At 38.9% G+C, this 72,089-nt stretch overlaps 2 protein-coding genes across 4 annotated transcripts; both read right to left on the reverse strand.

Moving 5' to 3' along the window:
* Window positions 1-1,731: 1,731 nt before the first annotated feature.
* On the reverse strand, window positions 1,732-25,833 carry LOC145793508 (uncharacterized). The gene is made up of 3 exons (XM_082876352.1): window positions 25,120-25,833; window positions 2,902-4,413; window positions 1,732-2,412 (listed from the first exon to the last, which is right to left on the reverse strand). The coding sequence occupies exons 1-3, from the start codon at window positions 25,831-25,833 to the stop codon at window positions 1,732-1,734; spliced, it is 2,907 nt and encodes a 968-aa protein (XP_082732478.1).
* Window positions 25,834-42,718: 16,885 nt separating this feature from the next.
* Window positions 42,719-48,925, reverse strand: LOC114263402 (RNA-binding protein 2). Of its 3 annotated transcripts, none has more exons than XM_028203927.2 (7): window positions 48,814-48,925; window positions 48,642-48,725; window positions 44,814-44,947; window positions 44,388-44,730; window positions 44,219-44,280; window positions 44,011-44,089; window positions 42,719-43,192 (listed from the first exon to the last, which is right to left on the reverse strand). In XM_028203927.2, exons 2-7 carry the CDS (start codon window positions 48,718-48,720, stop codon window positions 43,086-43,088), a joined length of 804 nt encoding a protein of 267 aa, XP_028059728.2. In that variant the 5' UTR covers window positions 48,721-48,725; window positions 48,814-48,925; the 3' UTR covers window positions 42,719-43,085. The 3 variants fall into 3 exon arrangements, with proteins under 3 accessions (XP_028059728.2, XP_028059729.2, XP_082733083.1); XM_028203928.2 differs by having other exon boundaries at window positions 48,642-48,735; window positions 48,814-48,900; XM_082876957.1 differs by lacking the exon at window positions 48,814-48,925 and having other exon boundaries at window positions 48,642-48,807.
* Window positions 48,926-72,089: the final 23,164 nt, after the last annotated feature.

Consider the following 72,089-nt stretch of genomic DNA (forward strand, 5'->3'; position numbering starts at 1 on the left):
TACACAATCTGAAAATTGCAATTATGTAAAAAAAATGAGAGGATTGAGAGGGTTTTCTTACCTAACAGTAGGATTCAAATGGTTGATAAAATGGTAGAAAATTTTTACTTCCTTAACCTTCCTCTCTTCTTCTCCTTTTACTGTTAGCTGAGATTTTTTTTTTTTTTTTTTTTTCTATTTTTCCCTCACTTGTACGAAAGAGCAGACCAAGCCTCTCTTTGCATGGGATTTCGCTCAGCCATTCATGGTGTATATATGCTGAGCTCCCCCACTCTCTCTCTCTCTCTCTCTCTTTTTCTCTTTCTCATTATACTCCCCACTACACTTCTCTTTAACCCAAGAATGATAATGGGATGTCTCTCTCTCTCTCTCTCTCTTTTTCTCTTTCTCATTATACTCCCCACTACACTTCTCTTTAACCCAAGAATGATAATGGGATGGAAGTTACCAAGCTTACATGCAAGCTTGCATGTGGCATATACTGCCACCGAATCAGATTCCTCCTTTTTTTTTTAATTAATAAATTATAACAATAGTTATTAAACATCCACAACATTTTTATTCTTAATAAGGTCTTTGTTAGTGATTGAATTGAGTCAATTTAAAACTAACTTTTACACTAATATATAATTCAGATAGACTGTAGACAAAATTAATTAATTAATTAATTTATTTATTTATTTTCTTTAAAGAATAATTAAAAGATGGGTTTTCACAATCTACCCTCCTAAAAGAAAATTTCGTCCTCAAAATTAATTCGTACCTTTAGACTCGAAAAGTTGAGGGTAATTGACACGTATCATATGTTCCCGCTCCCACGTTGACTCTTCCGTCCCACGATATCTCCAGAGAACTCGAACCAATGGTATAGTTTTGCCTCGTAATTTCTTCTCGCGACGATCTAAAATCTTGACAGGCTTTTCTTCAAATGTCACGTCTTCATCAAGATTAATTTCCTCCCAATTGATGATGTGAGAAGGGTGTGGCTCGTATTTCCGTAGCATAGAGACGTGGAAAACATTATGTACTCCAGCCAGTTGAGGCGGTATAGCCAAACGGTACGCCACTTCTCCTATTTTGTCCAAAATTTCGAAAAGCCCTATGAAGCGAGGTGACAACTTGCCCTTCTTTCCGAAACGAACAACTCCTCGGCGAGGCTGTATTTTCAGAAACACATGATCTCCAACTTTAAATGCTAAAGGTCTTCTCCTTTGATCTGCATAGCTTTTCTGCCTACTCTGAGCGGTCTCAAGCCTTTGCCTAATTAGTTTCACCTTCTCGGTAGTTTCTTGAACTAACTCTGGCCCTAAAAGAGGTGCTTCTCCGACTTCTGTCCAACATATTGGTGATCGGCAAGGCCGTCTGTACAAAGCTTCATACGGTGCCATACCAATACTTGCTTGAAAACTGTTATTGTAAGAGAATTCGACTAGTGGTAAATATTTCTCCCAACTACCTTTAAAGTCCATCACACAAGCTCGAAGCATGTCTTCTAAAGTCTGAATTGTTCTTTCTGATTGACCGTCAGTTTGAGGGTGAAAACCTGTACTAAAACACAACTCTGTACCCAAGGCCTTTTGCAGACTTTGCCAGAACTGTAACATAAAACGAGAATCACGATCTGACACTATTGAGACTGGTACTCCGTGCAATCTAATGATTTCTCGAATAAATAATCAACTTAAAGATTCGAGTGTGCCTGCTGGTCCTATTGGTAGGAAATGTGCCGTCTTAGTTAACCACCACCCAAATGGCATCATGGCCTTGCGGTGACCGGGGTAATCCCGTTACAAAGTCCATTGTTATGTGTTCCCATTTCCACGTAGGTATTGGTAAGGGTTGGAGTTTCCTTGCCGGTCTTTGATGTTCTGCCTTCACTTGCGGACACGTCAAACACTTAGATACGAATTGAGCAACATCCTTCTTCATTCCACTCCACCAATACTGTCGCTTAAGATCCTGGTACATCTTATTTCCTCTCGGATGAGCCGCAAAAATCGAATGGTGAAATTCTTTAAGTACTTCCTCTCTTAATTGTTCAATGTTTGGCACAAAAATTCTACCTAAATACCTTAAACTACCATCTTGATGGAGTGTCCAATCCGGTGAAGATTCCTCGGTCACTAATCGGGCCTTGATGAAGTTGGTCTCCTGATCAAATCTTTGGGCTTCCAACACTTTGGTAAGAAGTTGGGGTGTTGTAACTATTGTAAACAACCTACCCTTCCCATTCTGAGTCTCTGGTTGTAACTTAAACCCATTCACAGTGCTTACCATTTCCCATTCTTTAATTGATATGTTGGCTACAATCTCCCTTGTCTTTCGACTTAGTGCATCTGCTACAACATTAGCCTTTCCGGGATGATAAGACAAGGTAAACTGGTAATCTTCAAGGTACTCCATCCAGCGTCTCTGCCTCATGTTCAAATCTCTTTGTGTGAACAAGTACTTCAAGCTTTTGTGATCGGTAAATATCTCAAATTTTTCGCCATAAAGGTAATGTCGCCAAGTCTTAAGTGTATAGACCACAGCTGCCAACTCCAGATCGTGAGTAGGATAATTTTTCTCATGATTCTTCAATTGTCTTGATCCGTAAGCCACTACCTTCCCGTTTTGCATTAACACACTACCTAACCCTTCTTTAGAGGCATCACAGTAAACAGTGTACCCAACGTCGCGTTCGGGTATGATTAATATTGGAGCGCTTGTCAGTCTCTTCTTGAGTTCTTAAAATGACTGCTCACACGCTTCGTTCCATTCAAACTTTACTCCTTTTTGCGTTAGGCGTGTCATCGGCTTGGCTAATTTGGAGAAATCTTGAATGAATCTCCTATAATAACCTGCTAATCCCAAGAAACTACGAATCTCAAACGTATGCTTAGGTTGTTTCCACCCCATTACTGCTTCTACTTTAGCAGGATCCACTGATATCCCTGATTCAGACACAACATGACCTAAGAACTTTACTTCCTTCAGCCAAAATTCACATTTGCTAGCTTTAGCATACAATTGGTTTTCTCTTAGAATTTGCAAAACGGTTCTCAGATGTTGCTCGTTGTCTTCCTCTGATCGTGAGTATATCAAAATATCGTTAATAAATACTACCACAAATTGGTCCAAATAGGGGGTAAAAATTTTGTTCATTAAACTCATGAATACCCCAGGCGCATTCGTCAAACCAAATGGCATTACCACAAACTCATAGTGGCCATAACGGGTTCGAAACATAGTTTTGGGTATATCTTCTCCTCTGACACGAAGTTGGTGATATCCCGACCTAAGGTCAATTTTGGAAAAACATTTTGAGCCTCTTAATTGATCGAACAAGTCATCAATTCTGGGTAAGGGATATCGATTTTTAATGGTGGCTCGATTTAGTTGTCGATAATCGATGCACAATCTTATGGTTCCGTCCTTCTTCTTTGCAAATAATGCTAGCGCTCCCCAAGGGGACGTGCTTGGTGTGATGAACTTTTTATTCAACAGTTCTTGTAACTGTTCTTTCAATTCTCGAAGTTCAGCTGGCGCCATACGATGTGGTGCTATTGAAATCGGCGAAGTCCCAGGTTGAAACTCAATCGTGAAATCTACGTCTCGTTTTGGGGGTAATCCCGGCAATTCGTCAGGGAAAACGTCAGCGTACTCGCACACCACATGGGGTAATCCTGGATCCTCTCGATTTTCGTCTTCCAAAACTAGGCTTACTAACCATCCGTTTAGTTGATCATGCCATCGCGACTTGCGACACGTTGGAATTAGAGAATCTTGTCTATCTCCTTTAAATTGAACTTTTGTGCCGTTAAGGGGGGATACTGTCACTGTCTTACAGTAACAATCAATAATGGCTCGATGAACTGACAACCAGTCCATTCCTAGGATGATGTCAAAATCAGACATATCCATAACTCTTAGATCACAGATCAAATATGAACCGGAGATTTCTAGCTCACAAGATTTACATACTAGATTTACTCGGGTTTGACCTCCTAAGGGTGAAGCGACACTCATAGCTATCTCTAGCGCCTCTGGCTTTAAACCCAAACTTGTCATACATGCAGTGGATATAAAAGAATGCGAAGCCCCAGAATCAAACAATACTTTAACCCAAGAATTCATAAGGATTAACATACCTTGAATTACTGATGGGTTATCAACATCTTCTTCTTCTTGGAGAGCATACATTCTTCCCACTGCCTGTTGGTTAGTCTCTCCCGGTTTCTTTCCATTTCCAGCTCCTTGTGGTTGTGTTCTTGGTCGGCCTGCATTCTTAGAGGCTTGAGGCTGCCCTTTGTTGGTCTGGGCATGTTGAGTAGGCTTAGAACCTTGCCCTGGTTGGCATTTGTTGTATGGTTGTGCCCCTCGCTGATCCATAAAATACTTCCCACCTTGAGGACACTCACTTCGACGATGCCCCTATTGACCACATCCGAAACATCTTCCTTTCCACTCACTTACAAAGTTTCCTCCTTGCTGGTTTCCTCGACTCTGCCTTTGTTGCTGTTACATTCCTTCGGCATAGGTGTAGACACCCCATTCTTTGACCGTCCTCAAGACTTGGACGTCACCGTTTGAACACACGGTGATCTTCCATGTTTGTGTTCGTTTGGAGTTCCCGGAGGTCTCGGCTCGCGTGCCCTGCCTCAGGATCTCCGAACTTGACCGTTTAGTGTCTGGTTTTGTACCAAACACTCATGTTTTGCCTTGGAGGGGCAGGGAATGCCTTTTGAGACATCCCCACACACCACCGGCAGTGGCTAGAGGCCACCGGCTGGTTTTTGCTGCCATCGGCACTTTTGTTTGCCGATCGGCACATTTTATTGCCGGTCGGCATATTTTGTTGCCGGTCGGCACTGTTTTTTGTCGAAATGACATTTTTGGGCAGCCGACCACTGTTCATCCACTTTATGAAGATATTTTGTGCCAGCTGTGATAGCTGGCACCAACTCTTCACCCCTCCATACACGTGTATGGAGGGATCTCCCTCTAGCCAAGCTTGTTGTATAAGCTTTGCAAGAGGGAGTCCTATAAGAGAGGGGCTTTCCTCTTGGATCTAGGTTAGACTTTGGCAACCAAAAACCAGAGCTTAGAGATATAGATACATATTATCTCTATATCTCCCTCTCTCCCCTCCTTTGTGTGTGTTTCCTTGGCCTAAAGGTGGTTTTTACCTTACTTTTGCACCATTACACACACTATTACACCTTATTCCGAGATTGAGGAACTTGGGGGGTTGTTTCTTGAGTTTTTGGACTGGTTTTGATCAAAAGAAGAGGGCTGGACCATTTGTTCTTCAAAGGTTCTTCAAGGGTGAGCATCTTGTTTTTTATTCCCCAAACTTGCAATAGTTTTCTACCTATCTTGCTTGCTGTTTTAGCTCTTGTGTATAACATGAAAAAGGCTTATATTTTCATGCTTTAGAACTTTCATTAAGGTCATTTTGTGGTTTGAGTGTAAACTCACTCTATTAGGCCTTGTTTGGTCACTTTTGTTGCCTCTTTGGTTAAGCTTTGGTCATCTTTGTATTTTGATCTCTTCACCACTGAAAATCAGTGTATTTTTAGTGTTAAAAAAGTCGGTTTGAAGTCTTGCATAGGGGAGGGACACCCCTCTCCCTTTATGGTCTTGTTTCCTTGAGTTATGGCCCAAAAGGGTGACATGCATGCTTGCTTGGTTTTCGCTTCATTTCAGAACTTTTTGGGTGTTTTTAGGTCGTGTGGGATCTCTGTTTTTGGCCGGATTTGTGCCTCCTTGTATGCTTGTAATACTTGCTTTGTATTGCTCCATTTTGCTTAGAAGTGTATCTCATGATTAGGCCATGATTCTTGTGTGTGTTGGCTTAGTTCCATGAAGCTTTTAGGATTGTTTTTCCATGCTTAAAGTCTGTTGGTTATCCATTTGGTCATGCTTGGCATGTTTGTCATAGGTGCTATGTATTTTGGCTTGAAAGCTTTGAGCATTTTGACCTCTAGCATGCATGGTTGTGATCACCCTCATGACTTAACATCATTTAGGACCACATTTTTTAGTCCAAGAATCATGTTTGTATGTGTGCATGCATGACCTCTTTTATGCCTTGAGGGTGTACCCTCTTATGCCTAGGAATGAGCCTTGGTGTATATGTCTTTTGGGAGTCACCTTAGCTGCCATATTAGGAAGGTTTAGAGTCCTATCTTGGTCTGCAAAATTCTGTTTTTACTTGTCTTAATCATGCCATGGGAGGTCATGTTGGTGGGGGTAAGTTGTCTCCCTTTTGTACCTTGATCTTGGGACCATAACTTTGCTTGTTAACATGAGATGTTGCCCATCATTTTGAGCATTTTTTGGTGCTGTTTTGGGGTGGACTAAGGTCTGTCCCTTTATGGTTCAAGGTCCCCATTGCATGCTTGCTTCATGTTTGTTGTATGGTTGTTCCATTAAGCCTCGTAGCATGCTAATCCCATTCCCGAATTGGTCCATGTTAGCATCACACTTGCATCTTGCATGCTAGCATTGCATACTTGTCATATTTGTTGCATAACATTTGGCATGTCTTGCATATTTAGCATCATGTTGCATCTTGAGTCCTGTGAGCATAACATGCATTGCATCATTTGGCTTGGGGTGTCAAGCCAAACATGAGGGTCAAGGGACATTCATACTTCGAGTGATGTAATGTACCTTGATTCTCGGTCACCTGGGCCTTTGACACCAACTTGATAAGGCTTCGGATCCCATTTTGTTTGTTGCATATTTGACTCTTTGAGCCACCATGCACCATTGATGGCTCGAAGATCGAAGGTCATGCTTCTTTGAGTTCAAAACATGATAGGAAGCATAGCCATGCTAACATGTACCTGAAAACCCCATGCCATGCACTGTCTGTTCCCTGTTTGCTGTCAAATTGTCTTCTGCAGGAAGTTTCTGCCGACCGGCAGAATTTGGTGCCGACCGGCAATCTCTGGAGTGCCGATGGATCCAACAAATGCCGGTGGAAATTGTGAAGTGCCGGTGGGAATTCTGTCTGGCCGGTGGTGCTCTGCAGCATGTGAGGAACCTGCTCCGGGACTTTGGTAATTTTCAGAGAGACAAGGCAGTACAAACAGAGGTGGCAGGAGTATGGTACGGGTTTTTCGGGCGAGTCAAGTTCCGAGCATGCATCATCTGCGCATCCCGAGGCAGAGGCTGCGGCCACCCTCTTTTTTCTTTTGCATCTTTTCTTTCAATTAATTAGAATTTTTTGTAATAATTTTATTTGTTTATTATTTTGGGACTGTAATATTCATTTGGACCCTCTGAGTGAGGGTAAATATGTAATAAGTGTGGGTGAGTGTGTATATGTCTTCCAATCCCCATTTCTTTCTTCCCTTTTATTTACCTGCTTATGATGGTAGATTAGGGCATTTTTTGAAATTAGCATACCTTATGCTATGCATGCGTGCATCCATGCATTTGTATTACATACATTAGGCTCGGTACATCACGCTAACTGCATTTGTACTTCAAAATTCTAAACCGAATATGTGATAATTGTGCATTTTCACATGCCATGTTTAGGGCTAGCCGAGCCTACCTAGATTGCATTTTGCATGTGATGCATTAGCCATTTTTAACATGAACTAGGACATGCATGTTTGCTAACTAGTTTACTGTTTTGGCACGGAGTACGATGTAAGTATTTATGCTTTAGCATCCCGCATGCGTGTGAGTGTTACCATGACAGTATGCCTGCCATGCGGCTAAGTGCTTATGTGTTAAACTGCTTTGAATGCCTGTGGGTGGAGGTTGGATTGTTTGAGTTGGAAAAACTCGTTGAAATCCGCATTTTAGCCTACTTGCGAGTAGCAAATTCAAAACATTTTCCAAAACAAACGGATATGCAATGCTTACTTCCAAATTAGGCAATCTAGTCTATACTTGTTTGCTGCGCGCATAACATAGTAATTCTAGGCTAATAATTGGTTTAAGAACACGTAACGTTTTCAAAATTGGATATCACGGTTAATAGAGGCCGGTCTTCGGACCGGGCGAAAGGGGGTGCTCATAGCTGACCTTCCCCGATCGTACCCAAGCTCCCGAGCCGAGACAACTCCGGTGATGACGGACATGTGGCCTTCGGCACCAAGTCGGGGTTTCCTAAATTTCCCCATTAAAAAATATTTAGGTGGCGACTCTGTATCTGGCAAAGCAGTCCATGTTTGGCACTTCTTTTCAAAAATCTGTTTCTCAAAACGATTTGCCGGATTTGGACTCTTTGGTTCAGATTAAGAACCGCGACAACAAAAATCGCGAGTCCGAACTATAGTAGCAAAGTCCCCCCCTCTGCGGGCGCGTCTACAGTTTCTGGCGACTCCGCTGGGGATTTTTAGAGAAGCTTGACTCGAACTCGTGATATCCTATTTTGATTACACTTATGTGTTTCTTTGCATTGCATGTGCATTGGTGCGCCTAGGAACACAGTGTTTGCCATTTGTCATTCCTGAACGGTTTGCCGGAGGCTTGTCTTGTCAAGACATGACCATAAGGCTGACCGGCTATGGGCTCTGACAGCATGGGAACACAAACCCCGGTTTACCGGGGCACCCTTTTCGGCCATTCGACCTAGTGCATACTCGGATCCATAGTGACCATTCGAAGTTAGGACAGGTTGCTTACCCGATGTTAGGTTGTTTGAAACTGCTGTGTGCATAGTGAAACCCTAGCTCCTGACAAAATAGGACAGGGAAACCCTACCCCAACATAGGGGTGTTTTGGCTCTCTTTGCTTGCTATGTTCTTTTTTAGAATGTGATTCTACAGGAACGCGCATGTCAGTTTACAGGACTGAGTAGTAGGCCTGAGGGCATCAGTATCAGTTTATGAATCAGTTATCTGCGGGTATCAGGTTCAGTTTTGGGAACAGAGATTTTGGGAACAGGGATCAGTATCGAGGAACAGTGTGTTCGGCTTACCGACTATGTATTTTGAATATCCAACTGTATATTATTTGTTTATTTCATGCCGTTATGCTGTCCAGTTGTTGGTTTATTTATTGCTTTATTTATCTTTTTGCTAGGTAGTTTAGCATCATTGCGTCTAACCCGGTAGACATTCCCCAAGCACTCTGGATCAGAGGTCGCCGGCTCCATCGATCTGAGGATCTGATAGAAGGACAACCAGTGTACCGTTCTCTACCCCCGGTTACTAAACGGAAGGCAACTAGGCAGAGGACATCGGTTCAACAATCAGTGCAGAGGGCTTCGTCTACCCCACCTGTGTACAGTAGGGATCAGGATCCCGTTTCGCCCACAGAGAGGGAACGCATACCAGTAATTCAACCAGAGCAGAACAGTATGGCTAGCTTAGAGGGGATGGTGCGCCAACTTCAGGAAAGCATGAAAATGATGCAGCAGGATGCTGTCCGACAGGCAGAATTCGCCAGGCAACAAGCCACAGTTATGAGTCAGCAAGCGGAGTTAATTGGGAGATTGCAACAGCAAACTGGGGCATCACCTTCGCAGCAAGTCCCTCCTCCATTAAGGGTTCCAATACCCGAAGAGACACCAAACGCCCGGAATGTCCAAGAAGATACAGACATCCCAACAGGGCCAGCTCCCCCCCCGATTCCACCCCAACAATCCAAGGCACCCACCCCTATCAATCTATCGGATTCTCCCTTTGAGTCCGAGGTAGACCCCATGGCATTGAAAATGCACAAGCTTGAAAAGTTGTTCAAGAAATCTCAAGGTGCGAAGTCCATTTCGGACATTGGAGACGGATACATCGACACAGCCGTGACGCTGCCAGATCGGTTTAAGATGCCACAAATTGATCGTTTTGACGGATCTGAGGATCCCATGGTACACCTGCGACTATTCTCAGACGTCCTAAGGCCAATGGGCCTCACCAAATTGCAGAAGTTGTCTTTGTTTGGCCGGACCCTGTCGGGTGTAGCGGCCGCATGGTATGCCAAGTTGGAGGATGACGTCAAGAGAAGTTGGGACGAGATGACTGAAGCCTTCATCCTGCAGTACTCATACAACACACAAATCGAGATCACGACCCGGGATCTCGAGACAACAAGGCAAGAACCCAAGGAAAGCTTCTCAGAATTTGTAACCAGATGGCGGGCTAAGGCTTCGATGATGACCTTGAGACCCACAGACAAAGACCAGATTCAGATGATTGTGCGCAATCTCCAGCCGAAGTTAATGCAAAAGATGATCGTAGTCCCCTTCCCTACCTTTGCTGATCTGCATGAAATGGGGGTACAGATCGAGGACGCCCTAAGACAAGGGTGGATTGATAATGACCGGGAGCAACCCCGCAGAAATTTCAATCGTAATACTAATGCAGGCCCGAGTGGCGCTACAACTACCAGGACTTCTGAAGTGAGTATGGTCACCACTAACCCTTCCCCAAGAAATACGGCAGCCACACCATTCTCCGGTGCGTCCGGAAGCAACTCACAAACAGCTAAATACCCTCCCAGAAACACCAGAACCTTCGCTCCACTTTATATGCCCCTGTCCAAAGCTTTGGGGGTTTTGATCAGAAAAGGGCATCTGAAGCCCCTAGAGCCGCGGCCCTTACCTGAAAGACTGCCCGCCACCCACAATCCGGCCAAGTATTGTGCGTTCCACCAGCAGCACGGTCACGACACCGACCTATGCTTTCGTTTACGTCATGAGATTCAAGATCTCATTGATAATGGGGTGATTTTACCCCCCTGAGAAACCCAATGTTACTACAAATCCTCTCCCCACACATAACCAAGTTCCACCACCCAAAAGAATCAACTTCATCCACACTGGGGTCGCATCCTACGATCCTAGTATCTATATCACACCCTCCTACTTGCCTAAACCGAAAGTTCTCCTCCCTGATTGCACCGATTTGTGCATGATGGACGTCTCTATAACCCAACCCAAGCCAGTGGTGGTGACCATCGAAAACAGGAAAGAGGTTGTCAAACCAGAGTCTGTGGAGCCTGAGAATGATGTTGGAAACGCTTACAGTCCGAGTGACTACATTTCACCAGTGGGCCAGAATAGGCCAGATGTCGAATTTTCAGCCGGGGGAGAGCTGTGTGCAATCCAAGGGGACAGCCCAGGACGGGGAATGGATGATTTGACAGCTGTAAAAGAGGATCTTGCCAAGTTCCAGTTTTACGGTAATCAAGATCCAGAAGACCCAACCGTCAACTGGTTCGATTATGAAGAATCGGCGGAGGCCACGGGATGGTTAGACGATCAGCCAGATGTAATAGGGGAGTTCCAGTCAGAACAAGGCCCGGCAGGGGCAGGAATGTCAACAACAGCCGGGGTGGTTGAAAAGCGGAATACATCACCGGAGAGCGCCGGTGTCGAGAATTTCGCTCAGGAATGGAGCATTTTGAATACAGGGATCATTGAACAATCTACGACGTTGACACAGTCAGAACAGGAAAGATTCGAAGATTCTGAGAGGGTCAGGAAGGCAAAAGGTCACGTGGGGGTTGAGACTGCCATAAATACAGAAATGGATAATGCTGCGAGCATAGGGATAAGAGGTACTGCAAGTATCGGGACAGTTGTGACAGAACCAGACAGATGCCTGTCAGCTGCAGATGGTATGTGGTGGGAAGACGACGATCTATGTCTTGCCCACACCGACGAGGATTGGGAAGTTAACCAACCAGATGATACCTGGTATATTGGCGTGGTCGATCACATGACCAGGAGTGGACGGTACTTCAGGCCTCCACACTTAGATCAACCGGAGGCGTCTGGAAAAGATAAGGAAGCAGAGAAACAAAAGGAGAAGCAACTCGAAGACGAGGCCGTATTGAGACAATTGAAAAAGACACAAGCAGACATCTCCATCTGGGGACTGCTTATGGCTTCTCGAGTACATAGGCAGGCTATCCTTTCAGCCATGGACAAGGCCAAGCTTTCCATAGATACCACGCCCGAACAGCTGGTGGGCTTAGTCTTTTCGGGAGGAAGTTCCCCAGCATTGAGTTTTTCTGACAAATAACTGCCACCCGAGGGTGCGAACCATAACAAGCCGCTCTACATCTCTGTCGAGTGCAGAGATAAATGGATACCTGTGGTGCTTGTCGACACGGGGTCCGCCATCAACGTCTGCCCGGCAAGGACAGCTTATGCGATTGGTTTGAAAGTCGCGGATTTTGTGCCAACGGCCCAAGTGATTCGGGCGTATGACAACACAAGCCGGGAAGTGATGGGGACAGTTAAGATTCAAACAAAGGTTGGGCCGGGACAGCACGAGATAGATTTCCATGTCTTGGAGGTTCCTGCAACGTTCAACTTGCTTTTGGGGCGGCCGTGGCTGCATCAGGTAAAGGCGGTCTCCTCTACCCTACATCAAGTGGTGAAATACACCTATGGGAAGGGAGTAGCCATTATTTTTGGAAACTCATCAATTCATCCACCACCGGAGGTATCTACGCCTGTTCTAGAAATCGAGCACGGTATGGAAGATGTGTTCATATCAGGTTTTACCTTGGCCGAGGCTTGGGTCGTACAGAACATCATGGTAGCTAATGAAGGGGTGTATGTCAGTGCCCAAGCAGTCTATCTCATGAACAAACTCCAGCACATCCCCGGGATGGGATTGGGCAAGAGCGGCAGGAAAGGTGCCGCAGCATCGGCCGAAGTGCCACATAACCCCCATACCTTTGGTTTGGGCTACCTACCCACCAAAGAGGATTGGGTAAGGAAAGGAAAGGAAATGGCCGGAAGGGCCAGGGCGAAACAGATGGGGAAGCCTTTCGACTTAATGCACCAGCCCATTCGAGGGACCCTAAACGGACGCTTCGTCCGGGAGGGGGAGGACTTTCCGTTCTGCGGCTTCCCAGAGCCGTGGCTCAACGCGGAGAAGAAGCGCGTGCCGGGATTTGAGACCTTCTTTGATTTACAGTTACCTGAGGATGACATCACCGAAGGGCAGGCAGATCTATCGGCTGAGGCTGAGCAAAGTAAGGAAGTACAGTCTGAGGACGCTGAAAATGAAATCGGGGCAGCGCTGGCATGTCTGCTTTCAGATCCTCCGATCGAACAGGGGTGCTTGGGGGATAGCTCCTCGGTATGTGTGATTAGGAATGAAGCGGCTGCAGGCCTACCATCAGCTATTTTGGATGCGTCCATCGCACCTTCCCTCATCTGGCAATATGAAGAAGGCTTTTTATCAAGCAGCACCGGGTCAAGTAGTGAGCCGGAATCTGATTCTACCGAATCTTGTGCGTCGGAATCAGGTTCCAGCTCAACTGAGTCTGAGTCCGGTATTCCCGGGGGTGATAACCCGGATGCCACAGTCCTGTCTAAGTCGTCTTTTTCATTTTCTTTTGAGTCTGTTGTAACAGAGGAATCCGACTGCTCGGAAGTATTTAATGAGAACGACGTGGATGTGGTTTCGGAGTATTTTTCTGTGCCTTTGATTTATTGCTTAAATCAGGATTTTCAAAATTTTGATGAAAACGACGAGGAAGAAATTCCTCCGGTTTTGCAACGGTTAATTGATCAAGAGCAGGAAAGATTTGTTAAACCTTTAATGGATGAAATCACTACTGTGAATGTTGGTACTGAGAAGGACCCGCGGCTGGTCCAGATCGGGTCCACGTTGTCTTCTGAGGAACGCGAGCGCTTAGTCGCTTTGTTAAAAGATTTCAAAGATGTTTTCGCGTGGTCCTACGAAGACATGCCTGGAATCGATCCTGAGATTGTATAGCACCGGATCCCTCTTGATCCCGAAGCCCGACCTGTCAAACAGAAGCTCAGAAGGATCCGCCCTGATTGGGCCCTTAAGATCAAGGAAGAGGTCACCAAGCAAATTGATGCAGGCTTCCTGCTGGTGTCTGAGTACCCGACTTGGTTGGCCAACATTGTTCCGGTGCCGAAGAAGGACGGCAGAATTCGGGTCTGTGTAGACTTCAGAGATTTGAACAGGGCCAGTCCGAAGGACGACTTTCCCTTGCCGCACATTGATGAATTGGTAGATTTCACGGCAGGACACGCCTTGCTTTCATTTATGGATGGCTTCTCAGGCTATAATCAGATAGTAATGGCACCCGAAGACCGGGAGAAGACTGCATTCACTACCCCGTGGGGTACATATTGTTATAGAGTGATGCCATTTGGGCTGAAAAACGCTGGAGCTACCTATCAACGGGCAGCAACTACAATATTGCATGATATGATCCATAAAGAGGTCGAGGTGTATGTGGACGACATGATTGTCAAGTCCAAAGAAAGAGAAGGCCACTACACCGCCTTACAAAAATTCTTCCAAAGGATCAGAGAGTTTCGGTTGCGGTTGAATCCCCAGAAGTGTACTTTTGGTGTTACAGCAGGGAAGATGCTAGGGTTTCTGATTACACAAAGGGGCATCGAGGTCGACCCTTCCAAAATCAAGGCCATCTTAGAAATGCCGCCACCAAGGACTGAAAAGGAGGTGCGAGGCTTTCTAGGTAAAGTGCAATTCATAAGACGGTTTATCTCTAAATTAACCTTGACTTGTGAACCACTTTTTGGTCTCCTGAAGAAAGGAAAGAAATTCCAATGGGACGGCCGATGTCAAGCAGCTTTTGAACAGATCAAAGAGTATCTACAGAACCCGCCCGTGTTGTCACTGCTAGAGCCGGGGAGACCGTTGATATTGTATCTTTCAGTAACTGAGACCACCATGGGCTGCATACTCGCGCAAGAGTCAAAAGACAGAGTGGAAAGGGCCATCTACTATCTGAGCAAGAAGATGCTGGATTACGAGACCCGCTACACACCACTGGAGAAGGCTTGTTTGGCCTTGGTATGGGCTACCAGGAAGCTGCGACACTACCTGTTAGCTCACTCTGTAATGTTGGTTTCACGTTTGGATCCCATCAAATATCTCTTCGAGAAACCAGCACTTACGGGTAGGCTAGCTCGTTGGTTGCTATTGCTTTCCGAATTTGACTTGAAGTATGTAACACGCAAGTCAGTGAAAGGAAGAGCGGTAGCGGAGTTCCTTGTCGACCACCCGGTTGAGGGGGATGAATCGGTTGAGTACCTATTCCCAGATGAAGCCATTCTGCACATCGAGGATGAAACTTGGACGATGTACTTTGACGGAGCGTCAAACCAGTATGGGTATGGGATAGGGGTGTTGCTGATAGCGCTTGACGATTCCCGTATCCCTTTAGCATTCAAGCTCCAGTTCAGAGTCTCGAACAATGAAGCAGAGTATGAAGCATGTATTGCTGGTCTGGAAGCAGCCCTAGAACTAGGGGTAAGACGATTGGACGTCATTGGAGACTCGAATCTTGTTGTGTCTCAAGCAAAAGGAGACTGGAAGGTCAAGGAGGAAAGGATGATAATTTACCACCAAACCTTGGATTTGTTAATTCCTCGGTTCGAGAAGCTAAAATTCACCCACCTCGTAAGAGAGGACAACAGGTTCGCAGATTCACTAGCAACTCTATCTTCCATGATAAACATCCCGTCTGGAGTCTGGATGCGTCCAGTCATCATTGATCAGAAGTTTGCGCCAGCATACGAGTCAATTTCCGCTATAGATGAGGCCCAAGACGACAACCCCTGGTATTACGATATTTGGAACTTCTTGGAAAAGGAGACGTATCCACTAGGGGCAAATGCCAAGGATAAGAGGGCGATCAGAAGAATGGTTGTTCAGTTCATCATCTGCGGGGGTAAACTGTACAAAAGGGATCATCTGGGAATGCATAAGCTCTGTGTAGAGGCTGAAGAGTCGAAGCGCCTAATGGAGGCTATTCATGGAGGGGAGTGCGGTGCGCACATGAATGGAGTAATGTTGGCCAGAAAGATCCTCAGGCAGGGTTACTACTGGTCGACCATAGAGAAGGATTGTATCGGCTTTGTTCGGCGATGCCACAAATGCCAGATCCATGCAAACCATATGAACATCCCACCATCCAAGCTTTACAACATGACGTCCCCGTGGCCATTTTCTGTGTGGGGGATTGATGTGATCGGAGCTGTTACCCCGAAGGGGTCGAACGGACATGAGTATATCCTCGTAGCGATAGATTATTTCACAAAGTGGGTTGAGGCCCAATCATACGCGGTGTTGAAGGCATCGTACGTCGCCAAGTTCATTAGAAACAACATCATTTGTCGCTACGGGGTGCCAAATGAGATCATCTCGGATAATGGATCCCACTTTAAGAAAGAAGTGGTCGACTTGTTGGAAAAGTATAACGTGGCTTTTCATAAGTCATCTACGTACCGGCCGCAAACCAACGGAGCAGTTGAGGCCGCCAACAAGAACATCAAGCATATACTGCGAAAAATGGTGGAGACCTACCGAGATTGGCCAGATAAGTTACCGTTTGCTCTGTGGGGCTACAGGACTTCAATTAGAACTTTTACCGGAGCAACTCCGTATTCGTTAGTTTATGGAATGGAGGCTGTTCTACCTATTGAAATTGAAGTTCCGTCGTTACGGGTATTGGCTGAGTGTCAGATAGCTGAGGCAGATAGCTGAGGCAGATTGGCAGCAGAGCAGGTTCGAGAAACTTATGCTCTTTGACGAAAGAAGGCTGAAAGCACTATATCACGTTCAGAGTTATCAGCGCAGGATTGCTCGGGCTTTTAACAAGAAGGTTAAGTCCAGAAATCTAAAGGAAGGGGATTTGGTACTCAAAGACAACCGAGCACCCATCCACGACCCGAGGGGCAAGTTCAGACCCAATTGGACTGGTCCCTACATCATCAAAGCTATCTGGTCAGGCGGAGCTGTGGTTCTGATGGACTTAGATGGCTTAGAATTCTCTCAACTGATCAACATGGACAAGTTGAAGAAATACTATCCTTGAGAGGCTCGCTAGGCCGAAAACCCGAAAGGGCGACCTAGGCAAAAGTTAGAGCACAAAAAAATTAGAAAATATAAAAACTGAGCTCGCAAGGTTGAAAACCCGCAAAGGGCGGCCTTGGCAAAAGTTAGAGCGCAAAAGGAGAGTGAAAATACTCGAGCGAACCTAAGCCGGAACTACGTGAGGCTTGATTCCCATGTTTGGGATACGTAGGCAGCTTCATCCTGAAGTTCAGCTATAACACTTCCCCGATCAACTTTGTCCATTTGATCATCTCAGTCATCTTTGTTCATCAGCATTCGTTGGAATCTCCGGTGCAGTGCCACTCAGACTAGGGGCAACTTTCCGTTGCTATGCAGTGTTGCGGCGCTCTTCAGACTAGGGCAACTTTCCAGTTGCGGGGATCTGGGGTTGTGCATCTCAGTGACAAATCTCAGGCGTGTCCAGTTCTGATCCACATCAAAAATGTTTTTGAGAAGTTTTAATAAAAGCTGACTTTGTTCAAATAATCTTTTTACAACTTCGACCATCTTTGGACCAAACGGAAAATTTTCAGTACCACAACTTTCAATTTCATTGATTTCAAAACAGAGTTCTCCTGCTCTTGCATACAATTGAAGTTGCTTTTTTATTACATTCATAAAGAAAACTTGAAAGTACTAATAAAGCAATAAATCTGGGGCATAGTCAAGTCAGGTGTTCCTGCGCCCCCTCCCAGAGCTGGTCGAAGCCTCTGATGCCAAGCTGGGCCCGATCTGTGCTTCTTCATTGAGCCAATCTATGCACTCGTCAGACAAAGTGCAGCTGAAAGTAAGAGCGGGGCCAGGAGTTCTCTCACCCTCCACGCGGTGGCCTGCCAAGCAAGCTGTGCGCCCCGGGCTGGGAATGCAGCAGGATACTATATCCCCTCTGGCGGGCAGGTCTGATCATGGCCAAATTGACGTCGAATCCGAAATGGGAAATAGAATACACAGTGAGTGAGACCAACCAGTTGAATCCCAGTCTGCCGAGGCATGTTATAACTCATCGCCGGAAGGTTCAGCCAAGGGCACCGCCAAGCAATACGGTCTGCGGACAAGTGGCACATCCAAGCGAACCACCATTCCTCATCCAAGGCATTGACTAGACGATGCCGGAAGAAGTAGCCGCGAGTTGAATATGCTGGGCAGGAGTCCACAACCTGCAGTTTGTCCATTAACCATACCTAGGGATGGATTGAAAAAATGAGAGAGTAAAGAATAGAGAGATGTACGAGGAGAGAAGAGTGAGAATGGGGTTTTTGTGAGAAGAGACCGAGCTTGAGGGCCGAGTGATGTGAGCAATACATGAATGCGAGATTGGGTGGGAAACATTACCTGTAGTAGTAGTGGACTTCCTGCTAATCTGGTCGTCTCATGGCGATAAAAGGCGTCTAAGCCCATTAACGTCTCGGCCAGAGCCATGGCAATACAACTCTTGCCCTCTCTCAAGCCTTGGGCAACCTCAATCAACCGGACACTAGCCCCTCTAGAGCCCGAGACAAATAGAAAATGGGATAGCATGCACAAACAGAGGGCATGTCGCCGGAAGCCTTGCCAGTGATGGTTGTTGCGATCACCAGCATCAGAAAATCGATTGGCCAAACTCGGAATGTCCAACATCCCGTTACAAATCAGAGACCGAGCATCGCTCATGCTGAGTCCACACATGCGCCCTAAGGATTGGGCATGACCAAAATTAAGTTGAGGCAGGAGCTCCTCGTCGCGCTCAGACTCCATTAAAGCTCGGAAATCTTCAAAGGTAGGACATATCTCTTGCCCGGCGAAGCTAAAGACATGTGTCACCGGATTCCAAAACCTTGCCGCGGCATGAAGAAACGGGAAGTGCAAGGGGGTGCGACCCAGAGTGAATAGTGCATTTATGCCAAAACCCCGGAAATTCACTTTTTCCGAGCCATCCAAACTAGCAATCCAAGCTGTGAGATTTTGAGCAAGAAACTCTTCCATTAGAGCAAATCAGTGTGAAAATGAGAAAAACTACAAAGTTGGGACCTTTTGTAGGAGATAAGGTTGAGTGGGGGACATGTGTCAACAATCTGCTGATCCCCTCATTTAGTGCCGGCCGGCCAAACTGTTTGCCGACCGGCCATAATAATTTGCCGACAAGGCAATTTTATGGCCGGTAGCCATTCTTTGTAGCCGATGGTCTCTCCCCCCAAGCCGATGGGCTTCCTTCTGGTTTCCTAAGCTGTTTATGCTAGGCATCGGGGAATTTCACCACCTCCAACCCCTCCTCGGCGGTCGATTCTTGCGGAGCCACGCCTGTCGGCTTGTCGAGTTTTTGAACATTTGCTTATTGAGTTGTATTTCGCTCTCTTTGAGCTCTTGATTTGTTTATCGAGTTGTACTCACACTTGTTTGGTTGCATCGTGTCTTTGTTTTGCTTATCGAGTTGTAAGTCGGTTCACTACCTGATTATTACGATTGCACATTTCCAAAATGAGTTCAATTTCGTTCACATTGTGGTGTGATACCTTGCGATGCGATGCATAAGAAATCCACAAATGCAACATCTTTTGAACAAAATGGATTGTTTCATTCCCATCACGTGTTTTGCAAAATGTGTAACTTTGAAAAAGAATAAAACCTACCCGAGGCAGTGCAATGTGCTTAAATTACTAGTAAAAAAGGAAAGTAAAGCGCAGAGTGACAAGGTAGCAAAGTATCAGAATTGATACCAGTAAAACTCCCCTTTGCAGTTAACGCACCTTCCGCATCTTTGTTCGGGTCAACCACGTCGTTGGACGCCTTCACAATACGGGAAAGCACACCTTTGAAACGTGAACCTTCGAGTTGACCTCAGGCCACAGTTTCTGCGAACAACGCTCGATGCATGCGAAGAATGCCCCGCCCCATATCCTTTTCATGCTTTGTGAACTCCACAAATTGTTTCAATTATGCTATGTAATGGTACATCCTTTCTTTACTTGCGTAGACCGCATGTTAATTACATTACCTGCGTAGACCGCATGTTTGTAATCCTTTCTTTACTTGCGTAGACCGCATGTTTAATTTCAATACCTGCGTAGACCGCATGTTTTGATTGCGTAGACTGCATGTTTATTAATTTCATTACCTGCGTAGACCGCATGTTTTGATTGCGTAGACCGCATGTTTTGATTGCGTAGACCGCATGTTTAATTTCAATACCTGCGTAGACCGCATGTTTAATTTCATTACCTGCGTAGACCGCATGTTTTGATTGCGTAGACCGCATGTTTAATTTCATTACCTGCATAGACCGCATGTTTTGATTGCGTAGACCGCATGTTTAATTTCAATACCTGCGTAGACCGCATGTTTTGATTGCGTAGACCGCATGTTTAATTTCATTACCTGCGTAGACTGCATGTTTTGATTGCGTAGACCGCATGTTTAATTTCATTACCTGCGTAGACCGCATGTTTTGATTGCGTAGACCGCATGTTTAATTTCAATACCTGCGTAGACCGCATGTTTTGATTGCGTAGACCGCATGTTTAATTTTATTACCTGCGTAGACCGCATGTTTTGATTGCGTAGACCGCATGTTTAATTTCAATACCTGCGTAGACCGCATGTTTTGATTGCGTAGACCGCATGTTTAATTTCATTACCTGCGTAGACCGCATGTTTTGATTGCGTAGACCGCATGTTTAATTTCAATACCTGCGTAGACTGCATGTTTTGACTGCGTAGACCGCATGTTTAATTTCATTACCTGCGTAGACCGCATGTTTTGATTGCGTAGACCGCATGTTTAATTTCAATACCTGCGTAGACCGCATGTCTTGCTTGCGTAGACCGCATGATTTATCAAATTCATTACCCGCGTAGACCGCATGTTTTGATTGCGTAGACCGCATATTTAATTTCAATACCTGCGTAGACCGCATGTTTTGCTTGCGTAGACCGCATACTAATCATTTCCTTACTTGCATAGACCGCATGTTAATTACATTACCAGCGTAGACCGCATGCTTCACTTACATGTTCGTATTTCCACAGCATTATTATACTCCCTACTTACTTTGCGCTGTCACGCGTTTCGAGTACACTACTTTGCATATTGCTAACGATATGGTACCTGTTAAGTTTGTTTTCTTTTCAGGCACGATATTGTATGTACGGTTCATTTGAGGCTGGTGCAACCAGACGAGCCGCACAGGTATTGTATCCTCCGAGTGAGACGTATTGAGAATTGCATAATTCTCGTACATCCTTTCTACATTGTAGCGTAGTTTGGTGTATGCTAGCTTAAAACTGTCGCATGTTTGCTTCGTTACAGCTTTCTTTGCATGATCATAGGTTATGCTCGGCTCTATGCATTGTCTTGCATTTTGCCCCTGCCTTCGGGCGCATATCTTGATTGTCTTGCATGTTTGTCTAAGTCTTCGGCCTTGTCAAAAATGGGTCGTCTCTGGGCTTTGACATTCACTCCCGTCATTATTATGACTTTCGAGTTCTGTCAAAGAGGGGCAACTGTAGACACCCCATTTTTTGACCGTCCTCAAGACTTGGACGTCACCGTTTGAACACACGGTGATCTTCCATGTTTGTGTTCATTTGGAGTTCCCGGAGGTCTCGGCTCGCGTGCCCTGCCTCAGGATCTCCGAACTTGACCGTTTAGTGTCTGGTTTTGCACCAAACACTCATGTTTTGCCTTGGAGGGGCAGGGAATGCCTTGTGAGACATCCCCACACACCACCGGCAGTGGCTAGAGGCCACCGGCTGGTTTTTGCTGCCATCGGCACTTTTGTTTGCCGGTCGGCACATTTTATTGCCGGTCGGCATATTTTGTTGCCGGTCGGCACTGTTTTTTGTCGAAATGACATTTTTGGGCAGCCGACCACTGTTCATCCACTTTATGGAGATATTTTGTGCCAGCTGTGATAGCTGGCACCAACTCTTCACCCCTCCATACACGTGTATGGAGGGATCTCCCTCTAGCCAAGCTTGTTGTATAAGCTTTGCAAGAGGGAGTCCTATAAGAGAGGGGCTTTCCTCTTGGATCTAGGTTAGACTTTGGCAACCAAAAACCAGAGCTTAGAGATATAGATACATATTATCTCTATATCTCCCTCTCTCCCCTCCTTTGTGTGTGTTTCCTTGGCCTAAAGGTGGTTTTTACCTTACTTTTGCACCATTACACACACTATTACACCTTATTCTGAGATTGAGGAACTTGGGGGGTTGTTTCTTGAGTTTTTGGACTGGTTTTGATCAAAAGAAGAGGGCTGGACCATTTGTTCTTCAAAGGTTCTTCAAGGGTGAGCATCTTGTTTTTTATTCCCCAAACTTGCAATAGTTTTCTACCTATCTTGCTTGCTGTTTTAGCTTTTGTGTATAACATGAAAAAGGCTTATATTTTCATGCTTTAGAACTTTCATTAAGGTCATTTTGTGGTTTGAGTGTAAACTCACTCTATTAGGCCTTGTTTGGTCACTTTTGTTGCCTCTTTGGTTAAGCTTTGGTCATCTTTGTATTTTGATCTCTTCACCACTGAAAATCAGTGTATTTTTAGTGTTAAAAAAGTCGGTTTGAAGTCTTGCATAGGGGAGGGACACCCCTCTCCCTTTATGGTCTTGTTTCCTTGAGTTATGGCCCAAAAGGGTGACATGCATGCTTGCTTGGTTTTCGCTTCATTTCAGAACTTTTTGGGTGTTTTTAGGTCGTGTGGGATCTCTGTTTTTGGCCGGATTTGTGCCTCCTTGTATGCTTGTAATACTTGCTTTGTATTGCTCCATTTTGCTTAGAAGTGTATCTCATGATTAGGCCATGATTCTTGTGTGTGTTGGCTTAGTTCCATGAAGCTTTTAGGATTGTTTTTCCATGCTTAAAGTCTGTTGGTTATCCATTTGGTCATGCTTGGCATGTTTGTCATAGGTGCTATGTATTTTGGCTTGAAAGCTTTGAGCATTTTGACCTCTAGCATGCATGGTTGTGATCACCCTCATGACTTAACATCATTTAGGACCACATTTTTTAGTCCAAGAATCATGTTTGTATGTGTGCATGCATGACCTCTTTTATGCCTTGAGGGTGTACCCTCTTATGCCTAGGAATGAGCCTTGGTGTATATGCCTTTTGGGAGTCACCTTAGCTGCCATATTAGGAAGGTTTAGAGTCCTATCTTGGTCTGCAAAATTCTGTTTTTACTTGTCTTAATCATGCCATGGGAGGTCATGTTGGTGGGGGTAAGTTGTCTCCCTTTTGTACCTTGATCTTGGGACCATAACTTTGCTTGTTAACATGAGATGTTGCCCATCATTTTGAGCATTTTTTGGTGCTGTTTTGGGGTGGACTAAGGTCTGTCCCTTTATGGTTCAAGGTCCCCATTGCATGCTTGCTTCATGTTTGTTGTATGGTTGTTCCATTAAGCCTCGTAGCATGCTAATCCCATTCCCGAATTGGTCCATGTTAGCATCACACTTGCATCTTGCATGCTAGCATTGCATACTTGTCATATTTGTTGCATAACATTTGGCATGTCTTGCATATTTAGCATCATGTTGCATCTTGAGTCCTGTGAGCATAACATGCATTGCATCATTTGGCTTGGGGTGTCAAGCCAAACATGAGGGTCAAGGGACATTCATACTTCGAGTGATGTAATGTACCTTGATTCTCGGTCACCTGGGCCTTTGACACCAACTTGATAAGGCTTCGGATCCCATTTTGTTTGTTGCATATTTGACTCTTTGAGCCACCATGCACCATTGATGGCTCGAAGATCGAAGGTCATGCTTCTTTGAGTTCAAAACATGATAGGAAGCATAACCATGCTAACATGTACCTGAAAACCCCATGCCATGCACTGTCTGTTCCCTGTTTGTTGTCAAATTGTCTTCTGCAGGAAGTTTCTGCCGACCGGCAGAATTTGGTGCCGACCGGCAATCTCTGGAGTGCCGATGGATCCAACAAATGCCGGTGGAAATTGTGAAGTGCCGGTGGGAATTCTGTCTGGCCGGTGGTGCTCTGCAGCATGTGAGGAACCTGCTCCGGGACTTTGGTAATTTTCAGAGAGACAAGGCAGTACAAACAGAGGTGGCAGGAGTATGGTACGGGTTTTTCGGGCGAGTCAAGTTCCGAGCATGCATCATCTGCGCATCCCGAGGCAGAGGCTGCGGCCACCCTCTTCTTTCTTTTGCATCTTTTCTTTCAATTAATTAGAATTTTTTGTAATAATTTTATTTGTTTATTATTTTGGGACTGTAATATTCATTTGGACCCTCTGAGTGAGGGTAAATATGTAATAAGTGTGGGTGAGTGTGTGTATGTCTTCCAATCCCCATTTCTTTCTTCCCTTTTATTTACCTGCTTATGATGGTAGATTAGGGCATTTTTTGAAATTAGCATACCTTATGCTATGCATGCGTGCATCCATGCATTTGTATTACATACATTAGGCTCGGTACATCACGCTAACTGCATTTGTACTTCAAAATTCTAAACCGAATATGTGATAATTGTGCATTTTCACATGCCATGTTTAGGGCTAGCCGAGCCTGCCTAGATTGCATTTTGCATGTGATGCATTAGTCATTTTTAACATGAACTAGGACATGCATGTTTGCTAACTAGTTTACTGTTTTGGCACGGAGTACGATGTAAGTATTTATGCTTTAGCATCCCGCATGCGTGTGAGTGTTACCATGACAGTATGCCTGCCATGCGGCTAAGTGCTTATGTGTTAAATTGCTTTGAATGCCTGTGGGTGGAGGTTGGATTGTTTGAGTTGGAAAAACTCGTTGAAATCCGCATTTTAGCCTACTTGCGAGTAGCAAATTCAAAACATTTTCCAAAACAAACGAATATGCAATGCTTACTTCCAAATTAGGCAATCTAGTCTATACTTGTTTGCTGCGCGCATAACATAGTAATTCTAGGCTAATAATTGGTTTAAGAACACGTAACGTTTTCAAAATTGGATATCATGGTTAATAGAGGCCGGTCTTCGGACCGGGCGAAAGGGGGTGCTCATAGCTGACCTTCCCCGATCGTACCCAAGCTCCCGAGCCGAGACAACTCCGGTGATGACGGACATGTGGCCTTCGGCACCGAGTCGGGGTTTCCTAAATTTCCCCATTAAAAAATATTTAGGTGGCGACTCTGTATCTGGCAAAGCAGTCCATGTTTGGCACTTCTTTTCAAAAATCTGTTTCTCAAAACGATTTGCCAGATTTGGACTCTTTGGTTCAGATTAAGAACCGCGACAACAAAAATCGCGAGTCCGAACTGTAGTAGCAAAGTCCCCCCCTCCGCGGGCGCGTCTACAATAGGGTGCTGGCACAAGATGGTTTCTGGTGTTGCGGACTGGGCCTCCTCCGCGTGGTTGGTTGTTGTTCCTTGATCGCTGATTTCGAATGTGTTCGGAATCTGCTAACTCTCGTTCCACAATTAAAGCTCGATCCACCATCTGGGCATAGGTGGAGAGTTGCACTGCGATCAATCTTCCTTTAATGTCTGTGTCCAAGCCCCATTCAAATCGCCTAACCTTATCCTCTTCATTTGCTACTATGGCTGAAGCATACCGTGAAAGAGCTTCAAAACGGTTCGCATATTGAGCGATTGACATTTTTCCTTGTTTCAGTTGAAGGAACTCTTGAATCATTTCTTGTCTTAGCAAGTTAGGAAAATACTTTTCCATGAACAGGTCTTCGAACTGTCTCCAAGTTAATGTCTCTACTTGTCGAGTACTTTTGATCATTTCCCACCAATGATCTGCTTCCCCTTCCATTTGAAATGAAGCCATGGTCATTCTATCTTGTTCATTTCGGATGTCGGAAGTATCTAGCAACTTCTTAATTTGTCTTAACCAAGCTTCAGCTTCATGGGGGTTTGATCCACCAAGGAATTTGTCGGGACGTAGCTTTTCAAATTTTGCTATCATCTCCGATTTGTTTTGATCTTGGTTTTGGGGTGGTATATTGCCTACCCTATCAGCAATCACGCGTATAATTCGAGCAACATCGCCATCAGGCACTCCATCACCATTACCGTTGTTATTATTTCTTGTTCGTCCAGCCATTCTGCATGATGGGATTTTCTTGTGATTTATTCATTTATCTATTATCATTATTATTATTATTATATTCATGTGCAAGGATAGTTTAAAAAAAAGACTTCATTAATTAGATTAGATAAGCTACAATTAGCAAAATACAAATAAAACAAAGGAAAAGATTAAATAACATACTACGGGCAAGAGATAGTCCCTACAATCCGAGTTGACTCCTACACTCACAATTCTAAACTAGGCAATTTTTACATGTGAGCATACAAAACAATCAGTTAGCCTAGCTTATAGTTCCCTTAAGACCCCTTAAAATAGCCAAGGAAAGTCTCTCCACACTAGGGCTTCCGGCTCCCATGTGGCTTGGAAAAGTCCCATGAATCGCCACAGCACCCTCACGAAGATAGCAGTTTCGCACACACGATGCCCTAGTAGCATCACCGGCTCCTCCCGATAGATCCTCCAGTCCCTGAAGTCCACTAACCCATCTCTCCTCACAATTCTGCTTGGGTCGGGCATGATATACTGAAGGCTCCAAAAGTCAAAAAGGTCGCCCATTCTTTAGGTGAAACCGTCCGGAAAGGGGCCTAGTTGATATACCCAGGGAGTCTCTTGTCTTAGAATCTGGATAGGTCCGATATAGGTGGCCACCCAACTCTCATTTTTCCAAGCACAACCTCCGAGGGGATAAAGTCTGACATATACAAAAGAGCCAATTTGCAACCCGTTTTGCACATCCCAACCCTCAAACGTGGCTCCTATATCTCCAGGGTTCCCCTCGGTATTGCCTTCCATAGACTCATCCTTAGTGTCTGACTCAATCACAATAACCTCCGGGGGGTTGTATATTGGTACAACTTCTTCAACTTCTTCAGACTCAGGTTCAGGCTCAAGTTCAGGATCAGGTTCAGGGTCAAGCTCAGGCTCAGATTCATAGTCTTCTATAGGCATCTCCACTTCTTCACTTGGGTCAGATTCTATGGATTCATAGTCTTCTATAGGCATCTCCACTTCTTTACTTGGGTCAGATTCTATGTCATAGTTTTCCACCGAATTTTCCTCGTTAGAGTTAATGTCTGATGACCCTGGCATCCTACAAATAAAAAGGTTCTAACTTAGTTAGGTCACCAAGAATTACAAATTAACTTAAGGTTTTCTTAATTGTAAAAATAATAAACTACTACCCATGGCCCAAAGGTTCAAACCTAGGCTCTGATACCAAGCTGTGACGCCCTAAATTTTTTTTTTTTTGAGACATCATAAGACTTTAACTAACAATAACTTGCTAGATAAAATTTTAACTACTAATTAGGAAATTTTAAATTCTTACATAGTCAAAGTCCAACAACCAAATAAAACTACAAGTTTACACACAACATCACAACATAGTTAATTTCTAATACAAGGGATAACAGGATTTTATTTTGATAAAATCTTGACTCTAAGTCAGCCAAGGTTCGATATTGGCAGCAGCTCCAATTTCAGCCTCAGTCCCTTCTTCGACATAATCTGGCATGAAACGCCAGGGCAACAAAATATATGCCATGAGTTTTGCAACACAGTAAGAAAACGTAACCAACCTATCATTCTTTTTAAGAGAAAAATAATAATATTCTAAACATGAGATAACAATATAATTATACACAGAATTTACAACCATTAGAATAATTTCAGTAATTTTTTTATAAATTAGGTGACACTCAAAATCTCACCAAAGAGATTTAACTTACCAACCACTAAGCATGGCAACGGTTAATTTGAAACCCTCCCTTGGTCAAATAGTTAAGTGTTACCAACCGTAACTACCAGGGATGCCCACGTCCGGAGTTATATACCCAAGTAGTGGCATCCGTGGTCTGCCCCAAGGAAACGGTTTGCCAGGGGGTAAGTAACCTCCCTGTGTGCCACCTGCACATCTACCTTTATTCCAAAACCGAATACCGAAAAGGGTTCAAATAAGTCCCGTGCCATCTTAGAGTTTCGCAACATAATTTACGTAAGAATTCTCAAAACCAGGGCTCACCCTGAACAACCGGTGTTAACCGTCAACTCTTAATTCCGTACAGTCTTTAAACCAAGACTCACCCCGAACAACTGGTATTAACCGTCAATTGTTAACTTTGTATATGCCGTTAATCATTTCAGTTAATTTTGATATTAATCACAAATAATTCCAAATTTTTAATCACAAGTAATGTTATACCAACTCATTAAAATTCCTAATCATAAAATATTACATGTGTCACACAATACTAAATAAAAGTACAGAATTTAAATAAATAATTTATTTAAACCATGGTATGAAATAATAACTTAGATACAAGAATTAAACCCTAAATACGCACATGCACAAATTTTTGATTTACAAAATTAGACTAGCAAAATATTAAAGTAGTGATTTTATTCTGTCCAGAAAAATTTTCAGAGTATATATCCTGCAAATAAAATTATAAATGCATTACTTATACAACTCTAAAATTCATATCAATCTACAGGATACTCAATAAACATGTTATGGTTATTTTTCAGAAAACATTTTCCAAAAATAACTTATAAATAATTCTAAACAAATTCCAAGGGTGTTTATGACACAGATTTGTCACATTTCCTTACATTAATTCCATGCTTAAATTTATAGATCAAACCCATAATCTAAAAATTTATCATGAAACTAGACTTCTCAAATTTCATCTTTTAGTTAGAAATTACTAGATTTGGCTTAGCATAGAATTTTAAATAAATTTTCAAATACATGGTAAAATCTGTCTCACAGTTTCAGATTTAGTTAGAAATTTGTATAAATTCGTAAAAAGCTCAAAAATTGTTTCCAAATTTTTTTGGATAAACTAGACATCATTATCAACAACTTTGTAGAAGAAATCATCTCGAAATTTTGAGTATAAAATTATCTACAAATTCGGGTAACATGATGGCAGATTCAAAACAGATTATTCTCAACACAGTTTCAGATTTAGTCAAAATTTTGTATAAATTCGTAGAAAGCTCGAAAATTGTTTCCAAAATTTTCTGGATAAACTAGACATCATTATCAACAACTTTGTAGAAGAAATCATCTCAAAATTCTGAGTATAAAATTGTCTAACAATTCGGGCAACATGCTGGCAGATTCAACATAGATTATCTTCAACACAATTTAGACAATGTATCATATGTACACAATCTGAAAATTTCAATTATGTAAAAAAAATGAGAGGATTGAGAGGGTTTTCTTACCTAACAGTAGGATTCAAATGGTTGATAAAATGGTAGAAAATTTTTACTTCCTTAACCTTCCTCTCTTCTTCTCCTTTTACTGTTAGCTGAGATTTTTTTTTTTTTTTTTTTTTTTCTATTTTTCCCTCACTTGTACGAAAGAGCAGACCAAGCCTCTCTTTGCATGGGATTTTGCTCAGCCATTCATGGTGTATATATGCTGAGCTCCCTCCCTCTCTCTCTCTCTCTCTCTCTCTCTTTTTCTCCCTCTCTTTATACTTCCCACTACACTTATCCTTAACCCAAGAATGATAATGGGATGGAAGTTACCAAGCTTACATGCAAGCTTGCATGTGGCATATACTGCCACCGAATCAGATTCCTCCGTTTTTTTTTCTTTTCTTTTTTTTTAATTAATAAATTATAACAATAGTTATTAAACATCCACAACATTTTTATTCTTAATAAGGCCTTTGTTAGTGATTGAATTGAGTTAATTTAAAACTAGCATTTACACTAATATACAATTCAGATAGACTGTAGACAAAATTAATTAATTTATTTATTTATTTATTTTCTTTAAAGAATAATTAAAAGATGGGTTTTCACAACAAAACCCATTTCCCTTGATTTATGTTTAATTCTTGTTTTTATCTATTTGTTTGATATTAGTTTGATTTTGTGTTTACATAAAGATGATAGATTAATTTTAATTATTTTGACTAGTGGTGTATGTAAAGTTTAGGGTTCTTAGATAACTGACTGATTTTAATTATTTTGTTTAGTTGTGTATGTAAGGTTTAGGGTTTGTAGATGATTGATTAATTTTAATTATTTTGATTAGTTGTTTATGTAAGGTTTAGGGTTTTTAGATGATTGATTGATTTTAATTATTTTGATTAGTTGTATATGCAAGGTTTAGGGTTTTTATATGGATTGATTTTATGATTGTAATCACACTCATGATTATATAAAATTAAAACAAACTTAGAATCCATAGATATTGGTTAGAGGATGGATTGATTCGTTATTTTTATTTGTTTATTTTTATTTGATGTTGGATTGATTTTGTATTTGCATGTAGATGATGGATTGATTTTAATTATTTTGATTAGTTGTATATGCCATGTTTAGGATTTTTATATGGATTTATTTTATGGTTGTAATTACACTCGTGGTCATATGAAATTAAAATTAATTAAGAACCTATAGATAAATTCCTTATACTCCACCATGATTCCGTGGATTGTTGTTTTATTTGAGTGATGGTGAGAAAGAGTGTATAAAAAAAAGTGAGAATTATGAGATTTATTTGAATGCCTTAGGCTCGGCATTGTTATGTTTATTCTCATGTGTGAGATGTTGTGTATACATATATTGTTGCCTCGTTCTCATGAGTAGACGAGTGCTTTGATCTGCGCGCGTACGTATATGCTAACCATCCGAAGAGTGTGAGTCAAACTCAGGACGATATCCCCGTGCAAGTTTTGCTTCGGAGCGGTGTTAGGTATACGGGAGGCACATGGGATATATGTGTAGGCCGGAAGGGGAGGGCCGAAGTGGTGGGGTTAAGGAACAAAGACTTTAATTATGAATTTATTAGTATAGTGTGTATGGTACTGTTATGTACATGATAAAAAAAAGAAAGAAAAGTAAACGATCTTGATAAATTATGAAATTTGAGGAGAGGTATGTATATGTGATTTTGGACAACTCTTGTGTTGTAGCTTTTTATTAAAAAGATCGATTAGAACTTATAATCGGATGACCTTGGTTATTGTCGGTTTGATTCACTTTGGTAATGCAGATTTTATAGGCTGTTTTAACCACGAAACGAGTTCATTTTTATTGGTTTCGCGTAAATTGAAATAAAACATTATTCTGCACACTTTTCATGTTTTGAACTTTTTCGGAAAAAATCATCTTATGGCAGTTTTTGTTCGTTTTCAGCTTCATATTTTTCGATTGAATTCCGTCTAGATTTTTAGATCAAGTTTTTCTCTTAACCTGTTCAGTTTCTGTTAAATTCGTTCACATTGTCTTTTAGGAAATTTGATTCTGTACAACTTTCGTTCTTTGAGTTTTGATCAATTCGAATTATTTAAGTATAAAACGGTGTAATTTTATTTTTGTTTCAACAAGTTACTTATGATTAAATTATACTAACTTTATTTGTTTTGCAGGATGGTGGGTCTTACTAACTTTTTATGCAGGGCTGACCCACCATATTTTTATTTCTATATTGTCTATTCTATAATCAATTTATATTTCGTTGTATACGGACAAGAAACTAAATGCCACCGTATCTCGGGAAACTACCCATTCGTCTCGGTGCGGTTGGAACTACTTGTCTTGTCCCGTGATAAGAAATAATGTACTTTTTGTTTGTGTCTGGTAGACACGTGGGTGTCAATTCTTGTACTTATACCAGTATACCTGTATACTGACCCGTTTTGTTTCTTGGCAACTCGAGTGCGTTCTGTTTGAGCGCAGCTGAGCTTCTTTTGCAGGATTAGTTGAGGCTACGGTGGTGATGAGAAGTAACTATAGTTTTTGGGCATATCTCTTAGATTTCTTTTGTTTTCTTGAGCTTAGGGTTGTAATAGTTTATGTATTTATTTATTTTTATGATTTTAGTATTGGAATAATTTGGCATGGTTTGTAACCGTACTTTATTTAAGCTGTTTGGACTAGTTGTTGCTACTTTAATGTTGGAGGTATTTGTTAGTTATGAATTTATAGTGGATGGTTTAGTTTGCGTTTAGTTTTTTTGTTTCACCCCTAGGATTTGGATGATTGAATATTAATTGGGGTTTAGTCCTAATTTAATATTTAATTGTCCAAATTTTGGGGCGTGACAACAGATTTCGCGCCATCTCGCGCGCAGGGCCGGGACGTTCGGGTACGTCTACAGAGACTAGCTGAGGTGGCAACTTGCACATGCATATACTCACAGCTTCCACGTTTCTCTGGTGTGTTCCTTTAGCTCGGTATTGTTGTGCCTCAGCTTGGCCCTCTATGGGATTGCTTGTAGAAATGGACCAGCTCAGTATGATATCTTTGTGTGGGCTAGGCCTCTTTTGGGTTCTATCCAAGGGTCAGGTCCTACGGCTCGGCCCAGCCTAGCATCGTGGCTGGACTGACCTTTCCACTACAGGTTGGGTCCAAGTGCTTGAGGACTTGGGTGGATTGTTAACGATGTAATTGGACTGAACCGACTAGCCCACTTGCTTATCCTACTTGAGTCTAATGGATTGGGCCGGCCCAAGGATAGGATCCGACCCATTTCATATTTAGTCCCTTCACACCATATATTTCCAATTCTAATTTTTTACAAGGTCAATTGTAAAAACAAAAATTTTATATTAAATATTTAAGATTTTGTGCGTAATATTAATTTAAAAATTATTATCTATTATTATTGATTATGAGGGAAAAAATTTCAAAATTTTAATTAACACACCCTTCTAAATTATTTTTCTGGATCCGCCACTATCCTCAATAGTAATTTTTGCAAAAAAAAAAAGAGAAAAAGAAAAAATCGGTTTTGCTGAGTCCACATACATCATATACGTGATTAGTTGTTTAACAAATTAATTTAATTAGTTTATCTCTCATTTATTTTTTATTTTTTATTTTTTATTTTTTGGGAGTAAAAAAGAATAATGCTTGGGACCCCCTTTTGGGGGTCACCCCCTCACCCCCTTTGCCACGTGGCAGGGGGTGATTGGTAGAGCAGGAAAAAAAAGAAAAAGAAAAAGAAAAGGTGACCAATGAGAGAGAGAGGGGGTCAAAGGGGGTGGGAGAAAAAGAGGGATGAATCATTACTCAGTAAAAAATTGCCGACTTTGCCAGTGCACAGTCTCATTTAACGTCGCGGTACATTCCGCATCTAGAAAAAAACGTCTGGTGCATAATCAGAATAGGGAAACGCCATGCATTTTATCACAAAATATGAAATTTTATTACAAAATTTTGTAATATTAATTATAAAATACATAATCTCGTGATATGATAAAAAATATCATAATCATGCCATAAACTTTTACAATATTAACCAACAAAATTTTCACATTTTATTACGTCAATTTGTGACGAGATTACGTAATTTATAACTGATTTTATGAAATTTTGTGATAAAATTATACATTTTTGTGACAATATGCATATGGTATACACTCCTAAAAAGATGCACATCATAGAATTTCCAATCAAAATAAGATGTGAGTTTGGCCTTATTTGAGAACTTTGATTTTTAGTTAAAAAATTACTATAAATTATCATATCATTCTCCAATTTTTCTGCTAGCTTTTTGTTAAAAACCAAGTCAAAGGGTGTTTAAGACCTTAGCCTTTTTTCTTTTTATTATTATCTTTTTTTTTGCAAGGCCAATTAAGGCTGAAAATTAATGAAATTGAATAGTAAATTACTCAAACTTGATTTGATAATTTAATGATTTTAAAATTATATTTAAACTTACTTATTTACCTAACAAGTCTAGCTCAAACAAACTTTTAATAAGTAGGGATGGTCATTTTCTTCCGCCCCGCTCCTTATTTCCCGGCCTAATTAAGAAATGAGGCGAAGACGAATTTTGCTTTCCTCACCCCGTTTCACCAAAACACCTCCCTGATTATATTTTTATATATAATATAATATATAATATATTTATTTTTTACTATAATAAAGTTAAAATATTATACTTAATATTCATTTGTTTTCTATCTTATATAACATAATTCTCATTAAGTATAAATTATTATTCGTAATATACTATATTATCTATAATTTTTATTAATATTTTATTTTTCCACTTACAAAATTAATCCACCTCCAGCTCCACACCCGCCCTGCTTCCGTCACTTCCCGTTTTGCCCCGCCATGATATGATACGGGACGCGGCAAATTTTTATAAATCCAATCTAAACTCGACCTGTGAAAATCCATCAATAAGTCTGACAGGAGTTGAGCTCAAGTAACTTAGGTAGCATTTGGTTTTCAACTCAAATCATGATTCGAATTAAAAAATTTCAAAACTCTTTTCAAAATTCTATTTTTTTTAAAAAAAATCAAAAAAATATTTTTTTATTTTATGCTTTAAAATTATTTTTTATTATTTTTTATTTTTTTGGAAAAATATTTTGTTATTTTCTTAAGTATTAACCAAATAATTTATTATGATTTAGATATGTATTAACCAAATAATTTGTAATGATTCGAATTAAAAAATTTCAAAACTCTTTTCAAAATTCTATTTTTTTTAAAAAAAAAATCAAAAAAATATTTTTTTATTTTATGCTTTAAAATTATTTTTTATTATTTTTTATTTTTTTGAAAAAATATTTTGTTATTTTCTTAAGTATTAACCAAATAATTTGTTATGATTTAGATATGTATAGACGATCTAAAATTTTTTAAAATTTTAAAAATTTAAAAATTAAATATTTAAAAAATAAAGAAAAAAATATTCAAAAAAAATTGCAACAAATATTTTAAATATTAAAATATTTAATGTAAAAAATAAAATATATATTTTAAAAAAATATAACCCGCAAATGTTGTAAATACAGCATACATTTAAAAAATAAATAAATATTTACAATAAAAAATATTTACCCTAAGAAAATAAATTAAGAAAATATTTAAATATTTAAAAAAATTAAACCCAAAAAAATTCAAAATACAATTCAAAACTTAAAATACTATTCAAAACTTTTTTCAAAACTCTTAACCAAATAAGTTCTCTCTTTTCAAAACTTAAAATATAATTCAAAACTCAAATCATGATTCAAAAGCTAAACCAAATAGAACCTTAATTTTTTTTTATAGTGCATATAAATTTATCAAATTGAATAGTTAGTTGTTCAAATTTAACTTAAAATTTTAATAAATTTATAAATATATTCAAACTTAATTTATTTATATAATGTGTCAATTTTAAGTAATCTTTTCATGCACAGAAGAACATGACTCAAATTGAAGTAATATGATTTGTCTAACCCAACTCTAAAGGGCACTTTTGGGAAGTGGGTTGGTAGTCAACATGTAACTTTTAACTGATTTTAACTCACATCATTTTTAATATTTTTTACACATTTTTTTATAAAAAATAAAAAATCAACTTTCACCTACCTTCTTATAATAGGCAAAAGACAACAAAGTTGCCACATATATACTACTTTTCTTTAAACACATTATGGCATAGTTTGGAAAGTTGGTTTTGGTGGATTAGGGGCTAAAATAGTCACAAAAAATAAAATAGGTTATTTTAGTCACAAAAAATAAAACATCAAATTTAACTCATAATCATTACACTCTTTTCTCATAAAAAAAAGTCAAAAAGTTAAAAAGTCTTTCCCAAATTAGATTTTTTAGTCTCATGCTAAAATAGTCAAAAAGTCAACCCAGTTTCCAAACAGAGACTAAATGCGTGAGAGAGAGAGAGAGAGAGAGAGAGAGAGAGTCATTTCTTTTTCTAATAGGGCATCGACGGTGAAAATGGATGGGACCAGCCCACGATATCTTTACCACCAAACAAAGAAAAGAAAATGTGAGGATGATAGTTACCAGTACAGATTGGGATGCAAAGATTGAGACGTGAATACAATAAGCAGATAATCTTCTCTCTCACCTCTTACATTATAGGGATAATTGTTGAAAAATCTAATTTAAGGAGGATATAAGATATTAAATTTAGTAAATATTTTTTATTAGTGAGAAATTCATCATTTGTGAAATAGTTTGGTAAGAAATCATTTTGTTTATTTTGAAAGAAATTTTGTTTCCAATGTTATCCTTTAATTTATCTGTTGGCTTTTTTTGATTATTTGTTCAAATTTATATCCATCTATTTCAAATTATTTTGACTATCTGTTGAATATTTTTTCCTATATGTTCAAAATTTGTGGGTTTCTCTCTCTATTTGTCTAAAATCTGTTTAATTTTTTGTTGTTTATCTGTTCAAATTTTTGACCATCTGTTCAAATTTTTCCCCAATCTATTCAAATTTTTGATATTTTCAATTCAAATTTTGGTCCAATCTGTCAAATTTTTGAATGTGTACTGAAGCTTCGTTTGGCATTAGCTAATATAGTTATTTTTTTGTGTTGAGACTTTTTTAGTTAGCTTTGTTTGGTTTGAATTTTTTGATTTTTTTTTTACTTTTGTGAGAAAAAAAATATAATGATTATGAATTGAATGTGATATTTTATATTATTAGCTTATTTAGCCTGTTTTGCCATTTTATGCTCTTTTTTTTAGCCTCAAAATATAGCCAAACCAGGGCTGAGAAAAAATGATGCTGAAACTCTATTTTTACAAAAGTCAAAAAAAAAAAAAAAAAACTATTAAAATAGCGTGGCAATACCATTTTTTAGGAGACCTTTGACAAGATTAAAACTTATCTCACAATTTTGTACTTGATTTTTAGTACAATTTTTTAGTATATCATCACTCTATTTTATTATCACCCACAATGGGTAATGCTATGCTCAAATTGTGTGTATTCTTGTTATGTATTTTTATGGTATATTTATGTATTTTTGTGATAAATATTACATATATTTTTAGTTGAATTATAACAATTTGTGATTCAGAAATAAAATTATATAAATATTATCACAAAATGCATAACTTTATTTCTAAATCACAAATTGTCATAACTCTGAAAGAAAAAATACATAACATTTACTACAAAAATACGTAATATATATCACAAAAACGCGTAACAAGAGTATATGTGGTACATGTCTTTTGGAGATGTATATCATAAAAATATAACATATTTTATAGGGTTTATATATAAATAATTTTTAGGACTAAGGATTCTCTATAGTGTATTTTATTAGAATGATCTTTTGGATTGAAAGTTGAGGGTTCAATAATCATTTCACTTTTGAATTCTCAAACCTAACCTTATTACTCTACAATCACAAAATAATAAAAATCACTCTAGAAAATCCTGACTCAATTTTTAGAGTTGTGGGAGATGGGGATTCACTGTTGAAGTGGGAGTTTTTAAAAATATAAAAGATAAATAAATAAAAAATTACATACAAGTGATGTGTCAGAAAAAAATTTACAAAAAAAAAAAACAATAAATTTTATAAATATTAAAAATTAAAATCGTATACTTTTCACTATTATGTAATATTTTTTCAAAACTCCTCCTCAATAGTAATTTTTCAAAAAAAAAAAAGAAAAAGAAAAAAATCAGTTTTGCTGAGTCCACATACATCATATATGTGATTAGTTGTTTAGCAAATTAATTTAGTTAGTTTATCTCTCTATTTATTTTTTGTTTTTTATTTTTGGGAGTAAAAAATTGCTGACTTTTCCAGTGCACATAGTCTCATTTAACGTCTCGGCACATTCCGCATCTAAAAAAAAGGTCTTGGTACATAATCAGAATAAGGAAATGCCATCATTTTATCACAAAATATGAAATTTTCTGACAAAATTTTGTAATTTTAATCACAAAATACGTAATCTTGTGACGTAACAAAAAATATTATAATCATGCCATAAACTTTTACAATATCAGCTAAAAAAAAATTCACATTTTATTACGTCAATTTGTGACGAGATTATGCATTTTATAACTGATGATATGAATCTTGTAATAAAATTATACATTTTTGTGACAATATGCATATGGTATACACTCTTAAAGAGATGCACATCATAAAATTTCCCATCAAAATAAGATGAGAGTTTGGCCTCATTTGAGAACTTTGATTTTTAATTAAAAAATCACTGTAAATTATCAGATCATTCTCTACTTTTCTAGAAGCTTTTTGTTAAAAACCAAGTCCAAGGGTGTTTGAGACCTTAGCCTTTTTTCTTTTTCTTTTTTTTGCAAGGCCAATTAAGGCTGAAAATTAATTGAGTCAAATTGAATAGTAAATTATTCAAATTTAATTTGATAATTTAATAATTTTAAAATTATATTTAAACTTAACTTATTTATTTAATGAATCGAGCTCAAACAAACTTTTAATAAGTAGGGATGGTCATTTTCTCCTGCCCCGCCCCGTTTCACCCGAACCCCTTCCCGATTATATTTATTAAATATATTTATATATATAATATAATATCATATATATTTATTTTTCATTATAATAAAGTTAAAATACTATACTTAATATTCATTTATTTTCTATCTTATATAATATAATTCTCATTAAGTATAAATTATTATTCGTAATATATTATATTATCTATAAGTTTTATTAATATTTTATTTTTCAACTTACAAAATTAATCCGCCTCCCACTCCACACCCGCCCCGCTTCCGTCACTTCTTGATTCGCCCCCCATGACATGATACAGGACAAGGCAGATTTCTAAAAACCTGATCCAAACCCAACCTATGACAATCCACCAATAAGTCTGACACGAGTCGAGCTCAAGTATCTTAGGTAGCATTTGGTTTTCAACTCAAATCATGATTTGAATCAAAAACTTCATAACTCATTACCAAATACTTTTCAAATTTCTATTTTTCTAAAAAAAAAAATCAAAAAAATAATTTTTTATTTTATTCTTTAAAATTATTTATTATTATTTTTAAAAAAATATTTTTTTATTTTTAATTTTGAGGAAAAATATTTTTTTATGTTTTTGAAAAAAATATTTTGTTATTTTTTTTAAGTATTAACCAAATAATTTGTTATGATTTAAATATATATGGGCAATCTAAAAATTTTTAAAATTTAAAAAAAAATTAAATATTAAATATTTAAAAAATATTCAAAAAAATTTGCAACAAATATTTAAAATAAAAAATAAATAAAAATATTTTTAAAAAATATAACCCACAAATGTAGTAAATACAACATACATTAAAAAAATAAATAAATATTTAGAATAAAAAATATTTATCCTAAAAAAATAAAATTAAGAAAATTTTTAAATATTTTAAAAAAATTAAACCCAAAAAAATTCAAAATACAATTCAAAACTTAAAATACAACTCAAAACTTTTTTCAAAAATTATAACCAAAAAAATTTTCTCTTTTCAAAACTTAAAATATAACTCAAAACTCAAATCATAATTCAAAAATTAAACCAAACAAAGTTTTAATTTTTTATAGTGCATATAAATTCATCGAATTGAATAGTTAGTTGTTCAAATTTAACTTAAAACTTTAATAAATTTATAAATATATCCAAACTTAATTTTTTTATATAATGAGTCAATTTTAAATAATCTTTTAATGCACAGAAGAACGTGACTCAAACTTGAGTAATATGATTTGTTTAACCCAACTCTAATGTTGTGTTTGGTTGATGAATTTAGGAAGGAACTTGAAAAGGAAAAGGGAAAAGATGTTTCCTAAGTGAAATGTAAATATATTTTTTCACATTTCACCTAATTTTTTTTTTTTCGTTTTCAAATTTCTTCTCAAATTTCCAAACCATACACAACATAAAGGGCTCTTTTGAAAAGTGAATTGGTAGTCAAAAGTCAACTTTTAAATCACATAATCACATTATTTCTCATATTTTTTACACAATTTGTTTTATAAAAAACCAAAAAAATCAACTTTCACCTACCTTCCCGTTGTCGGCCAAAGACAACAAAGTTGTCACATATGCGCTACTTTTCTTTAAACACATTAAATGTGAGGGACAGAGAGAGTCATTTCTTCTTCTAATAGGACATTGACGATGAAAATGGACGTGGCCAGTTCACGTTTCTTTACCACCAAACAAGGAAAAGAAAATGTGAGGATGATAGTTACCAGTACACATTGGCATGCAAAGATTGAGATGTGAATACAATAAGCAGATAATCTTCTCCCTCACCTCTTACATTATAGAGATAATTGTTGAGAAGTTCACAATCAACAGAGGATATAAGATAGGAAAATGACTCGTAGCTCGAATTCGGTGGCCCGAATTCGGCTTAAAACCTAAAACGACGTCGTTTTGAGTTTTCAGTTTCGATTTTTTTTTTTTTTTTTCTTCGGCCTTTTCTTTCTCTTCCTTTTCTTTCTTTCTTTCTTTTCTTCTTCTTCGTTGAACACAGGAGGAGCAGAGGCGAGAGAAAAACAGAGTCGTCGTCGTCGTCGTCACAGCTCGTCGCTTGTCGGCCGATTGTCGCATCACAGCCCCGCCTCCGCCTCTGCCTCCGCCCGCCGCCGCCTTCGCCTCCGCCTCTGCCCGATTTTGTTGCCTCCTCCAGTCCGCTTCTTCTTCCTCTTCTTCTTCTTCTTCTTCTTCTTCTCCTCTTCTTCTTCTTTTTCTCCGAATTCGAGCCAAATTCGAACCTCCAAATTCGAGCTACGAATCAGAACCGTATAAGATATTAAATTTAGTAGATATTTTTTTATTAGTGAGAAATTCACCATTTGTGAATAGTTTGATAAGAAATCATTTTGTTTATTTTGAAGAAAAATTTATTTCTAATTTTATCCTTTAATTATCTGTAAACTTTTTTTTGACTATCTATTCAAATTTATATCCATCTGTTTCAAATTATTTTGACTATCTGTTGAATTTTTTTCCTACATGTTCAAAATTTGTGAGTTTCTCTCTCTATTTGTCTAAAATCTGTTCGTTAAAATCTTTTCTTTTCTTTTTTTCTATCTGTTGCAAAATAAATAAATAAAAATCAGATCATTACCATCAAAACCACATACGACAACAATGACGACGACAACAAAAACAAAAACAAAAAAATCCTCAAACATCTCTAACAAACTTTTTGTTTCATCTCTATCAATCTGCATATCAATTTTATTTTAGATAAAACTGACTGTTCCATTCTTCCCGGCCCACCACATAGAGGTAAATATATCTACATCAAAACAATGGTAGAAAAAATCATGAAACACTATTATCACCTCGGTTCAATTACAGAGCTTCCAAAGACAAATGCATACTACTATACACTATTATTGGCCAGCTAATCATAGAAGTTACAATCCCAAGAGTCATAAAACGAAATATAAAAAATCACTGCCTAGTCTATGAAATCCAAGCAACTACTATTAAGCACTAAAAATGTGTGATTTTATCATATATGAGTGTATGACCTGCTCCTGTTATTCCCTTCAGAGCATTCTAAAATAATGCATAGATTACAAGTTTATCAATTTTATCTGTTGCTTACAAATTAGTAAAATGCACAAACAACTATTCAACAGATCAAATATATACATATATTGCACTAAGGTATAATAGATCAGATCTATAGACATATATATATATATAAGAGATTGACTGTTCCATTGGCTTGGTCCTAAGTGCAACGCCGTTGTATGGTGCTACTGGCACGGTGGTGCCATAGATGAAGGGGAAGAACTAAAACACCGTTGATTTGTTGTTGATCTGTGATGATCTTTGGGGAAGAAGACAAGGACGGGCGTCCGTGATATTTGTCAGTGGCAGCAGAGTAGGTGATGTTGCAAACAAGAAGCTATCTCGACCAGTTCTTTCCATTACTGAATCTACTTCAACCAGATCTATCGCCATTTCCAAATCTCCAACTTTGCAGTGGATGAACGACCACCTCCGCCACCACAGCCACTGTAGTCGAGGAGGAAGGCAGTGGCGCCACCAGTGACAGTAGATTTTAGAGAGAGGAGAGCGAGGCCATTGGAGAAGAGATGATGGAGAAGAGAGATGTGGTTGTTGAGAGAGAGAGAGTGGTGGAACTGAGAGGAAAAACCGTGTATACGATATATATATATATATGGATAGTTTGGACATTTTACACTAGCGTGTCCTCATAGACAAAGTATTTTAGCACCTAAATCTTTGGTCAAGCAAAATTTAAATTTGAATTTATGAACCGAGTGCCCTATATTATATAGCGACTAAATATAAATAAAAATTTAAATAAATAAATAAATAATCTTTATGTTATCAATCCAAAAGTATCTTCAAAACACCAACTCAATACATATTCGAACCAATAAAAATAATAATCATAAGATGGATGAATCAATAAAACCGAACTCCAACTTTGACCAAACTTGGTAGAGCCTAGGTGAAAGATAAAATTGTTGGAAATTGGGTCGGGTTTAGAACCCATAACCGATTAAGTAGCCCATAGTAGTATAACCCAAAACCCATTACGAGAGACCCAATCAAAGTGAACTTGGATTTACTTATCTTGAAGATAAGTGTGATCAACTCACTATCTCATGGTTATACCACTTCCATATAATATACATATTATATGGTGAGAGTTAATTTAAACCGTATTTGATCAATCTCCGGTAGTCTTCTCTATTTTTTTTCTCCATAAAAATAGATAATAACTTTTGTACTGTGAATAGAGTGGGTAGTTCTCTAATAGTTCTACTCCACTGCTGGAAATTATTCGAAAATATTAATGAAAGCACGTGATTTACCCACATGATCCATGAATTCGGTTTGAGCGTAAAAAGTACGTCTAAATCCGTTTATTTCCACGGTGTATTATTTCTTATTTCTCCTACATCAATAACATCCATTCTCATGCGAATAAAGGGACTGAGTTTATTTTGATTCGCATACTATTTCCATCCCCTCATAAGTTATACCTAAGAAGCTAAAAAAATTAGTGCAAAGTCGGCTAATATCCTCTCATTTTCTTCACATTTAGAGAGATCTAAAATCCAACCTCATTCTGATCAACAAACTGAAACATAAAAAGGCTGTAACTGCAATCTATCCCGACTCACAGAGAAAGTCATTATGAAACACAAATCATTTAACATTATTGAAACACATGTCTCAAGCAGAATAATAAAAACAGATCTGATTGTAACAATAATTTTACAACAAACTTCTATTTCCTGAAAAATAAGAAAATCTCCTGCAGTACTTCAAGGAAATTATGAAATCTAGTTCATTCTCCTCACCACCTAGACCCTTTTTTTGTTTTTTGCATTCCTGAACTTTTCATAGTTAGTATATGGCCCAGGGTTGAGCAATCTAAATTGCATGCTCTAAATACCATACATCAAAGAAAAACTCAAGCTAGGAGAGAAACATATGAATGTACGTATGAGCAAATGTGAGAGATTGAACTCAACCTGGTGTCCTCATCTAAAGCCTGATTACCTCTTCCTACCACGAGGCCCAGAACCAGACCTTGGGCCAGGGTACTTTGAAAACTGTAGTCGCAAGTAGGCAGAATCCGGATCATGCTCATCCATCTTATAGCCTGTGCAATGCAAATACAAGTTAAAATCTCAAGTCATTTCAACCAACTCACTTGAGGTAATGCACTACATGTTGATAAAGCATGGACGCTCCAAAACAAGCGCTGTAGCAGTGTCAGACACGCCGGAGACATGGGACAAGTTGGACACGTATGGTCCCTTTATTTAATAAATTTTTTTCTGGGGATACACAAACAATTTTTTTCCCCCTCTTCTTTAGTACTTTTGATAGTTGTCGGATGTTGAATGTCTATTACTTTTTGCTTAGATTGTAATGATGCATTGGATGATAACTTCATTATCTCAAGTTCACACTTACCGTTTTTGCCTTTTTATAGATGATCTATTAATTATTTAAATTTTGTGTGTGTGCATGTGTGAACATAATATTAATTAACATAGCAAATACAAAGTGTTAGTTTCTATTAATTTTGATTATTTGTCAACATATATTAATTTACATAGCAAATAAAAAAATATTTTTTATTATTGTGTCTGTGTCTTTATTTTTTTGAAATCACCATGTCCCATGTCCGTGTCCTCATTTATTTATTTATTTTTGAAAAATCACATTGTCCAGTGTCCGTGTCGATGCTTCTTAGAGGATAACTAAAAATCACTATCTAAACACAATAGCTACATCTTGATAGACAACTAAAAGACGACCTAAACACAATCACTATCTTAACATACCCCCTTACAGTGACAGAGTAGCATACTACTACATTAACTCATATAACATGTATTCTACCATCTTTATGAACAATTCAGCGGAGACCGAAAAACTGTCAATATTATAAAGAAATTAGAAGGTGATCACCTTGCAAGGCACTCAAAGCAGTCGCTGCACAAGCTGGATTGGTGAAATCCACAAAACAAAGGGTAAGTGGGTCGCCACGCTGCAGAAAAGGTTGAGTTTTATTAATGAAAAGAACCACACTTTCAGACAGGTAAATGTCATTAATGATAAACAAAATAAAGCCAAGAAGCGCAATTAAGTGATATATAAAAATTCATTACAGACTTACATGTCTGGACTCCTTGCTCACAAGTCTCACTTCTTTATACCCCACAAAAGGACGAAAAATATCTAATGATGAGGTAAAAGAACGTCACCAAATCAAAAGGCAAATGTCAAAGATAATATGAAAATAATTGTCATTGACTTATCCAGAACTCCAAAATATTAAAGGATACGAGCTACTTCTCTCCTCTTGCTGTCAGGAGGAAGCCCCTCCACATATAGAGTATTGGAAGCATCTGAAGGGAGAGGCAGTGTCTCACGGGTCGGCCTGGGCATTGCATCCACTGGAAGACGACCATCAAAACCCATGCCTCGGGGATTTAGTGGATCCATGGGAAGCCGACCATCAAAACCCATGCCACGACCATCCAATCCAAGATCTGGACCAGCAGCCCCAGAACGACCCATTGCAGCAGGATCAGTTAATGGACGATCAAGCACTCCACCACCAGCCATCCTTCCTAACCCAACTCCGCCAAATTTACTAGCTTCTCCAGAAGAAAATGAGGTAAATTGCTACAAAAAACAACAAAATGAATGTTTTAGAATACAAACAGGTAGATGCATGGTTGAGCAAAGGTTAACATTTGAAAGGGTACTGCATTCTGGAGATAGTTGTCATATGCTGATCCAATTGTTTTTGAGTCCTTTGAACCATGTGGTCCACCACGATCATCTCTTCCTAAATAGCTATGCATCTCATGAGCTGAGGGCACCAGAGAAGGTGGAAGATCTGCAATCAGTAAGAAAACAGACTTCAATTTCATTCAATAATATCTAGCTTTATAATGCAGTCTGTTGATGATAGATAAGTTTCTAATGGCTTTCAAAGAACAAAGTGAGATTCTTTTTATTTCCACTTTCAATAAACAGCTGACACAAAACAAATTTATGGGAGAAGAAAATGCAATTACAATGAGGAATCTGCAGTAACTCAATATAACAGTAAGAACCACTTTATGAGATCTAATTCAAAGAATAAAAGTAGGAGATTATCACATCTATGCCATAGCCATAAAAACAGCAGACAACGAAGATAATATTCAAAATCTATAAAGCAAAACGTAAAACATTGCACGATAAATAAAATAGCTAGTAGTAGTATGAGTTTTTTTTTTTTTTAAATATTCTAAAAAAAAAAAAACAATTTAGAGAATTGACCCACTTTTCAAACTATTTGGGAAACTAACCTGCTTTTTAAAATCGCATTTTGAAAATACAATTTTAAACTGAAATTGCATTTTCAACATGCAATTTCACCTTGCAATTGCATGATGAAAATGCAATTTCAAAAAGTGAAGTCCATGTCACCATAAATTGCATTTTCAACATATGATTTCAAGGTGAAATTGCATGTTGAAAATGCAATTTTAATTTCAAAATCGCATTTTCAAAATGCGATTTCAAAAAGCAGGTTAGCTTCCCAAATAGTTTGAAAAGTTGATCAATTCTCTAAATTATTTCATTTTATTTTTTTGAATATTAAAAAAAAAAAAAAACTCATAGTAGTACATCTTACAAGTCCAGGAAGGGTTTGACCAAGCAAAGTTTCAAAAAGTCACACAGATGGATGAGAGAGAACAAAAACTAGAAAGAGAGATTAAAATGCTGGTCTATCTTACATAGACTCATAAATGTAAGAAGTACCTGTGTCGGACACTTAACATTTGGGTAAGGATACAAAATTTGTATCCGACATGTTATCAGGCACACACCTAACAAGCATATTTAGAAGAGACCACGTAACATAGAATTAAACTGATTCATAGCTACATTATCAAGACTAAAAATGTTTGGTTTAAGGATTTACCTCAAGATTCCTCATGGACTCTACAAAAATTATTCGACTTAAGGATCTTGGCGCAGCGTTTGATTAAATGTATAGTTGGGAGTGGTGCTGATACCTTTCTTTGGCTGGACAATTGGCAGCCAATAGGGCCCTCATATCAGCGTTTTGTGGAGAAGACAGCTAGAATTGTGGGTGGTGCTTTATTGGCAAAAATGGACTCTATTATACATAATGGCACTTGGAATTGGCCTAGGATCAGAAAGAGAGCAATTCAACCTGTTATAACACATACCCCTCTGAGCTTAAAGCCTAATGTTGTTGAAGATTCTATGACTTGGGTCCCTGCTACTAATGGTGATTTCTCAGTAAGGTCTGCTTGGAATGCCTATTAGAGAGGTAAGGGATACTGTTCCTTGGCATGATTTTGTCTGGTTTAACAAGTATGTTCCTTGATGGGCTTTTATTCAATGGTTGGTTTGTTGGAGCTGATTAGCAACTAAAGATCGATTACTAGTATGGGGATTGCATGTTGACCCTATATGTGTCTTGTGTCAGCAGTGTCTGGAAAGCCATCAACATCTGTTTTTTGAATGTGAGTATTCTAGAGTGATATGGGCTAGAATGCTTGATAGATTCCGAATAAGAAAAAGCCCTAGGCCTTGGGATCTTGAACTTGGATGGGTTGTGCAACATTTGACTAGGAAATCTTTTTACACTGATGTGTATAAACTGGGTTTTGCAGATACTATTTATCATATTTGGGCTGAAAGAAATGCCAGAATTTTCAGGGGAGGAATCAGAGATTCTGGGACTGTGTTTCTTGCTCTAGAAAAAGATATCAAAGATTGTTTAAGTTCGTGGAAGCTGATTAAGAATACATATGAGAATCGGTTGACTTGCTTAACCTGGAATGGATCCACTAGGATATTGATAGGCCATAGAATAACTACTAATCAGGTTTGAGTTTAATAGGTGTTGTGTAGTTTGGTTGGTTTGCTTTGATTGCTTTTTATACCTATTTTGCGATTTTAGTTGTTGTTTAGAAGGGGTATGCCCCTTTTGTTAGCTGTATTGGCTTTGGTTTTCTGGAATAAGTTTCAATTTACCCCCCCAAAAAAAATAAAACATAGAATTAAACTCTAAAACCATATCAAATAGGGCAAAGGGCCAGCATCCAAAAAAGTATTCCATTTTTTTTTTTTTCGGTACAATGTCTTGGTGTAAACACTTCTATTAATTTTTAATGAGGCAACTAGTGACAACCTCAAAGAGAGAAAGAAGGCAGTTAACGCCGCCTTGATGTTCAAGCTGAAAAATCCTTTCTTATTTTTTTTTGGAAGGGTTAGCCCTTTAATATCATGTTAGAGAGGGAAGGCAACTAGATATCTCTGCCAATGTACTGCTCTTATAAGTTATATGTATGGTTTTACTTTAGCATTGAACGAAGTCAATGATAAATCACCATAAGCTCTTTATATGCATGCTGCTCCCGGTGGATGCAGTAACTTTTCCTTTTTTCCTATTACGGGTGTTCAATCATGTTATATGGGTCATACAAATGGGAGGTCAATGCTAATATATCACCATAAGCTCTCATCAACTGAAAACCTTGCATTACTCAGGAGTTTCTCAAAAAGTGTTTTAAGTGGAGCATCTAATTCATGGCTGAGTTGAAATTACTGAAATTATACAGTTTATAAGCAGGTGGTTTTAGAGTAAAAGAGCGAGAGAAGAATTGACAGACATGATGAGTTGTGGTTGTGGTATAGACTACAGAGACAAAATTGGAGGAAAAGAATAAAAGGAATATTGTCTTTTTGCAAAAACTGTTAACAGTTAGAATTTGCACTTTAATGGGTTATGCTTGACTTTTGAACCATATGATGAGAGGTGTTTTGGGGCCAAACCACATGAGATGGTGTAATTACCCCAAAATTAAAAACTTCCTGTTGGAACTAATAATAAAAGCACTTCCAAATCATCACTACATTACCATAGCACAAAAAGGATTCAAACCTAGTATATTCACTAGTCTAATAAAAATGATTACATTAGACTGCAAAACTAAAATATCAGGCTCTTATTTGGTAAATTTGTCATTCTAAAGTCAGAGGATATGGTTTTTAGAGATTTCAAGTGGCATCAACCCCCAGCCTTGTGGCGTGGGTTCGAGTCACAGGAATCATCCTCTCCACTAAAAAGTCAGGGGAATGTTGTCTACCAAAACTCTGTTGTACGTCGGAGCCTATGTCAGAAGGGTTATGTTACGATATACTGAAGACTTTCATACTAACAAGTAACAACATAAACACACATATACTCATATAAAGATTATATTTTTTTTTTTTGTTTTTTTTTTTTTTGGCCTTAGTAGCTTTGATATGCAAATACGTGGTTACATCACAAATTGAAAGAGAGTATTTCAGTCACAAAGTCCTCCCAACCACATTTCAACCATGTCCTTCCATACAATTTTCCTATTCACAATTTTTTCAAAAAGTCAATTTATACAGCCAACACAAACCAATTGAATGCGGCACACACCACTCCACTACTCGCATCAAAACAATTATATACATGTGTGTGCATGTATGTATAGAAGAAATTCAATATCAAAATCAAGAATTGCCAATTTTACCATAGTCAGTGCGAGGTCGCTTGAACATCCCAGCGGAAGGATGCATAGGCTGTTGTCGATTCCAGTATCCATCCCCCATTTCCTCTGCCAAACACTAACCTAGTTTATATATATATAGATACACAAATGCACATACAGAGAGAGAGAGAGAGAGAGAGAGAGAGAGAGAAACCCTAGCTCGGCTCAGACCAGGCCTGCGAACTGTTTGGAGATCGCTCTTTTGTCTCTCCCAGACCTTTTTATTAGTTTGGAGTACTGAAATATCATTTAGGACTCGTTTTGTTTTTGTCTAAAAGTAAAAAAAAATATTAAAAAAATTAAAAAATTTATAATCTATATCAAAAGTTAAAGATTTTTTTTTTATTTTTTATACATCTTTTTATGAAAAATCAAAAAATTATTTCAAACATACTAAGTTTTTTATTTCATATTTTAATTAAAAAATTATTAAAATAGCATGTTACCAAACGAGGCATTAATATGTTAAAATTATAAGATTTGTATCAATTTATACCGCTAATCACAAATTAAATTTTAAAATTTGTAAATTATTTTTAAAATTATTCCGTTTGGCTATAATATATATATATATATATATACACATACATATGAAATATCAAAATAAAAATAAATGTAAAAAAAATTAAAATATAAAATTTATTACAAATTAATAGTTGTATACATAAAAAATATTATGTAAAATTAATTTATATTATATATATAAAAAAATATTATATAAATTAATATTATATATTATATAAATACTTGATAATTGATTAGAATATTTTTTAATCTATTAATTTGTTTAAAACCGCTCAAATCAATTATAATTTTACTTTCAAAGAATCGCATCCCTACTCACTAATTTGGAGAGAGTGAATGAGAGCTTATTTGTCAATTATAAATTTTAGTTAAAAAATTAAAAAATTATCATAGTTTGTCGCATTATATTTTTTACTTTTCTATATATATATATTTTTTATAAAATTATTAAAATAAGTTGAGATTGATTGGGGAAAGGTTCGGACTCCGAACGAGTCAGGGTTCCTATTTGGTACACGTGTTATTGCAGGACGGTACAACATATTTGCTGTACTTGGCCAATCGTATCACGCCACGTACACGGCAGGCTTGTTTCTCATTCAGCCTAATCCAATGGGCCTTATGTTTGTTTTTTTTTATATGGATCTTGAAGTCGGCCAAATTGAATTGGAATATGGGGCCCGTAGGACTGGGCGGGCCGAACTTGTGGACGTCCCTGGGCTACATAGTTTCTACGGTAATTTAACATTCTTTGCAAGGGTTCTAAATTATACTGTTAGTTCTTATATTTTGACTATTATTTCATTTTGTTTTCTATAATTTTAATTTGACTCAATTTCAACAATAAATTTTTTACTTTGTCTCAATTGGTCTAATCAATTTCAATTGTTAGCATTTTTTATGACAAATGAGTACATGAACGACATAAGTACCGCATTTAAACTGCAATATACAACACATTTAATTACCCAATTAACATTCTTATATCAAACTTAACTGACAAGCTTGGCTTTCCTAAACCATCATTAGGTGAATAGCAAATCACATTATCATTTATGATGATGAAAAAATACCCAATATGGAGGCTTTGTGTAATGCTGCAAGCCTAAAGTGGATGAAAATACATTTAGGTTGATTTTGAATTTGTGGAGAGAAAAGAAAAGGATAGAAAAAGAGAACAAAGTAGAAGATAAAAAAATATCTCATTTTTAATTGGGAGCTTTTTTGATAAATCCATTTTCTAAGAGTTTTATTCCATTCAACCCATATTCTTTTTGACTATTCCATTAGGTCCAATTTGAGATAAGAAGACCAAAATACCCTTTTCATCTACTTATATTCCATTTAGTTCACATTATTTTCTTATATTTCAATAAGTCCTATGGGTGACATAATTACCAAAATACCCTTAATGTGAATGTTCACACCGTCAATATAAATGTTTATATCGTCAATGTGTTGAGGCCCGGCTCATGTCGATCCTCGTAGGTGCCCGGAAAAATTCGAGTCGGGCCGGGCTGGCCCACAAGCCAAAAAAATAGGCCCGACCCGGCCTGTTGATAATATGAATATTCACATTGACAAGTTAACATTCACATTGATAGGAGTGTAAAATTGGCCTGCGGCTCGTGGGCGACCCGAAACCAGCCCGTCGCCCGGGGCGGGCCCGGGGAGGGCCCGGGCCGACCCGTTCACAATATGAATATTCACATTGACATATTAACATTAACATTGACAAGACTGTAAAATTGGCCCATGACCCGTGGGCAACCCGAAGCCCAGGCCTGAGCCCGAGTCGGGGTGGGCCCGGCCCGGCCCGTTGACAATGTGAATATTCACATTGACATGTTAACATTCACATTGATAGGAGTGTAAAATTAGCCCACGGCCTGTGGCCTGCCCGAAACCCGCCTGCGGCTCGTGGGCTGCCCTGGGCGGGCCCGGCCCGATCCATTGATAATGTAAATATTCACATTGACATGTTAATATTCACATTGATAAGAGTATAAAATTAGCTCGCGCCCCGTGGCTGCCCGAAACTAGCCCACGGCCCGTGGGCGGCTCGGGGCGGGCCCGACCCGGCCTGTTGACAATGTGAATATTCACATTGATATATTAACATTCACATTGATAAGAGTGTAAAATTGAATCGCGTCCCATGGGCGGCCCGGGGCGAGCCCGGTCCGGCCCGTTGACAATGTGAATATTCACATTGACATATTAACATTCACATTGATAGAAGTATAAAATTAGCCCGTGGCCCATGGGCGGCTCGAAGCTCGCCCGTTGACCAAGGCGGGCTCGGCCCGGCTCGGCTCATTGACAATGTGAATATTCACATTGACATATTAACATTAACATTGATAAGAGTGAAAATTAGCCCGTGACCCGTGGGCAGCCCGAAGTCCGGCCCCGGGCCGACGCGGGCCCGGCCCGTTGACAACGTGAATATTCACATTGACATGTTAACATTCACATTGATAAGAGTGTAACATTAGCCTGTGTCCCGTGGCTGCCCGAAACACGCCCATGGCCCGTGGGCAGCCCGAGGCGGGCCCGGCCCGGCCTGTTGACAATGTGAATATTCACATTGACATGTTAACATTCACATTGATAAGAGTGTAAAATTGACTCGCGTCCCATGGGCGGCCCGAAGCCCGTGGGCGGCCCGGGGTGGCCCGGGTTTGGGTCCGGGCCTACCCCGGGCCGCGGGCGAGTTTCGGGCAGCGGACAAGTTTTACACTCCTATCAATGTTAATGTTAACATGTCAATGTGAATATTCACATTGTCACGGGTTAGGCCAAGCCTGCCTCGGGCTGCGATTGGGCTTCGGGCCGCCCACGAACTGCGAGCCAATTTTACACTCCTATCAATGTGAATGTTAACATGTCAATGTGAATATTCACATTACCAAAGGGTCGGGCCCGCCTTGGCCTGAGGTCGAGCTACGGGCTGCCCACGGGTCACGGGCCAATTGTACACTCTTATCAATGTGAATGTTAACATGTCAATGTGAATATTCACATTGTCAACAGGCCGGGCCGGGCCAGTCCCGGGCCGCCCACAGGCCGTGGACGGGTTTCGAGCAACCATGGGGCGCGGGCTAATTTTACACTCCTATCAATGTGCATGTTAACATGTCAATGTGAATATTCACATTGTCACGGGTCGGGCCAAGCCCGCCTCGGGCTGCGGTCGGGTTTCGGGCAGTCCACGGGCTGCGGGCCAATTTTACACTCTTATCAATGTGAATGTTAACATGTCAATGTGAATATTCACATTGTCACGGGCCGGGCCCGCCCCGGGCAACGGGCGGTCTTTTGGCTGTCCATGGGCCACGAGCCAATTTTATACTCTTATCAATGTGAATGTTAACAAGTTAATGTGAATATTCACATTGTCAACGGGCCAGACCGGACCCGCCCCGGGCCGTCCATGGGCGGCGGGCGGGTTTCGCGTCGCCACGGGACGGGGGCCAATTTTGCACTCCTATTAATGTGAATGTTAACATGTCAATGTGAATATTCACATTGTCAACGGGCCGGGCCGGGCCGAGTCGAGCCCGCCCTGAGCTGCTGTCTAGTTTTATACTCTCATCAATGTGAATGTTAACATGTCAATGTGAACATTCACATTGTCAACAGGCCGGGCCGGCCCGGGCCCGCCACGGGCCGTGGGCGGGTTTTGGGCAGTTACGAGGCGCGGGCTAATTTTACACTCCTATCAATGTGAATGTTAACATGTCAATGTGAATATTCACATTGTCAACGGGCTGGGCCGGGCCGGGCCCGCCCCGGGCTGCGGGCGAGCTTTTGGCCGCCCATGGGCCGCAGCCCAATTTTATACTCTTATCAATTTGAATGTTAACATGTCAATGTGAATATTCACATTGTCAACGGGCAGAACCGGGCCGGCCCCGGGCCGCCCATGGACCGCGGGTGGGTTTCGCATCGCCACGGGACGGGGGCCAATTTTACACTCCTATTAATATGAATTTTAACATGTCAATGTGAATATTCACATTGTCAACGGGCCGGGCCCGCCCTGGCTCACGGGCGGGTTTCGAGCCGCCCACGGGCCAATTTACATTCCTATAAATGTGAATTTTAAAATATAAATGTTCACATCATTAAATTGCTAATCGTTGAAAAAATATTTATAAGGGTATCAAAATTAAATATAAGGGCATAAGTGTCCAAGAAAATAGTGTAAATCAAGAAAATGGACTTCATGGAATAAAACTATACATACATGGGACTAAATGGGTTAAAAAATTCCTTCATGGACTTCTTGGGTTAAAACACTTCTAAATTGGACTTATCAATAAAAACCCCTTTTTAATTGGATTAGAAAAATGAAAAGAAAATACATATGTATTAATGGAAAAAATAATCTATATTTTTGTTTAGTTGCTTCTAAACAAATAAATATGTATAATAAATTCTATTTTCCTTTAATTTATATTATCTTTGATAAACTTAAGATTCAAACGTAATCTTAATCAACAAAGAAAAAAGGGCATTTGTGTCGAGAAAAATTCAGACAAGCATCATGGAACACAATGGAAGGCTTTTTTGTTTGGTTGCCCTAACTAGACATAGTCTCCAACTTTGTCTAAATTGACAACTAGAAAGAACTAGCATTCAAGTTTTTTAGAGTGGTCCTATTCGATGGGTTTCAATAGCTCACTAGACCTTTTTGTTGTAGTTGCTTTGGCTTTGTTCTATGTTTAGTATGGGTGTGGGAATCTATTTTCTTTTCCATTGAATGAAATATCATTTTCAAAGGAAAAGAAACAAAAGAAAAAACAAAAAGTGAAAGAGTTGAAAAAGTGAGAAAAATATTTTTGTCTTGGAAAATTTCACTAATGTGCTCTTGCTCATTGGTATCTATAACCATTTTTTTCTTTTTCCACCACTTGAAGCAAGAATCAAATATTTTATTTTTTCTATTTAGATTTTTGAAAGTTAATAAGATATGAATATCAAGTGGTTTAGTTGGCATAATGGTAAGTAGGCTAAATGGTATCACGTGGGCACTCTCGTATGAGAAGGTTGAGGATTCGAGTTTTGTGTGTGGCATGAGGGGCATTTGGGTGTGGGACTAGTGGGGAGCTTTTTCACAAAAAACTAGCTTAATTGTTAAAATTAAAAACTAGTTTAGTTGATCAAATTTATTCTTTGTAGTATTATTATACACAAGGAAACAAAATTTATATATATATATATATTACAAATTCCTATGGCTTTTATCATATGATTCACTGAGTCTCATCTCAAATTTAAAATTTTGTTATTATATATCACATTAATTTGTAAAAAAATTAAATTAAATTAAAATTACAATTTTTAAATTAAGTGTAGGATTTTTCTTCATAATAGTAGTAATATATATATATATATATATATATATATGGTTAAATAAAGTTTAAAATATAAAATATAACCTTTGTCAAGAATGTGAAATCAAAATGTTGAAACCAGGGGAACTTCTATTTACCTCATTCAGCTTTTTTACACCAACTTTTTAGATGGATTTTTTTTAAGATGTTCAAAATTTTATTTTATCACTTTAAATATTTCATAATTTCAAATGTATTTATATTCCTAACCTTTAAAACATTCCCCACACCCACATTGACCATCACCAAGCTACCACCGCCACCATCGCCCAACCCTTCCATAACCCTACCACAACCTGTAGCCTACCCTAACCCTACAACACACTCCCACTTTGCGACCGATTCCTGCAAGCCCCAACCCTACGACCCCTACCCTTGCAAGCCCCCACGTTGGTTTCCCTTACAAGTCTGGATCTTTTGTCGTGTTTTCCTGCGGCGTTCCCTGTCATGGTTCAAAATGACGTCGTTTTGAGTTTTTTTTTTTTTTTGGTTGTCATTTTTCACTGAGAGCTGAGAACCTAACCCATACACCACGGACGGCGATGAAGTGAGGCCATAGAGACAGGGACGAGGCGAAGCTAGGTATGGCGGCAGCAAGGGAAAATGACGACCCTCTCATTTTTCCCTGTTTTACCTCCGAATGTTCTCTCTTTACAAGCCGCTCTTCTTCTCTCTCTACAAATACCATGCTTTTCAGAATTGTTTCGGCTTTCTCTCTCTTGAACCGTCATGGGGACAATCTGGGTTTTTGATTTTCTTTTCTTTTTTTCAGTGATATTCATCAGAAATATACCTATCTATTTGATTATTTGTTGTTTATCATGTTTATCCCAAACACTCTTTTGATTATTTGTTGTTGTTTATAATGTTTCGATCATATTTTTTCAATCTTAGATTGGGTTTATTTCCTTTCTTGATTGATATTGAACCGGCGACAACCGCTAATGGACGAATGACGACTGGAATAAGTTCTGCTTCTTTCTATTTTATTGTGGGGATATATTTTTGAGTACGGACAGGTGGCAAGGTGACGCCGATGTGTCACCCGAGGTGTCACGTGTCAGGGTCATAACGCCGAGGTGATCTCGGTCAAGCCGATGTTATTTCCGAAGATATCGGAATCCGAGATAAGCGGATAAGAGATAAGGGACAAGAGTCCTAGAATAAAGAAGAGACTTAGCCAAGATAAGGATAAAACTCTTAGGGAGTTTATCTCTATTTCTAAAGGAGTCCAAAGTAAGTATTAAGCAGGAATCCATAGAAGTCAGACTTCTATTGGGATTAGGATTGAGATAACTATAAAAAAGAGGCACCCCGTGGGTCTAAGGTACGCAATTTCATGCTAATTTCATGCTTTGAACATTAAGTTTAGCACTTGATTTATTTTTGAGAGATATACTGACTTGATCGTCGGAGTGTCCCCGGGTGGTCGAAACCACCGCCGGAATCTTCTCTTTCTGTTGCAGGTCAGCCAGTTGCCATCTATTCTGCCGGTGCTCTCCAGTTGGTTACTAAGCGGGCAGTGTGGTCAGAAAATCACTCACACATTTATGTATATATATATATATATTACATGCATGTATATATTTTCGATTTCTTTGGTTTTATATGATCTTTCAGATTTTTTTGATTTTATATAATTTTGGATGATTTGTGAGATAGATTTATGAAATTTTGGGTGTTTGAAGTGTTGAAATTGAAATTACAAGCATGAAGAAAAGCAAAGTTTCAAAATCTCTTGACCATTGAAGCTGTTGAGTGAGAGGTTTATTATATATTAAAAAAAAAACAGTCATTTTGTTGTTTGACAAATCAATATGATTCAATAAGTGAAGAATCAAAATGGGTTTTGAATTTCCTTCGATTTTGCTGCTTGAGATGTTAAGATATTGAAGATTAGGGGTGCTTTCTTTCTTTTTCCCGTTTCTCTTTCTCTGGTTCTATTCTTTCTTCTTCCCTGATTCTCTTTCTCTGGTTTTGTTTTTTTTTTTTTTTTTTTTGAAATTTTGCCCCAAAATGACGTCATTGTCATTTTGGGACACCGTATATACCGCCGCAAGAAAACACCACAGATGATCCGGACTCTTTCCTTACTTTGTTGGCACTACCATCCTGCAAACACCACTCCTATGACTACTATTGCAGCCTTTACACACCACTGTAACCCCTCAATCCTCACCTCATATCTTTGATTTTTTAAAAGGAAAAGTGTAGAGGTGATGAGAAATTTTCAGATTAAAAAAAAATTCAAAAATAAAAATAAAAAAATTTGGGAAGAGGGGTGGTGGAGGAGATGGGTTGATGTTGTCGGTGAAGGTCATTGTAATAGGTGACAATTGGTAGGATATAGTCACTAATGGTGCCAATAATGCAATCATAATAATTAATCACATTGTGAGAACACTGTGTAATTTCCAAATTCCAATTTAACTTGAAAGCCGCCTTTATGGATTTGGGTGCCATAATTGTGATGGCTGGCTGTAACACTTTTGATTTATTTTAATGTGAAATTGAGACCAAAATTATGATGATGATATGAGGCTTCAAAAGGCTTGCTTTGGGAACAAGAAGCCAAATTCCTAAGCTCGTGAGGTGGCCCCTTCCGATTTGACACAACATGCCCCACTTGGTCGGCCCCTGGGGTTGCATCGTAGACTTTTTGGAGCATTTTCATGTCTATCTGTAACTCGTTTTGGACCGAACATAAATCTGTACAACATGTTGTTTAATTTGTTAAAATCATATCGATTTATATTAATTTGTACTGTTTTAATCGTTAATTATGATTTAAATTTTAAAATTTATAAATCGTTAACTGAATTGCTTTGCTCCGTCATAATTAATACATATGCATTTTTAAATTTTTAATAAAATATCAATATAAAAATAAATGTGAGAAAGATTTAAGATATAAAATTTATTACAAATTAGTAATTATATATATGAAATATATTATGTAAAATTACTATGTTATATATCTAAAAAATATTATACAAATTATTGTTATATATTATGCAAATGTATGATAATTAGTTATAATATTCTTTAATCTGCCAATTCGTTAAAAACTACCCAAACCGCAATTTGTCAATCCGCTAATTCATTAACCCACCATTCGATTTGTAATTTTACTTTGAAACCACCCAAACCGCACCACGCACACCCTTAACAGAACACATCAAAAATGTTTGAGAGTTCTAAAATAAGTGCTCTAAAAGAGTTTTAGGGTGTGAGCTCTATTTATTGATATGATATTTTGACTTTTTTTCTTTTCTTTTCCCTACCATATTATTAAAACTCAATTAGAATTTCAAAGTTAAGGAGATGTATCATTGCTCAATATGTATGATGCCGTTGTTTAGTTATGTTTATTCAGACTGTTTGTTACAAATTTTAAGGTGATTATAACTTATTTTAATTTGGAAGTATATATCAAATTATTTAGTATAATTTTTATTTATAATTTATTTTAAAAATTCGATTATTTGAAAGATGAAAGGTGTTTTAAGTTTCTACTTTTTTTTATTATCAATTTTTAATTTAAAAAAACTCTATCAAACAGGACTACAAACATTGTTTATAGATTAATATTATTTTTTTAAAAAAAAAAAAAAAATCCTGCAAGAGTTTTGAGTGTTGTTTTATTTATTTATTTATTTATGATGTAGAAATAATATTAATGATTCGATAAACGTTTTTATTAAGTAATTAGGAAAAATTGCTATTAATTTTATTTTTTAATTATCAACTTTTATCTAATAAAAATTGCACCAAACGGACATGCTTGGTTGGTGGTAAATTTTGAGAGTTGATTAGTGTATGGGGAAGAAATATTTATCGTTTTTCGTATGCCTTGCTACCAAGCTCTTCTCGCTCCTAAAGATCTCCGACTCACTGCGAAAAATGCAACAATGATCTACCTGGTGGGTGGTTTGCTGGAAAACCCTTCCAACGGTCAAGTCAGTTTACTTGGAGAAGAAGAGAGAATGCAGAGCACTATAGAGAGAGAGAAAATTACTAAAGTTTGCTTTCTTGCCCTTTTATTACTTATATCTCACCCACTGACAGCTTGGCATTTGGTGCAATGGATAGCTCAGTTGATTCTAAACCCAACGGCGCACTAGAAGACGAAGTAGAAAGTGGCAAATTTTCCTCTGGCTGTGGAGTCATTGTTGGTCGTGCTATTTTCGCACTAGCCATTCTTTCTTGCTCAATCCCTTGAGTCAAGTCAACTAGGCAAATCGGGTAAGTGCCTGGGACAAATTCCGCCACAAAATCAGCTAGAGCTTGTGCCTTGATCGCAGTTCTCAGTTGGAATTTAATGTCATACTGCCCCAACTCTACTACCCACTTTAAGATTTTGCTTGAGAAGTCTGCGTTTTCAAACAGTACCTTCAACAGAAACTCAGTTAGCACCACTATTATGTAAGCATGAAAATAGTGGACTAACTTTCTGGAGGCCATCATAAGCGCCAAAGTGAGCTTCTCCAAGGGTACATATCTTGACTCGACAAGGAGCAATGTTTTGCTGACATAAAAAATAGAGAGGTGTTGTATTCCCTCAACTCTAATAAGTACCGTGCTGACCGCGTGTTGAGAGATGACCAAGTAAAGGTAAAGCTCTTCACCGGGCTTTGGAGTGACCAAGATTAGAGCAGAGGAAATATATACCCTTAAATCAGCCAAAGTTCAGTTGCACTCTTCATCCCAAAAGAATTTAGATTTTAATGTTTGAAAGAATGGCCTACAATGATCCGACAACCGGCTAATAAACCTATTAAGCGCAGCTGCCATCCTGACAAGATGTTACACGTTCTTCGTAGAATTCAGGGGCTCTAGTTCCTGGATCGCCTTTATTTGTGAGGGATCTGCTTCAATTCCTCGGTTTGTCACCAGGAAGCCCAAAAATTTGCCCGTCCCCATACCAAAGGCGCACTTCAATGCGTTTAAATGCAATTTATAACGCTTAAGAATTGTAAACATTTCAGCTAGGTCGTCAAGGTCTTCAGATTCAGCCTTGCTTTTAACCACCACATTGTTAATGTACGCCTCCACAGTGCGACCAAGTTGAGAGGCAAACATTTTGGTAATTATCCGTTGGAAGGTCGCTCAAGCGTTCTTCAACGCGAAAGGCATGACCTTATAGAAATACAAATCTCTTGGTGTTGTGAAAGAAATGATTTCTTGGTCAAGCTCGTACATGGCCATTTGGTGGTAGCCATTGTACGCATCAAGGAAATCGAACCTTTTGTAACTAGCGGTAATGTCCATTAATTGGTTAATCCTTGGAAGTGGGAAGCTATCCTTGCGACAAGCTCAGTTGACCGTTTTGTTATCAATGCAAACTCGCCATTTGCCATTTGCCATTTGCCATTTTTTTTTAGCATTGTCACCATGTTGGAAATCCACTTTGGGTAGTGCGCCTCTTCAATTGGTCCCGCCTCCAACAAGTTCTTGACCTCCTCGGCGACTACTTCAGCGCCATGTAAAGCTGAGCACCGAGTTCTCTATATAACTGGTCTAGCATTTGGAAAAACGTTGAACTGATGACAGATGAATTTTGGATCGATGTCAAGCATGTCGTAAGGGGTTCATACAAACACTTCAATGTTGGAGACCAAAAAATTCACGTATTCTAGTTGCTCAGCAGGGGACAAAGAAGAGTCTAATAGAAAGAATTTGCTTGGATCACTCTCTTCAATCCATACTTCTACTAAGTCCTCAACAGATTTCTCCTCAGCTTTTTTACCTACGTCGTTGAGGACTTTCTTGCCTTCTAGCCCTTCAATCATTTAGACAAAGCCTTTAGTAGGCCGGCTGCCATTCACCGCAACAAAACATTATTTTGACGTAACTTGATCTCTCCAAACTTCTTCTATCTGTCCGGTTGTTGAAGGGTAATGCATGACTTTGTGGTAAGTCGACACCACTACTTGCATGGCATGCAACCATCCCTTTCCAAGGATCAAATTGTAGGTGAACGACACCTTTAGCACCCAGAACTCTACTTGTTTTGTAATCGAGCCAGCTTTGATTGACAATATAATCTTACTGATTAGCTACTCCAACTAAGAGTTGAAATCAACTGGAGGAAAAGTTGTTGAGCTAAGTCTTTGTCCTCGAGCTTCATCTGTTTAAAGGCATCATAGTACATTATCTCGACCACTGCCTTGGTCAATCAAAATCCTTTTAATATCGAAGTCTTTGATATGTAGAGTGGTGACTAAAGCGTCGTTGTGGGAGGTATGAATTCTCTCCAAATTTTTGCTAGAAAAAGTCATTATGTCTTTTACCTCAGTTCTTTCTTTCTTAATGGCGGGTTGAATAGACAACACTTCTCTCATGTGTTTTGTTTTTTAAATTATCCATTTGAGTTCGCATACCTGCGCCGACTCAATAATTCCATGGATGAAATTAATAACACCTTGGAGGCACCATCCAAGACGGTTAGCCCATTTGGCTCGGCTTGCCGGTCGCTTTCGCACCGTTGTCAATATACCGATCCAAGTACCCCGTAGCTACTAACTCCTACAGATGTTGTTTCAATGACATGTAATCCTCCACGCGATGCCCCTATTCGTCATGATAAGTGTAACAGTACCTTAAGTTGAATCCCCTCTGAGTATCCCTTAATTTTGCTAGCCACCAGATATATGTCTCATCTTGGATTTTGCTAAGGATGCGATAGATCGGGATTTTGAAGACCGTAGCAATACTGGTTCGTGCCTTTAACTTTCTTTTGGCATCATCTTCCTCATTACAAGGATTGTTAGCCCGGTTGCCATCATGACCATTGTTCCGGCTGTCGCGATTTGCACAACGATTTTTATTCTTACCTCGATTGTTCGAACGATTGTCATCCTGTCAAACCGAGTGGACCTTTCCAGCTACTCGTTTGTCTGCTGCTACTGGATTTGCCTTCTTGGTCGTAGTAAGGGCATCATCTCTAACTCAGATGTGCTCATTAATTCGTTGCATCAATGACTTCATAGTGGTGGGTTGGTTTATCATAAATGAATCTCTTAGTCTATGTCCGACTGGCAAGTCTCGCTTATATTGGGCGACCGCTAAGTTTGTAGGCAGTCGAGGATCTCGTTATATGTCCCCAGTATTTGGCATTGTATGTCTTTAAAGAGCTGCCCGATTTCATCTTCACATCCAACAGATGATTTACTTTTTTTGATATTTTTTTTGTTCATCTTAAATCTTGTGACGAATGCTTCTGCCAATTGCTGTCATCCCTCGATACTTTTCTTTGGTAGCCTTTCGAACCATTTTAGGCCCAATTCTCTCAAACTTGCTGGGAAGATGAGGTATATTAGGTCATCGTTGCGCTTATGCCCAGCTATTATTTGCTAATAATGACTAACGTGCATGTATGGGTCGGTCTTGCCATCGTACAGTGTAGACTTGGGCCGGTGGAAGCCGACAGGAAACGATGTGCTCTTGATCTCAGGGAAAAATATGATGGCGCTAAGCCTCGTCAAGTCCCGGTCCACCGGTGTATGTACCACTATCTGGCGCAACAGCATGACAACCTCCTCACTAGCGTGGACTCTAAGGGCCAGCCTTTGTAATGCCGGCACTTTCTAAGCCTCTCTACGGCAGGCTCGTTCCTCTAAGATGTCCCTCAAGTCCTTTAAACAAGTGGAGTAAGAGTATTCTCGATGTCGTTAACGGACGCGAGGGACGATAGTTACTGTCCCGCGTTGATGATCTCTCTGCTGACAGAACAGAGTCACCAACTCCATAGCTCTTAGTGATAAAGAGTGAATGAGTCCCTCGCCTACTCTGACTATTGGAGCGATGGGTTGGAGCGTGCTCACTGTGGTTTCCCATTCCAACAATGCCCTTCCCCTTAATCTATCGCTTCAGCACCTCTATCTCTGCTGTCATCCTTTGAATGATAGCATCTTAGTCTCTCAACTTGTGCTCCAGGTGTTAAGTATGCGACCCTCTTCGTTACTGGTGTCCTTTAGGGCTTTATGAATAGTCAGAGCTCCTCGCGCGTTTGTCTCGCACCTCTTTAGATAGCCCTCTGTTGAAGGTCTCTAAACCAACCATGTTTGGAATAGCAGACAGGTCGTCTCGCCTCCAAATAGACTCTAGAGTGATGCCGTCAACAATAGACAATGGAATGTCGTCGATGTTTGCCATTGAAGTTAAACAGAAAAGCTTGATGAACAAGGTTTCAGTATTAAGATTCCCACAAACGGTGCTAATTATATGAGGGAGAAATATCTGTCATCTACCATACGCCTTGCGACCAAGCTCGTCTTACTCCTAAAGATCTCCGACTTACTGTGAACAATACAATGGTGAGCTACCTAATGGGTGGTTTGCTGGAAAATCCCTCTGACGGTCAAATCAGTTTACTTGGAGAAGAAGAGAGAATGCAGAGCGCTATCGAAAGAGAAAATTACTAAAGTTTGCTTACTTCTCTAAGAGTTTAGTCGTGCCCCTTATTTAAGCTGGCCATGCAACCCCAAATTGTGAGCGCACTATCTCTATTGTCCTTCTCTGCACACGTGGCTATACTGCCATCTCCTTTCCTTACACGTGTATGCGTCAATACCGTCGAATAGTATCAGCCAAACTGCCAAACGATATTAACGCGTACCTAAAGCGGATTCCTCTATATTATGTCATTAGACCACATGGTGTGCCTCAACCGAGCAATCACTTGTTACGTCACCAAATTATGAGCTTAGGATATCCTTGTATTGAGCTGAACTAGGTTGGCTCCCAAGTCGGTCCTGTGCTCGGTTAATGCCACAAGGGCCTCGTACTCCCAGACCAGTCAGTCCCTTCAACATGTCGGTTATTATCTTGGCCATAGACCACATTTTACCCGATCCTTGCTTACGGCCTAAACCACGCCTAACTAGGCCTGTTCCTGCGGCTTAAACACGGCTTATTTTAGCACGAGGCCGAGGACTTAAGTTTAGCTCGGCCCAACATCATGTCCCGTGTTGGTTTATCTCGACCCAACACCGAGTCCTCTGTTGGTTAGTTCAACCCAACACTATGTTTCGTGCTAGTTTAGCTCAGCCCAACACTATGCCTTGTTTTGGTTTAGCTCGCCCATGGTTCGGCACAAATTCCCTTCTTAATTGCCCTTTAATTTCGTTTGCATCCACATGACTGAGATTACTTTTTTTAACTGAGATAACTTTTTGGTCGGTCCTCGAAATTTGCACTTCTGCCTGACTATCCTATCAGTCAGTCGTACTGACGAATCATCATATCAACACCACGTGGAGCCTTCCTAGTGGTTCCGTGCAACCCTCTAGCCGTCATCACGTTGTAAACACCCCATTTTTTACGGCCCTTCAAGACTTGGATGTTCTTGCAGGTACATTTGGTGACGAGTCTGTTTACTCGTCGAGCACTCGAAGTCCTCAGTGAAACGCCACAGGTTTGAGCCTTTCAAACCCTGTATCCATTTTGTCTCATTTTTGGACCATGCCTTGGTATTTCCCTCTTGTAGTCTTTGATGGCCTGCCGGCTATCTATGAAGGCTGCTGGCCAGAGCTTCTAGTCTGCCGGCCATTGATGTGCCTTGCCGGCTATCACTGATGGCCGGCTGGCCACTAGTGTTTTCTGCAAATATTGTGAAATCCCGTATTTTTTAGGTATTCATATTTTAGTGCGTGATATTTTATCTCTTTTTCTCTCCACCTCATTATATTTTTTCATTATTCTTGGACACCAAGTAAATTTTATTTTATTTATTTTTCATCATGTCCTTACTTACCAAGTAATCTTTTATTTTTAATTTCTTTAATCTTCCTTTCTCTCTAAGTTACTTTGTCTCCAAGGAAGTTTCTCTTCATGTTCTCCAAGTAAATCCCTTTTTTCCCCACCAAGTAAAGTTCCTTTCTTTGGCCCCAAGTCTTTTTTTTCTTTTGTCCCAAGCGTCCTTGCCTATAAATTGAGCTCACATCTCAACTTCTTTCTATGGTTCTTCCCATATCTCTCTCTATTTGTTATATAGATATAGAGTTTAGATTAAGAATGTTTAAAGTGAGAGTAAGCATTTTAATATACGAGGAGAGTTGTAGATTTTGTGAAACCTTACATACCTTATGCCTTAGACTTTGGAGATCCGTGGAGAAATATCAAAATTTGAGTGTTGGCAATGAAGGAGATTGATTTGAGGTAATTCGGGTGACATACAATATGTTTCCTCTAATTCTCTTTGCAAAGAGTGTTTATCTTAATTACTACACGTTTGTACTCCTCTTGATTATTCTGATCATTTGGAAAATTCTGTGAATTATTCATTGTTGATTTATTTGATTACTCTAGTCATTTGATAAATTTCATTAAGTTGTTCTATGTAGTCAGTGTTGATTTGTCTAGCTAAATGACATGGAATTGCTCCGTACATGGATCGAATAAACCTTGCCAATAGCTTGGACCAATAGCCCAAATAAGCGGTTGTGCTTGGGTGAGGTGGGTGAGGCCGGTCATTGGTCATGTACCGAGTAGGACTGGGTATTTGGTCCTGGATTAATTATCATCTGTCGAGTTGACTTGTTTGTGCAATTTGGGTAAATTGCTTGATTATCAAATCTAATCGGTTATGTAATTGTTGGATCCCTGTTGGTTTATTCTCTGTCCGAGCCTTATTATTCCTGTTGTATTGTATACTTCCCGAATTAATTTATTTTTCAGGTGTGGAGCAAATCTAGTGGTGATTGGAGTTGAAGCATTTAAAGAATTATTGAGTTGGAGATTTTTAGGTCAACTACTATATATTATTTTTGGAGATTTGTATAATTTATATTTTGGAGACATGTGAGTTAATTATTTATGGAGATGATTTGTATATTTGAGATTACGAGTTATCTGCAATTATAAATTTGAGGTTGAATTGATTTATTAACGGCCTAGAAGTTGGGGCGTTACAGATATTTTATGCCAGCTGTGCCAGCTGTTTGCACAGATGCTTGCATCTGTCCACACGTAGAGGGCTGGCTCTTCTTGTATAGAATTCATGTTTTCTAAATAGAGGGAGTCCATCTCTCATGTTTTGAGGTTAGAAGATTTCAAACTAAAAAATTCTCTCTTTCTAGATTTCTCTCTTTCTTGTAATTTTGTGCATACTTGCCTAGTTATACCACTCTTTTGCATACATATCCTTAACCAAAATTGATTACCTTTGAGTTGAGGTTCCTTGAGGTCTTGGCGGAGCTCTTGACGGTGGTTTTGACTTGTATTTGTGCCTAAAGTTGTGCTTGGCTTCAAAAGGTGTAACACTTGTCTTTTAACTTGTTTTAGTACATTATTTTCCTATATTTTTCTACTGCTTTTGGGCTATTTTTGAGCTATAAAAATCTTTGTTTTAATGGACTGAAATTGGTGTTTTAAGCCATTTAAGGTTAGGGGGTGTCTCACCTTTATTTATTCCTTGTTTCTAAGGCTTTTGCATATTTGTTTCCCACTTTCAAACCAATTTTTTTTGGGCTTTTAACCACTATAAATTTCAGAGTATTTTCAGTGGCAAAAATCATGTTTTGAAGTCCAAAATTGAAGGGGTTAGCCTCTCCTCATTGTGTCTTGTTTGCTAGCCTAGTTAGTTCTATATGTTAACATGATTTTTTAATTTTTTGTAGCTATATTCCAGCATGATTTTGCCTTTGTTTTAAACTGTTTTAGCTCTGTTTTGGGCTGTTTGGGTCAGTTGAGTCTTGTTTTGCATAGTTATAGTGTAATAGTCCTACAAGTTTGGTGTTTTGGCCATTAGACACCCCTTCTTTAAGTTGATTGCATGTTTTAGTGTTGTTATGCACTTCATTTAAGCACTTATCACCTTTGCAACCTCCCTCATTTCTTGGTTTTTCTTTTACTTTGAAAGCAGTTTCAAGCCATTTGTTTGCCTATATGTGGAATTAAGGTTTCATACTTAATGGTTTAATCCCTTAAGGGGTTCATTACCAACGGTATGAGACTTCTTTTATACCTAAAGCAACTTGTGTCTTAAGCTTTTCTTTCCATTAGAGGACTCTAACTCACCATTTGGACTTAATTGACTAAGTAATGGTTGGTAAAGTTAAAATGAGTAACTAACAACTTGGGACTAAAATTGAGCAAGGTAATAACTTGTGTGTTGTGTGTTCAATCGGACGTTAATTGAACACAAGGAATATTGGAACATTTCATACTCAAAGTGATGAAATGTCTCAAGTTTCCTAGGTCTCCATTGCCCTTGATTATGCATGATAGGGTGATGGTTCTTGAGTGTCTTGTTTTGCATTTATTAAGATTGCACATCTTGAATCACAAGCCATCATGTAATGAAATTGCTTGGATTGGTGGTTTGTGGCTTAAGTTCACAATTCTTTGGATTTATTCATGAAAATGAGGGGTGAATTGCGCAGACAATCATTAGAAATACCTTCTTTTTGCTCTGTTTGTACTCTGTTACAACATGATGATCCAGTGCATCAATGGTCAGCAGGCCACCATCCATGGCCAGCAGTGCACCATTGATGGCCAGCTGTCTCTACCAGTGGCCGACTGGCCACTGATGCAAACTTTAGCAAATTGTTGGTAAGGTGGAGCAACATAGTTCTGGAAATGTTCAACTGTGCAAACAAAGGCTTTCAAGAGCAAAACGGAGGTCTTTTCGGGTAGTATTCGAGCATGTACATCTTCCATTTCCCGAGGCAGAGTAGTGGCAGTGTAGTTATAGGCTTTAATTGCTTAGTTGGCTTACATTTGTGTTGTAGTTTAATTAGTTAACTTATTTGTTAATTCATTCAAGTGTTGTAATAATTAGTTAATTAGTTTAGCTTTTTATTTCACTTAGCGTTGTAATAATTAGCTTAATTAGCTTAGCCCTAATTAGTTGCTAGTTAGTTTTGCTTTATTCATTCGGACTCTCCTTCATGAGAGTGTAATATAATAACGTGTATGTCTTCCAATCCCACGTCTTTCTCCATTTTACTTAACCGCTTTCGATGGTTAGTATAGGAGCATCATGTTTTAAATTAGTATACCTCATGCTTTCATACATTCATCTTGTCTTGCATGCACCGAGGCTCGGCGCATCATTCAAACTGCATTGTCATTTTAATAATTATTTGAATGCGTGTTTAACCGCATGTTATCAAATCGAATCATATGTCACATTAGTAGCCGAGCCTATTAATTGCATTCTTCACATGTGTTGCATTAGACATTTAACATAGTTAGGAATCATGTATATTTGTCTAACTCATATCTTCTTAGCTTAGAGTACTAGGTGAGTATTTAGTGTTTTAGCATATCTGCATGAATGTGAATGTTGCCATAACTAGCATGTTTACCATAAGGCTAAATGCTTATTTGATAAACTGCTTGAATGCTTGTGGATGAAGGCTTATTGTTTGAATTGGAACGATTCAATAAATGTGCGTTGTAAGCCCACTTTGTTGAGTGGTAAATCAGTTTTAAGTCCATTTTGTTGAGTGGAAAATCCGTTTTAAGCCCACTTGAGGTGACAAATTCAAACCATTTTCGCAAAACAAACATGAAACTGAATGTTCTAACTTGATAAAACTAGTCTATACTTGCTTGTGCTCATCACATAGTAAAGCTAGTTTAAATAACCAGAATAAGAGTACATAATGTTTATAAAAAATCACATCATGATTAGTAAAAGCCAATCTTTGATCGGGCGAGCGGGGGTACTCAATTCATGACCTTCCCTTTTTGTACCCAAGTTCCCGAGCCGAGGCAATTTTGGTGATGACAGACACGTGACCTTTGGCACAAATCATGGGTTTCCTAAATTTTCTCAAAAATGAAATATTTAGGTGGCGACTCTGTATCTGGCAAAACAATCCAATTTTGGCATTTTTTATCCTAAAATCAATTTTCCAAACGATTTGCCGGATTTGGACTATTTGGTATTTATCAATTTCACATTACACTTGTGAGATTAGATTCAAAACTGCGGAAATCTGAGCCGTAGGGCTTTCTTTTCGAGTTTCCAAAAGGGGGCACGAAAAATTCGAGCTACACACGTTCTCTGAAAATTTGAAAAATTGGCGCCTCTTCGTCTTTGCCTATATATACGCCATACACATATCCTAAGTCCTTTCACTGTTCATCTTCTCCAAAGCAAAACCAAAGCTCTTACAATCACTGCCATCATCTTTCCTCGAGCATTAGGCCATTTCCCTTATATTGATCGATTCGCCATCCTTTGCCAAAACTTTCTCTCTGATTGGATCAAAGCTCTACACCACAACCCGTAAGTTATCTAAATCACTCTCTTTTCTCTTGAATTTTCTTCGTATTTTCCACATACTACACTATTAATTGCACGTTTTATACACTGCCATGATGTTAGCCTGTACCTAAATCCGTGTGAATGGGGTCTGGGTCCGAGTTAGAAGTCAAAAATACCCTAAGTCTGCAATCATTTTGCACATCGTTTGACTCACTAAGATGAACGCCTAAAAATCTGGGCTAAACCAGGTGGAAACCCAAGTCATTGATCTGAAATCAATGCCTAACCGAGCAAACTTTTTGTTTGTAATCTTTGTAAGATATTGAACTGCACTAATCCTAGGATAGAAACACCGAGCTGATATCCTAGATTTCACCACTTACCGAACTAAGAAAGCCTTAAGCTCGCGACTGTGCAAAGGCTGTGGTCTAACCGATCATTCTAGAACTGAGCTGAGGATGTGGTCCTAACCAGGAACTAAGGCAGCATCCCGACACCTTGCTCTAAAATTATACTGAAACCAGAACTGTCACGACCCAAACCCGGCCCTATGGGTTTAGCACCGTAACCGGCCAGTAATCCGAGATTACCGAAGGCCTACAGAACAGTAGTATAGTAAAACAGAGTACAGGGCCTGGCGGAAGCCAAAACAGTAAATAAATAATGTCCATTGAGCTGTGACAGTCTGTGCCAAAAAGATTTTTCAAGCATTCACACAAAATTTACAGTCACACAGTACAGGGACCAAATCCCTTGATAACAGTACAGTTAGTAGCTGACAGTCTATACAGTAAACCAAACAGTACGGAGACAGACGGGGGAAAAACAAGACACCCCAAAGCCATAGCATGGCAATTCGGAACCTCGCAGTGAGGCACAAAGGCTGGCTTGACAAAACTGGAGTCTAACCCGCGCTCCTAGCTCCGATCTGGTGGCTGAGCACCTACATATATATATATAAACAGTGAGCTAAAGCCCAGTGAATAACATAATGCGTAAAAGGGTTAAGAATGAAATGTCCTTACAGTATTGAAATCAGTTCATTAACAATACTTCAGTCTTTCAGTCAGAACAGTTATTCAATCATATGTGGTACATCCATTAGCATAGCAGTAAACAGTAGGTCTTAAAGACCGAACAGTATTGATGGCCATCAATCAGTAAACAGTAGTGGTTCCACGAGGGAACCGACAGAGATCTCTGTAACAGTAACAGTCAGTAACAGTAGTTGCTAAGGATGCCACAATACAGTTCAGAATAGAGGACATACATTCATTCAATTAACAGTAACAGTTCAGTAAGCAGTACAGTTCAATTGTTCAGAAAATAATCATTTTGAACATATCTTTACACAGTTGTTACTCACAGAGTTTGGGCTACAGTATGCTAGAGCGCGCCTCCCCAGTCGCCAACCCTGCACAGTTAACAGATTGAACACACACTAAGCTACACAGTTGGGAGATAATATAATTTAACCTCTAATGCCTCGGTGTGTTCTACATCTATCCTCAACAAGATGCCTAAAACTAGGCCTAAGAATGCCTAGAATGGAATGAGGATGCAAAGATGTGATCAGAAGACTGTTTCAAGATTTGCAGAAAAACAGAGTCCCGCTCGAGCGCAGGTTTCCCCCGCTCGAGCAGTTATGCAACAAAGGTACACGCTCGAGCGTCAACTTCCCCGCTCGAGCATACTGTAAAAGTACTGGATGGGTGAAATCTCCGCTCAAGCGCCCAATCCTCCGCTCGAGCGGACTGTAAAACAGTGCAGAGATACTGGATGCTCGGATTCCACGCTCGAGCGGCACTTCCCCCGCTCGAGCGGAAGTGCAGAATCTGGGAATTCCATATTGCACCTCCAAGCTCAAACTCACATTCAAATGCATCAAAACCAATCCTCTTGGGCCCATTTTCTGGAAAACATTTATAAACACATAGAATATCCTAGTTCAAAGCTCAATTTTGAGAAATCAAGGCCCAAGGGTGTTTAATTCAAACTCAATTTCAAACCAATTTCATGAACAATATGAACACGCAAACATGCATGAATTCAAATCATTTGGAAGTTCCAATCTGATGCTCTAAGGAGCCAATTGATCCAAAAACAAGTTGAAAACATGGACCATTACAAAATTATGAACATGCATGTTCCATTTCACCATGGATTCAACTCAAACTCATCAATTCAAACATGCATACATGAAATGAGCTTTATATCAACATGTATGAACTAAAACAAGGCTTATCTCTACAATTAAACATGGACCATGCATGAATCAACTTAAAGACAAACCAAAAGGATGAAATTCATACCTAGGTTCCTTAATTACTAGTCTTGAGGTTCAATCTAGCAAGAACTCCTTTCAATTCCTCCAATTCCAAACAATTCTAAAGATGAATCAAGTTGAATCACTCTTTCCTCTTACTCTCTCTCCCTAGTCGGCAATGACAAGGGAAATGGCTGATGAAGTTATGTTGTTCAAGTGCAATGAGCTCAAAGGTGTATAGGTAGTGGGCACTTAAGGCTAGTTTGGTAAATAAGGCCAACCTATGCAATTAACCCATTTTAATCTAATTTAATCATACCTAATCAGTTTTCAGATAATTATACCATAAAATCACATTAATTATGAGGATCCTAAAACATCAATCAATTCCCGGTTCGACCGCCGACAAGGCCTTCAATTAGCAGTTTAAACGTAAAACACGAACAGATCAAATAATCAATCAAACAGATAGATGCACAATTACACAGATAGACTCAGTCAATTAATTCCAGATTCCAGTCAGTCAGTTCAGTACTTTAATCAGTCCAATTATCAGTCATAATCAGTCATTAATCGGTAAACAGTATGAGGGTTGTTACAAGAACAGTAGCCTAAGCTTCATAACCAAGCTAGATTTAGGACTTAGGCCACAAAACCAAGCAATCATCCAGCCTTAAGCTCTACAATTGAGCAAGAAACAAGCTTTAATTCGATAGCCAAGTTGCATTTCACTTTATTGCCGTGCACCTTACTGTCGTGCTAACACTTGATGCATTTCCTTTTTAATAATACAGACTGAACTAGGACCAACCAAGCACACCTCAACATTGCAAATTGGTGACGCTGAAAGACCGAGCAGCCATCTCTTCAATTCACGCTATGCATAGCAGTCATGCAATAGTTTCTCCACTAAGGTAGCAAATAAACTAAATTGGGCTATATGGGAAAGTATCGCTTTATAGTCAGTTTGCCAGGGGCTATTGCTGAATTCCGCAGAGAGTTTGGCATTCCTG

This window comes from Camellia sinensis, chromosome 6 (assembly GCF_055761805.1).
Source record: "Camellia sinensis isolate YWXY chromosome 6, ASM5576180v1, whole genome shotgun sequence".
In the NCBI taxonomy this organism is placed as follows: domain Eukaryota; kingdom Viridiplantae; phylum Streptophyta; class Magnoliopsida; order Ericales; family Theaceae; genus Camellia; species Camellia sinensis.

Coding starts and splice junctions, on each gene's coding strand:
- LOC114263402 (XM_028203927.2), bottom strand. CDS start 48,720: ATGGGGGATGGATACTGGAATCGACAACAGCCTATGCATCCTTCCGCT. Junction 44,281..44,387: donor CAAGAGGAGAGAAGTAGCTC/GTATCCTTTAAT, acceptor CCTCATCATTAG/ATATTTTTCGTCCTTTTGTG. Junction 44,090..44,218: donor TGAGCAAGGAGTCCAGACAT/GTAAGTCTGTAA, acceptor CCTTTTCTGCAG/CGTGGCGACCCACTTACCCT.
- LOC145793508 (XM_082876352.1), bottom strand. CDS start 25,833: ATGGCTGGACGAACAAGAAATAATAACAACGGTAATGGTGATGGAGTG. Junction 4,414..25,119: donor AACCACGCGGAGGAGGCCCA/GTCCGCAACACC, acceptor TGTGGTCAATAG/GGGCATCGTCGAAGTGAGTG. Junction 2,413..2,901: donor ATCCTGCTAAAGTAGAAGCA/GTAATGGGGTGG, acceptor AACATGAGGCAG/AGACGCTGGATGGAGTACCT.